The following is a 71,775-nucleotide window of genomic DNA, read 5'->3' on the forward strand; positions in this document are numbered from 1 at the left end:
GTTCAGAAGTCAGAGCTATTTCAGTGGCTAGTGTGTGTCTGAGACACTCACCCCTCTCTGTAAATCGACCTGCATTGCAGCTCCTGATCTGTGGAGAATACCACAGGAATGGATGGCTGGATACTGGCTGAAAGACTTGGGTCTTAGAGAATACCCAAAGCTCAGATGCTGCACTCTCTACTCATTTCCTAAGGGCTCAAGGCAGAGGCTTAGATGACTGTTACCTCAGGCTCCAGCTCTTAGTCCCAACTGATGCCAGCTGACCCCAAATGGCCCAATTTGCCCAGAAAACAATGTATGTTGCTTTTACCATCCATGGTAGGTGTCTGTTTTATAAAGTTACTTCCAACCTATTTCCTGTTGTCAGCACTTACTATTGTAACATAAGTAGACACCTGTATTACTCTGGGTCGGGGGCATGGAAGAGTACAGTAACCTGAGATCAAAGCCATTCCGTATCTTAGTTTGCAAACACTGGTTACATGGGAAATCCAAGGCAAGTAAGGTTGGTTGCTACATAGTTCTCTTAAAGGCAGATTAAAGAAAGGGGTAGCGGGGATGCAGTCTTTCAATCTTAGGTGATCTCAAAGATATTAATTTTGTCTGTGAGATCCAGCAGAAGCTCCAGTATCTTAGACTATAAGAGATATTATCATAATATTTATTGCCATCATGGATAATGGGGTTTGGTAAACATAAACAGGACGACTCTTCAGAGACCATCAGAATAATGGAAACAACAGTGTGTGTGTGTGTGTGTGTGTGTGTATGTGTGTGTGTGTGTGTGTGTGTGTGAGAGAGAGAGAGAGAGAGAGAGAGAGAGAGAGAGAGAGAGACTGACTCAGTGTTATACTTTGGATCTTGAATGTTTCCCCCAACGATCATGTGTTGAAAGGTGGATCCCCAGTCTGCGTGGTTCTACCAGAGGGTAGTGGTTGGAGCCTTTAAGAGCTGGGATCTAGGGTAAAGTTCAGTTCATTAGGAGTATGGCTCTGAAGGGATCCTGGGACCTGCCCCTTATTCTTCCTCCCTCTCTTTGACTCCTGCCATGAGGTGAACAGCTCCCTCTGCCACACACTCCCACCATGATAGGCTGCCTTACCACAGACCCAAAAAGCAATGTAGCTAATTGGCCAAGGACTGAAACATTTGGGACAATGAGCATAAATAAACCTTTCTTCATTATAACCTGATTGGTCTCAGCTATTTGTTACAGTATCATACCTCATCTGTGTCAGGCACCTTGTAGCAGTTCATACATTATAACTCTTGTTTTCATGTAAGAAGGGAAGCAGAGAAGACATTGAACCAAAGAAGTCTTCCAGGAGAAAGCACTGAGTTAGGTGCATGTGTGAATGATCACATGTGCACACACACACACATACAAACAACACCCGCACACATATACACATGCTCACACACATGCACGCACACACGAGGGAGAAAGGAGTGAAGAGGAGGATGAAGGAAGAAGAAGCAATGAAGAAAAAGAAATAGTAAAGAAAAGGGGGAGGAGGGAGAGAGCGAGGAAAGGACGGAGGGAAGAAGGGAGAGATAGAGGGAGAAGGACTGTACAGCTAGCACTGGCTTCAGCAGGAAGGATGGACCATCCTCCCTGCCCCTCTCCTTTCTGCCCTACTTTGCATGTTGGTATCTTGATTCAAGGAATTAGGAATATTAGACACAAGTAGCTTTAGACTTGCAAACTACAGCCTAAGGACCAAGGCAGGATACTTGCCCAGGTAGGAAGACTTACTCAGGGAAGCCCCTAGGCTATCCAGGCAAGTGCAGTAGGAATGGAGGTTGTGTGCTAGTGGCCTAGCTAGGGCTGCAGGCCTTCTGGGATTGACAGCTATCCAAGCATCACATGAGTGTGAGTAAAGCAGGAGTTTGCCCCCTGGAGGAGCAAGTCCCACTTGTGTCACACTGGGGAATGTGACTCCCAGACTCCAGGTAGCCAAGAAGGACCTGAGTGCCAACACTGAGGAGAGTCTATGCAACAAGCAGCAGGTGCAGAATGGGGGGGGGGGGGACTGTGGTGTTGGAGGAGACACATGTATCTCTGCTTTTCCAAAGGATCTGGGATATGTGCCCAACTTCCCTAGAAGCCAACAGCAGAGATGGTCCCTCTATCTCCTGGCTTCCAGACTCCCTTGCTAGCCTGGAGACCCTTTGTATGGGGGTGGGGGAGTGGGGGGTGGATTGTGCTCAAACTCAATGGCCATCATTCAAAGAAGCTCACAGTATCCAAATCTCTAGCAGGAACACAGCCTCAAACTAGTATTTGTGTCCCTAGGTTTAACCCAGAGATATCCAAGACTCAACTGAGCCTCATAGACACTTGGTGTGGTGGTTTGGATATGCTTGATCCATAGGGAGTGGTACTGTCAGGAGGTGTAGCCTTGTTGAAAGAAGTGTGTCAAAGTGGTCTCATATATATGCTTAAGTCTGGCCAGAGTCAGTCTTCTGGATGCACTCAGATCAAGATGTAGAACTCTCAGCTCCTCCAGAGCCATGCTTCCTGCTATGAGGAGAATGGACTGAACCTCTGGAACCTCTTGAACTAGGGCCCTAGAGTTCAAATCATCATCAGCATCAATATATTCCACATTCCTATTAGGATAGTCCATTAAGCCCCACTTAAAGCATTCCATTCTTTCCAAATTAAAATCCCCAAATCTACATTCTTCCAAACAAAAACATGATCAGGCCTATCACAGCAATACCCCATTCCTGGTACCAACTTCTGTCTTTGTTAGGGTTTCCATTGCTGTGAAGTGACATCATGACCAAGGCAACTCTTACAAGGACAACATCTAATTGGGGCTGGCTTACAGGTTCAGAGGTTCAGTTCATTATCATCAAGGTGGGAGTGAGGCAGCATCTAGGCAGGCATGATGCTGGAAGAGCTGAGAGTTCTGCATCTTGATCTGACTATAGCCAGGAAAAGACTGACTCTGGCCAGACTTGAGCATATATATGAGATCTCAAAGCCCACGCCCACAGTGACACACTTCCTCCCACAAGGCTACACCTCCTAACATTACCACTGCCATTGGGCCAAGCATATTCAAACCACCACACTGGGGAAGAGTAGACAAAGGACTATCCATGGTTCCCTGGACCCAGGGTTGTCTTCTGGGCCATGAAAGTGCTGTCCCATCCATGTGGCCTGTCTTTCTTTGGGACACTCTCCTTCTACTGTACTGTTAGTCACATGACTATCTCTGTTGTTCCTGGTTTGTGCCACAATAGTAGTTGGTTCCAGCTGCCATAACAAAGAATCATAAGCCTTTGACTCAAACAACAGAAAGCTCACAATGCCAAAGGCTGAAGTTCAAGATTAAGATCCCCTCTTGTGAATTCCCTTCTTCCCATGTCACCACACAATCTTCTCTTTGCATGAGTCTGTGTCCTGGTCTTCTCCTCCTCTTCCTCTTCTAATGATTTATTTAGTCTTATTTTATGTGCATCGGTGTTTTGCCTGCATGGATGTCTGTGTGAGGCTGTTGAATTCCCTGGAGCTGGAGCTCCAGACAGTTGTGAGCTGCTCTGTGTGTGCTGAGAATTAAACCCAGGCCCTCTGAAACAGCAGCCAGTGCTCTTAACCACTGGTTTCATCTTCTTGGAAGGACACTAGCTATTATAGAATGAAACCAGCCTAATGACCTCATTACCTTTTTCATTATCCTGACCCCAGACACAATTGCATTGTGGGTGCAAGGAGTTAGGTTCACAGTGGGAAGGGCTGTGATTCCACCCATGGGATGGATCACTGTAAGAAGATCTTTGTGACCAATGGCAGCCAGCCTCCTACCGGACAGTTTGTTTCTGTCCTTTAGATTTATTAATTTGCTTTAAGTGTGTGAATGTTTTACCTGCATGCATGTATGTTCACCATGTACATCCCTGGAACTGGGTTTATGGATGGTTGTGAGTCACAATCTGGGCACTAGGAGCAGAACCCAGGTTTACTGCAAGAGCGAGTACCCTCTGCCGCTGAGCCATCTCTCCAGCTACCCCAGGCAGTTACTTATTCCATAACTTCATGAACCAGCACTGGCTTCACGTTGGGGAACAGATGCCCACTATGAGCCAGATAAATGGACCACATGCATAGGTCACACCACCACAGCCAGAGACAGCTCAGCCCTAGCGCTTGCTGGGCTGTGGGCCCTGCTGAGGCTTAGCAAGCTTACCATCACCTTGGCTCAGCCACACTGTAAAGAGCACACAGTGTGGCCAATCTGGCATTCTCATTTCCCACTCTATATAGTCAGAGCCGTGAGCATGTGAGACCAGGCACAGAGAAGGCACACCTGGCCCCAGACAAGGATATGGATGGTAGGTGAAGAGTCCTTTGCCCACCCTTCTGTCCTCGACTTTGAAATGTTGGACCTGGTTGGAGAAAGTGAGTTGCTGGGTGTGTGTTCTTAGGGGTGTCCTCTTGCCCCAGCCCCTCCTGGTGGCTGCTCTGTTCTTCTTCCCTCTTGCTATGATATGAAAGTCTCTGCTTTGCCATGCCCTCACCACTGATCCCCAACGTACATTAGAATCCATGAAACGATTTGGAAAACAAATCCTTCTTCCTTTGAGTTACATTAGACAGTCTCCCAGCTCTGGGGAAGCTGGCACAGGCTGTGGGTTGCTCTGATGGATGGGAAGAGGCCGGAAGAGGACGCTAGAGAGCTTCCCTTGGTGTATGAGGAGCTAAGTGCTGGTCCCTGATCACCCCAGCTCTGTGGTAACATTGCAGGCATGTCCCTCTGTCTTCCAGCTGCTGCTCCTGAAACAACCGCATTAGATGATGTCCACCGCCTTGATGCTCATGAACCCTGAGATGCCCCAGGAGAGTGGCTCTCAACCTGTGGGTCCCAACCTCTTTGGGGATCAAATGACCCTTTCACAAGAGTCACCTAAGACCACCAGAAAACACACATATTTATATTACTATTCATAACAGCAGAATTACAGTTATGAAGTAGTAATGAAAGTAATTTTATGGTTGGGGGTCACCACAACATGGGAAACTGTATTAAAGGGTCACAGCATTAGTAAGGTTGAGATCACTGCTCTAGAATACTCCACAGTGTAGGGAAGCCCAGAAGCTAATTATCCCCAACATTGATCTTTCCATAACTCATATGGGTTCCATCTTGTTAGATTTTTTTTCTGCCTATTCAGAACTTTCTAGATTCTTCATGAATTTGTATGTGTTCTAGAGTTTCTCTTGCTGTTGGTTTGTAGTCTTATACTCTTGTCATCAGTCAGAATATGGAAATTATTTAATTTTTCCTGTATTTGTTGAGACTTGGATTGTGTCCTCATATGGGAAGATGTTCCATGGACTGCTGAGAAGAATGCATACTATACAGCGTTTGAATGAAGTGTTCTGTAAATGTCTGTTAAGTCCATGTGATGTACAATGTCATTTAATTTGAATGTTTCTGTTTATTTTGTGTGGGGATGACCTATACCCAAGAATCAACTCACAGACCACATGAAACTCATGAAGAAGGAAGACCAAGTGTGGGTGCTTGGGTCCTTCTTAGAAGGAGTAACAAAATACTCAAGGGAGCAAATATGGAGACAAAATGTGGGACAGAAATTGAATGAGGGGCCATCTGGAGACCATTCCACCTGGGTATACATCCCTTTTGCAGTTACCAAAGACAGATGCTGATGTGGATGCCAGGAAGTGCATGCTGACAGGAGCCTAATATAGCTGTCTCCTTAGAGGTCTGCTAGAATCTGACATATTCAGAGACGGATGCTCACAGCTAACCATTGAAGTGATCATGGGGTTCCCAATGGAGAGGTTAGAGAGAAGTAGCTCAAGGAGCTGGAAGGGTGTGGGGCCCCATGAGGAGAGCAAAAATATCAACAACCAGAGCTCCCAGGGTCTAAACCACCAGCCTGGGAGCACATAGGGAGGGACCCATGGCTCCAACTGTGTATGGAGGGGAGGATGGCCTTGTCGGGCATACGTGGGAGAGGAGATCCTTGGTCCCATGAAGGCTGAATGCCGAGTGTAGGGGAATTCAAGTGTGGGGAGGTGGGTGCACATCCTTGTAGAAGCAAGAGGAGGGGAGATGGAATAGGAGGTTCCTGGATTTGGGGGGGAGGAGAAATGGGGTAAGGGAATAACATCTGAAATGTAAATAAAATATCCAATAAAAAAAATCGGAAAACAAAAACCAAAAATGAGTGTGGTACTGAAGTCACCCAGTACTATCATGGTAAGGTTAATCTGTGGCTTTCCATCTAAATAGCATGTGTTTTATGAGCTTGTGTGCACCTCTACTTAGGGCGCATACATTCAGAATCATAATGTCCCCCGATGGACTGTTGTTTTGTTCGAAGTCTATTTTGTCAAATTTTAGAACGCTTTTGTGCATTCTCCTATGTTCATCTGCAATGTATTTATTTCCCTTCATTGGTAAATTTATTAGGTTCCCCAGTTCTCCATGCAGCAGCCAATGAAGATGTTGGCTGGGCTGTAGACTGCACCTGCCACCCCCGCTGCGTTTCAGAAGATTCCCTCATGATGGCAACAGCCAGCTCTAAGTTCTGACTGCTCATACCCAGATGCTCATTTGTGGAAGGCAGCGTTTCAACATCTATCTCACACACATTTCCTTTGCCAGCCAGGCCAACCGGCAAGAAAGGAAACGGGCTCCCCACTGTGTACCATTTGGGTCCTGATGCTTCATTCAGAGTATACATTCTTGGTTACAGGGGACCTGCCCAGTGAGCAGAGAAAACTTTGGATCAATCCCCAAGGAAAGGGGAAGGAGATGGCCTTCCAAATGGAAAGACCCACAGGTGAGGCTGTAGGGAGAAAGACATGAAAGTGTTTAGGGCAGCTGGAGATCTGTCTGATTACAGAAACGGAAAACACGGGAATTCGAGAAGCCACCAGAAAGATCACATAGATGTTTATTAAATAAAAAAGAGGAAAGAGAAGAAGAAAAGCTTACCAAAACCGTATTTCCAAGGATTAAAAAAATGGAATGCTAAAGAAATGTCATGCGCTGCTATCTTTGTAACATGGGAAGGTGTGTATGTACACTTATGTACATGGAGACGTGTACAAGGGCAACAGTCAGACCTGGGCTTCAGCTTCAGCTAGGTAAATCTAGAATCTTCCCTAGGGCTGGGATAATCCACATAGTCTCCAAGAACACTTGCAATCTTCAGAATGGGCTGGCAATGCCTCTCCCTGGCCCATGGGCCAGCGATGCCCTCCCTGCCCCCACACCACACCGAAGCTGGACTGTGGGGTCCCTATGAATAGGAATGAGAAAAGAAAGCCCTGCACATCGTCAGAGAACATGAAAATGTACAGCAGTTAATTTAACAGGGAAAAGCCAATGGCAACACCAAAACAGTAATTCCCAACACAACACCACCTGCTCATAATTCAGTGATGCAGCCAGCATCTTCCAAAACAAAAGAGCTCCCGGTACATCGGAGCCTGGAAGGGCCAGCTACAACTCCACAGGAGCCCGCTGAATTCTCATAAGCAAGCCCTAACATCACATCGTTTGTCTCTGCTTAAAATTTCCCTCCTCATCTACTTGCTGGATCCTGGGCTGGGGCAGGCAGTGTACAAATTCAGAAATAAAAATCCTGCCAGAGCCACAGAAAAACATTAGGAAGAAGTCACTGCCCCTCCTCCCCACCCCACAGCAGACTACTCCGGAGCCTGGGGGGACTGCAGTAGATCTGGTTAGGGTGGAGTGGAGATTTTGATTCCACAGACCCCAGGAGAGAGGGCAACCGGTGTGCACAGTGGACAGAGTTGAGGAGGATGACTGACCGGAGTGAGGACAACAGTTTCGTGGTTTTCTTGAGTTGTCACCCACGCTGGGGTGGGGCTTTTCAGTGACATGGCTTACCAAGAGCCACCGATGCTTCTGTAACTCCATAAACTCAGTGGGTCCCAGATTTAACTTTGGTGGAATCATTTCTTTTGTCTCCTATGGGGGATTGTGGCATACTGGACCAGTGTTTGTTTTACCAGGAAGAGTCTGGGCTCTCCCAGCTTTGGGGTTGCCAGCCTTGGAAGTCATGCGGTTAGTATGTCTCCCCTGCCTGACTGGGCCTGAGTTCTCTAGACCCTTGGCTTTGGGAAGGTTGGGGAAAATGGCAGACTGGCTTTATTTCTATACTGTAGATGATTAAATGGAGGACAAGCAGCTGAAGGGCATTGCTGAAACAAAACTATAGTCACCCCAGAACGTTTAGGGCACACAGGACCACTCTGGTTGGGATTCATTCTGTCCTGGCGCATCATGGGATTGAGGCTGGGTCACGCTCTGAGTGGAAGTATACACTGCCTCTGTGAACAATTCAGAAGCTCTCAAAAGCTAACAGGAAGAAAGGTGAAGAAGATAGACTCTGGGCCTCTTGCCCAGAGCTTAGATGACCTCTTTACAATATCACTGACTGAGATGACCTCCGCATCCCCTACAACCCAAGCACAGAACTCTCTGGAAGGAGACAGAGCTTCTGAACGTTGAAGAAAAGGTCTCCCCGAGCTTGTTGTCACCGGTGGAGGCTGGATACTGTAGGGATGTAACCTGGAGAGCATCTTTTATCTGAGCTCAGGACCTGAGCATTTTAGAGCTAAAGGAACACTTGCTTAACTGCAGAACCTCCGTCACAGCGCAGGGAGCGAACTCCACGCCTAGGCTTGCAGATGGTGTCCTGGCTCCTTGCTTCCACTAGGGGGAAACCTTGCTCTGCATCGGGCGCACTTCTGCCCGGGAGTAGGAGGTGCAGTGGCCAGTTTGTTCTCTAAGCCTTTCCAACCACAGAGCACATGGCCCCAGCTTTCTTCATGCAGGTCATTCACCGTCATTAAGGCCTTGCGTTTTGAATCTTATGGTCAAAGAAACACTCATTCAACCTCACTTTCCTACTTCAGAATCCTTGGGCCTTTGGGGGGATTTTTCTGGTCTTGGGGTTTCAGCCCACTGTATGCTGGCCTTAGACCTGGTGTTTAATGTATGAATGGCTTTTCTTTTGCACATCTTGATCCTTTTCCATCCGGGAGACATGCTAACCATGTGGCTCATTTACTTCCTATGTCTCCTGAGTTCTCCTGGCTGCTCCTCAGCCCCCAGAATCCTACACCCCACGATTCTGTCATACATCGGGGCATCCTTGGTCCTGTGAGGGAATGAAGGCCCTGGATCCCATGAGCCAGGCAGCTCTGAGCACCAACTCTGTCATGAGCCGCCATCTGCTTCCACCCTCTAACAGGAACCTGCCGAAGCCACCCGGCATGGCTTTGAGGGCAGATGAGCTCAAGGATGCAGGAGGTCCGATGGAGAAATACTGCTCTCATCCTACTGAGGAGGCTCGTTATCCCTCCCTGTGACTCCTGAGAAGCCTCTGGTCTCCTTGTGAAAGCTTAACAAAAACTCCCCACAGGTTGCTCACAGAATAGCAGGAGTTGAACTGAGCTGAGCAGCACCTGGGCCACGCCCACTGTGGGGGCGGGTCGCTGGGCCTGGACACAGGTCCAAAGACCACAGAGGCAGGGAGCAGACCAAGGTCTCCTGGACAAGCAGAGACTTGGTAGCAGATTTGGCAGTCTGAGGGTAGAGGGTAGGTAGTTCCATAGCAGCTTCCTGGCCACAGTCTGGGGTCATCAGTGGTCCCCACAATACACTACACACTGTTGAATAGTTTTAGCTTAACGAAACCTAGAATCACTGGGGAAGTCTTAAAGAGGAATTATTTTAGATCAGATTAGCCTGTGGGCTCCTCTGTGGAGGATTATCTTATTTGTTGATGGAAGTGAGGCGATCCACCCTGAATGTGGGTGACACCAGTTCTTGGGCTGGGTCTTAGACTTTATAAGTGTACATGAAACTGATGGGGGTGGGGCAGCATGGATGCATTTCTTTCTTTCTGCTGTTGATGGTGGATATGGTGATTTAGGTGCTTCCAGTTTCTGTCATCATGACTCCTCCCCTATGGCAGACTGTATATAACCTAGATTATAAGACAAAAAAAAAAAGCAACCCAACTTTCCTCTTTCCTGTTACATGTTGCTTTTTTACCACAGCAACAGAAATGGAGCTAGGACACTAGGACACTAGGCTACCTGATTCTCATTCTTGCTCCGGGGTCCTGGTTTGGTGGAAGGAATGGCCACCCTGATTACAATGTTACAATGGTCCTGGCAGTGTCACAGTCTCTGTGGATGTTCTCTGTTTGCCTGTGATGTCTGTCCCTGGCACTCGTAACCAGGGAATGTTCTTCTGAATTATTTCCCAAGGTTGGGACAGCAGCCCTGAGCTATTTCACTCAGGCAGCTTTGTCACTAAGCACTTTCTGGGTCCATGACCCTGCTTTCTAGATAGCTGGCGTTTAGTAAATGAACTCTGATCACCTATATCCAATGGCCTGCTTGGACTGTGTGGAGTGATTACCCTACTCAGGCCTTGCCTAGGGGCTGCTGCTTGGAGCTAGTAGCAGCCTTTAGACTCACTATTCTAAAGACTACCCACATCAGCCACCTGGAGTGAGGGGGTACTAGGGAGACAATTTTCCAAGCTCACCAACCCCTGTATTAAGCCAGCCCACATTGGAACTCATGGTGACACTTGTCACTCAGGAAAGTCCCACTCGAGTCTGGCTCATGTCACTAAACAGGCAATACAAATTGCTATCTCCTTTCAAACTCCCCCGGTAGCCACCCCCAGCCCAAGCCAGAGAAATAGACTTCTCCCTCGATGTGGGGGCCGCTCTTGCCAAGGCCTGTCATCACTGGCTATGTGGGATAAAGGGCTGTGGGCTGGCAGCATGGGAGGGCACACTGGCCCATCATTACTCTTTCTGGTACAGCTTTGTTACCTGAGGTAGCCTCCTTGAGAGCAGTGATCTGCTGTGAAGAGAACCAAGCCTGGCCCCTTAACCCAAGACAGGGGCTGCAAACAAACAGAAGCAACAAAAAGAAACACGGAAGAAACAATCCCTCGCAGGCAGACATTCCAATCCCACACCACCATGGAAGAAACTAATGGGTAGACACAGGGTAGGACAGGAAGCCAGCTCAGAGTCAGGGCCAGAAATGAGTACTTCATGGGACTTCATCTCTTCATGATGTCAGGGGCTGTCCAGCTGAGGGCAGACTTTCAAGGACTGCAATTAAGAAGACTGGCAGGAGGCTGGAATACCAGTGAAATGGGGGCTGCTTTTCGAGAGCCTCCACCCACCAAGGCAGAAAGTGCACAGCTCCTTTCTCTGGCCCCAGGCAGACAATCAAAGATTCTCCAAGAGGGACTCATGATGGCTCAAGGCTGATGTGACCGGGAACTTAGCCCTGGGCCTGTCCCACGTGTTAGCGCTTCCTACATTAGAATGAGAATGGAGAGAGAAGTAAATAGCCACCCCATTGCCAACAGTTTGGGTCGCCTTTCTCTTGATTTCAGATCGCTTTCACACTTTCTGTTGCTTTCTTTGCCTAGTAAGGATCTAGCTCTGTACTGATTGGTCCCAGGTTTGCTGCTTAAAGGGACATGTGCCATACCAATGACTTCAGCCTCTCGATGTGTCTTCTTGCAGCAGGGATGAATTTCAGGTCAAAGTCCCCAGCCTAGTGATGTCACGATGCAGGTCTCACGGTTCCACACAGTCCAGTCTCCAATCACCAGGACTCGCTCGGGCAAAACTCTTTCCATTTCACGAGCCCCGACACATCTGACTAGTCACAGGGTTCTCTAGCGATAGCAGCGTGTTTGACGGTGGGTGGGAAGCCCAGACTCGGCTTGGGTGTCAGGAAACAGTAATGAATGGATTCTATCATCTTCCTCAAAACAAACCATCTGGATTCAGAAACATTTGAGTGTCAGGGAAAAAAGGAGGGACCAGAGACAGTAGTAAATATATCCAAGAAGGCTGCTGGTCTGCAGCTATTCATAACTTAGTCTGGTCATTTTGCATATAAACATCCGGATACTAGCAGTGACATCCCAGAAGTGGAGTCGGTGCCACCCCCCTGAGTCAGGTCACAAAGGTCACATGCACACCCAGCAACTCGAACGCTGGGGCATCATCAGACTCTTGGAGGGACCCAAGGATTTTTTACACACTGGGCTATCACCTGGCCTTTCTACACTGGCAACCCCCACCCTGATACTGCCCCTGGGAGATCACAGAGCAAATACAGGGAACCACATGGTTGAGCAGAGCATGAGGACCCAGAGGAAGTGTCCCATGAAGTCCTGATGCCTGGGAGAGTGTCTGATCACCTGCACGGGACCTATAGCAGCCCAGCCCAGCCTGACAGGTCTGAGTGCCTGTTCAGGGTGTAGTTGGATAAGCATACCCAGCATCCCTAGCACTGGGTCACTATCCCACCTCTAGCCCAGTCCTGATGTTCTGGGCCTGTTCCTCCTGTGTGCTCTGGAGCAGGGAGAGAAGTTACCCTCCAAGCCTGCTAAGAAAAGCAGGTGTGTTTTCCAAAATAAATAATATTTTGTAAATATTCCCTTTCTACCCCAATCTGAGAAATGGCAGAAGAGAGTATGTGAAGGTCCTTGTGCCCAGAGCCACCTGGTGTGGCTCTCACAGGACCCTGAACTTCCCCGGCAGGTCCTGTAGGCTCACAGCTGTTGTGGGATACCCTGATCCTTGTACCCTGTGAGGAAGAAGGAGAGGAGAGGTGATTAGGGAGACACTTTGTCCAACATGGCCCCAGACCAGAATATACACTCATGAGACCTTGTCTATACTGTGAGACCTTATTTGTACAGGGAGCAGCAAACATCTACTATTTACAAGCAAGGCTATTGGCTACCCAGGAAGGGAACAACTGTCTGACATATGTTCAGCCAGCTGGATAACTGGGACAGGATACACACTGAGTCTTCAGAGCATCATTGCTAATCTTGAGATTTTTGTTTTTCAGTATCAGAGATGAGACCCAAGCCCTCACACATGGACTAGTACTTTACCTCTGGCTGTACCCCATCCCTCCCTGAGAAAGTCGAAGCACTGATGTCTGCACAGACTGCTAATCTAACTGGGTGAGATTACAGAGCTCAGATAACAGGGGAAGATGTACTGAGCTGTGATTCTTCCATCCAGTGCCTTTGGTCTGAGGGGGAATGCCAGGAGCCCCACCCTCTCTATAGTAGGTTACCTGTCAATCTTGGGGACTAATAACCCAATGCCAGTTAGGGACTTAGGAACAATACAAGAGATGAGAGTGACCAAAGATGGTGCAGATGTTAGGGACCTGTTGTGGTAAGTACTCCATTCCACAGAGAAGCTAAAACATGCAACCAACAATTAACCAATGAAGAGGATGAGATATCTGTGCAGGAGGGAGGGTGTGTATCTACCAACAGACTCACCTTGGGAGACTGCAGCAGCAGAAATTCAAGGCAGCAGAAGGAAGAGGAGAGAGAAGAGAGACAATCTGAACATAGGGCCAAGCACTAAGTGTGTAGAATGGGGAGGGGCTCTACCAAAGACACTGCAAAGGCAGAGCTTCAGCCGAGGGACCAGCCACATGGCCAGGACCAGCTCCGCCTGTGTCCCACGCCCCTGCCACTGTCTGCCCAGTGCCCCTTTCAGCCACACCCACACCTGTTCACCTCCTACCTCTTATCCTTTTTACTTTACCCCCCCCAGCCCATGCCCTCAGGGTGCATTCTGAATGATTTAAGAGGGACAGGCAGAGCCACGGCAGGTGTGACTGACAAACTAAAGATCCTGCAGTGACCTGCCTTGATCCCAGTACAGCTCTGCCTGGTCTTTCTGGTTAGTCTTTCTATGGACTGGATCCACACTTACAAAGCCCGATGTTTTGGGAAAGACCCGAGGAGAGAAAACATTTGCAGACATCTTGGATCAATTGGTAATGACTGCCCAGAACCTTGTGCTGAGACAAATGTCACAAACGATTACCAATGTCTGCCATGGATGTCATAATAGAAAAAGCAGTCAGGAGAGCTGCCAGGCAAGCACTGACCAGACAAGCTGCTCTCAGTGTGGCTGCTCATTAGTAATATGGATGAAGTGTCTATGTTCAGCCAAGGCTCTGAATCTTCTCAGAAGTTTTTATTTGATACTATGTTTCTTGTAGCATCCAAACGTGCCACGTGAAACCCAGCCTATATTTTTTGTTCATCTATGCAGTAGGAGTAAGCCTCTACCCAGCTGTCCCTGGGACAAAGTCAGTTATAGCTGTCCCCTTCTAAGGATCTATTCCAAGACACCTCCTCAAACATGGCTGCTCAGAACAACTCCCATGGGAGTGGTACATTCATCTTTTGAAGGTGAAAGCAATTTTTAGAAAAAGTGAAAAAGTAGTGGCTATTGAGATTGGTGGGTGAGTCTGGCAGTCTGGCAGAGGAGGCAGAGATTGATTTTCTTCTGCAGTCTCCAAAAATCAAGATAGAAAAATTGGTGCTGAGACAGAATCCCTGGATACATCCCAGATTCCTAAGAGGCTGACCAACCCACAAGGGAACTGAGAGGGCGCGAAGGAAGGGCTGGGCTGGAAGCCCTGACATCTGTTCATCCTGGCTCCTACACCAGTCCATAGAGTTCTGGAGAAGTCGGCAGCCTGGGGAACAGGCAGGGAAGGAGTGCGTCTTGGCTTCTGTATTATCTTATCTAGGGTTAACAGGAGCCCTCTGGAGCTTATGGCTTTGGTCTAGACCCCTTGTTCCTGGGTATGAGGGGGGGACAAATGACAGATGCAAAAGATTCCTGACTTACAGTGGCTCAACTCTTAACATTTCAAGATTAAGACGTGTTACTTGGGGTGCTGAGCTCATGTTTTGACATGATAGTCCTGCCTGTAATGGGTCCAATGGGTAGTAATCCACAGGAAGTCAAAGAGCATCTGGATACCAGGAAGCTGCAGGAATCAGATTTGGCATCAATATATTTATTGAGACCCAGTCTGGCACATTCCTCACTCCCATGGCAGACCTGGGATGTCCCGTAAAGGCCCAGGTATGAAGGCTTGGTCTCCTAACGGTAAGTCTTCATCAGCTTACATGGGGCATTTATTCCCTTGACGGGGATATGGAGACTCTTGTTTCTTCTCTTCCCTTCCCTCCCCAGGCATGAAGCGGGTGGCTTTTGTCCTGCTATGAAGTGCTGTGTGGTCACAACTCAGAACAGATCAGGCCAACCCAGCCTGGATTGAGTCCTCTAAAACTCAAGGTAATGTAACTCGTTTTTTCTTGATAAGTTGATTTCTCCCTGGCATTTGTTATAGTAACAGAAAGCTGTCTAATCCTCTTACTAAAGTCCCAACACTGCTGACCCCAATGCCAGGCCGAGGAGCAGACAAGCCAGGAGTGTGAGGATGCTACAGCCTTCCCAGGCCTTCTAGAGCAGCCGCAATTCCTGGGATCTAGCTGGGAATGGGATCTAGTGCCTGTAAATGTCTCATAAGTCCCTGAGGAAGTGACACAGTGGCCCCTGGGGAGTCTCCATGCTATCTTTGAGACTCACTGTGATTGGTGACACAAATGACAGTACGTCTCTCCTAAAAGCAATGCTCTGACCCTCTCCAGCATTTCAAGTGAGCCCAGTGAAGGGTCATCAGATGCAGGCGAGAGGGCTATACAGTCCACCTTGATCGGAAAGCTCGTCCCAGAAAACAGGGGTACATCACTTCTGCCTGATGTACCTCCTCCCCCTGACTGCCATTGGAGGGATTAGCTCTATCTATGGGACATCCTGACAATCCACTGACCCATTAACTTCCTCTCTAAATTCCCAGAAGTTCTCTGTCAGTGTCTGGCACCCTGGCCACCCACACTGAATCCCACCAGGCTCTGACACTTGAATTTTCTCTAGTGGGGTAATTTAACTAGTCCCTGACCCTGGTCCTAGCACTGTGTGTGCATAAGCGCCTGCATTTTCCAAGGAACTCTAACTAAGGCTAAGTAAGTCCTAGATCATTCTAGACTAGTCTAGATCATTCTGTGGCCTCTAGATCTTGGCTTTTCCTCCTGCTTCCCCTGATACATCTTGTTCTACACTGGCAATTTAACATGTGAATCCAGTGAGGAGTAGCAGATGGGGACAGAGTACAAAGAACAAAGTGGCTGAGGAGAGGTGACCTCAGTTATTGAGGCCCTCCAGTCAATGAGGTAGGAACAACTGTTATGACAGGTGATGTCTGAGGTAAGATTCTGCCAGATTACTTTTAAAATGATCGTTTGTCTCTGGTAGATTTGATTTTGCAACTTTAAATGTTTCCACAAAACACTTTTGTGCATAAATTGGTTTTGCATTAACAATGGGTGAATCATGAACACCTTTAATGATAGTGAGAATGCATAAGGCTTTGATGCCAACCAACCAAAGAGTGTAGTCTAATGTGGTTAAGACTCATGCAGGTCTATGTGTAAGACACAGTTACACAGCTTCCTGTGGGTGAAGACAGTTCATGGGCCTGCTCTTCCCCTAGAAACTGTGACAGAGACACACAACCACAGGCCAGGAGGCTTGCCCAGTTTCAGTGAGATGGCTGCTTCCTTGGCAAAGGCAAAGAGTGGTGTCTTAGCTAGAGAGGACCTCTCCCTTGGGGACCCACCCTGTGGGGCTGGCATGGTAGAGAAAATGCTCTGGATCTGGTGGCACTAGGGTGGAAGAACAGGCATGGCCTCAGAAACTGGGTCATGAATACAGGTGTCTTTGGGGTGAGAGGGCCTCCTGTTCATCCCAGGTTCCTCCACAGCTCCGGCTCCCTGGGCAGGCTCTGCCCACTATGCCCTCAGAACACACCAGCAATTACTCACTGGCAAGGATGACCATGTCCATGCCCCAGAAGATGCTCATGATCCAGCCCACCATAACGATGGCCGTGAGCACCTGAATGAGGGCTGCAGCAATATTCAGCCAGAAGACGCAGCACACGTGCCTGTCCGGGAGGTCAGTGCGTGCCCCACACAGCACAGTGAAGGCCGAGACGAATGTACCTGGGAGAGGCCAGAAGGGAGAGCTTCAGAGGAGGCTGCACAACCGACCCAGCCCACCCTCACTGCTGGGAGAGGAGCTGTAGGTCCTGCACCTCCTGGGCAGCCCTCCTGCTCTGGTCCCAGCCACAGCTTGTCACCAAAGTGAAGAGGTTAGGATACCACACGGAGGAGGTGTGATATGGGGACTGCCAGGGTCTAGCACCATGCCTATGGCTTCTGGAGAACAGGAGTCTTGGGGTGACCCAGGAGCCAGTCTCAGAGGGGGAGTTCCAGAGAGCTAGAGAGCCAGGAAGTAGTCAGCCCGTGTGCTGACTGCTAGGGGACAAGACTACTGAACCCTGTAGCGTGCAGGACTACAGCCAGGATAGTCTCAGCGTCCCTGAAGTTCCCACAACCACTCCAGCCCCAGGGGAGGGGTGTAGGAGGAGCCATCTGAGAGGTGGTCCCTTTTCCCTTTCCCCACTCACCTTCCCTTCCCCCTTCCCGCCAGTGTCTTCTGTATCAAGAATATCTTGTGTATTGTATGGATGCATCACCTGTCAATTAAAAAACCTATGGCCTATAGGAAAGGGTAGACTAGAAGGTGGGACATCCAGGAGGCAGAAAGAGTTCTGGAGTAGAGCAAGGCACAGGAGATTCACCAGGGAGGATGTGGCAGCACAGACGCATGGTGCCGGAGCCCAGGTGACCAGCCACATGGCAGGATGTAGATGAGAGTAAATGGATTAATTTAAGTTAGGATCTAGTCAGAGAAGAGTCTAGCTACATGGCCAAGGTATTTGTAAATATATTTTGAGTTTGAGTCTTACTTCTGGGAACATGGGGCTGGGAAGAAGAATCAGGACCTAGCTTCCCCAGTCTTACCCACACTGCTACGTTTACTGAGTTTTGCTTGACAACAGCTTCTCTCTGAAGTGAGCTCTGACCCTCATGAGGACTCGCCCAGGTTGGCATTCTCCCTATAGATGCTTCCTGAGGGCTCTAGCAACAAATACCACAGCTTAATGGCCTCCACAACACAGACGGCTCCTTCCTCTGCTTTGGAGGTCAGGGCACTCTGAATGGGGCTAGTGTAGGGAAACCATTTCCTGTTGCCCCAGCTTCTAGAAGCTGCCTGTGGTCTTGGCTCACAGCCCCTTGCTCCATAGCACGAGCCGGAAGCAGAGCACCTAATCCTTGACCAGCTCTGTCTTCCCATCCCTGGGCCTGCCTTATGTGAGGACACACTTGGATAATCTCGTCTCTCAGGGCCCCCTGCTTCATGGTGTCTCAGAGTCCCTTTCATCAGGTAAGTTCACACACTCACAGGTTTGCGGGCTGGTGCTCAGCCTTCCACCTTAGCTTACATAGAAAGACTCAGAAAGCATGTTGCCCGGGGTCACAAGCATAAGCTGAGCCCACACTGGGCCCAGAGACCAATGACCTTGCCAATGGCAGGCCAGGATCTAAATCAAGACTTTGGGGAAGTTGGGCAGTGGATGGGTGACCGTTCTCATGACCCCAGTCCTCTCTGTTCCTGCCTCGAAGACACTGAGATTGTCCATTCACTTCCAGCTGAACGTGGTTTCCAGCCCCACTTCCCAGCTCGATGGCTCCTACGTGTCTCTCGGGCTGTAGGCTTTACTCTAGCCTGCCCTGGGAGTCTAGCTGCTGATTCCTTATCCCTGCCCCCCTCTTCATCTGAGCTGCCTCCCCAGTGAAGGCCCATCCCATCACCTCCTCTCAGATCACCAACAAGGCTCCTCACACAGCAGGTGGTCTGTGGTGATTAAAGGAACACCCCTGCCTTGAGTATCTTAGATCTTAAACCAGCAGCAGCAGCATTTGCTATAGACACAGTGACCAGGTTCCCCAACAGCCTTGAATGTCTGAAGCGCCCGGAAGTCTGCATTGCCAAACAAACTCCCCTGCTCCATCCCAAGGAATAAAGAAGGTCACAACAGTATGACAGCCAGGAAGCTGGCCTTGCACTGACTACACTAGCACAGAGCATTGAAGTGCTATGGGAGCTGGAGGACCAAGCGCTTGTCCTCACTGAAAGGACAGTCTAGCAAGGGCACACAGTGGCTGAGGGCTTTCCTTTCTGGGTGCGGAGTACACCTGCAAGTCCATGTAAGTTGCCTCAGGCACTAATTCGGCCTTGCCCTTGGTGCCTGCTGTGCTGTAGAGAGACTCACACTACACCGGGAAGGTTAACTGGCTTTTGAGTTGCAGAAGGGAAGGGGAATGACTGGGACAGGAGACCCTTTTAACCCAGTGGGAGAGGGGTGTGAGCTTAGACATCGGGCAGACAGCAGTGGTGACAAGGGTTAGCGGATGAGGTAAACATGAGTACTAGCTGGACCATTGTGAAGGATTCTGAACGCTGTGGTACGGTGCTGCCCAACCTGCAGAAAGCAGAGCCCAGGGAGCTTGGAGCAGGAAAGGGATGTATGTGAAAGGAAACTGAAGGATGTGAGTCTCAGCAGGGCTGTTGGGTTTGAGTGGCACTGGAAGGAGAGAGTGCCTTTCAGGTATCCTGAGAAGTGACAAGGACACAGGGGACTTCGGTACATGGCTCCATCCTTTGCTGCTGATGAAGCATCACGTGCAGGGAACAGGAGAGGAACAGAAGCTGACAGCGGTACACAAGAGAACCCCGCAGATGTAAAGAGATGGTGGGAGAAGAACCCGGATGCGTGGGGGAAGTATCAAGTGAGAGTAGCACAGACGCCATTACAGTGTGCTGAGCACACACTACCCTCTCTGTACCTACATTGCCTTTTCGTTTACATCTGTTTATTTATTAGAGGGAGAAGCACATTCCTCTGCATATGCATAGAGATCAAAGGACAGCGTGAGAGACATTGATTCTCTCCTTCTATCAAGTGAAATCCAGAGATCCAACTCAGGCTGGCAGCCTTCGTGGCAGCCACCTCCTTAAGCACACACACTTGGAAGCATCTATATGGACAGATGCAACTCCCCAACACACACAAAATGGAGAAGACTCTTAACTGTGGCCTCCCTTCTTTCTTCCTGCCAAGGAAACTTTCCTCTAAAGTAGGAATTCTTCCCCTCCGGGGTATGTTCTATAGCCCAGGCTATCCAGACTGACATCTCTGCCTCAATCTCTCAGGAAAGCAAAGGGATGACTCTCGGAACTGCTTACTTAAGCATGAGACAGAGGCTGGAATGTGGCTGAGTATTGTGCATGAAGCCCTGGGTTCCGTCCTCGGCACCAAAGATAAACAGAAAACAAACATTCCCCCAGACGACGTGGATGGATCACTAGGCTTGAGAGTACTCCTGCTGTTTGCCTCACAGACACAACACCAGAAAACTAACTAACCAGACCATGGAGATGCTGAGAGGGTAAGAACATTTGCTGGGCAAGTAAGAGGACCTGAGTTGGAACCCCTAAGTCACAATTCCAGAGTTGTGGGGTTAGGGGTGATACAGATGAAGACAAGCAGAACCCATGCACTTTCTGGCCAGCCAGCCTAGAACATTGAACTTCAAGTTTGGTGAGAAAAGGAAGATGAACAGTATAGGGTACCTGCTCTTTTCCTTTGGCATCCATATGTACAAGCACAAGAGAAAGGTAGAGATAGAGAGGCTCAGAGACAGACAGAGAGACGGAGAGACACACACAGAACTCAACCTTATCAATAACTCAAGTGCCCATGGTTCTGGTCTTTTTAACATAATACAGGACAATGCTTCTCTAGGGCCTAGGCCCTGGGCATGCTGCTTCTGGAGGTGACCACATCAACTGGTCCAGCAAAATGATAACAGCAAAATGAAAGTGCTTTTCATCAAGCACTGACGTTTGTGCTACACAGCATGTGGTGTGAAGGCATGCATGTGTGTTCCACACATCCTACCGTGGCTGTGACAGAGATGGGCCAGTGGGAGCAGCTTGAGGAAGGTCTTCCCACAGAGTCACAACAAATACACGCCATGCCAGTTTGCTACCACAGTTCCTCTGGCTACTGTTCCACCTGATGAGGTATCTGTGCCTACCTCCCCCAAGGAACTTGGGATACAGGTCTGAGCCAGGGAATGGGAAGTGAAATAACCCTCTACCCCCCTCTTTCACTCTGTGGAAGTCCCCAAAGGGCTTGCCTAGGGTGGCTCTCTGGGCAGAATTCCCAGAACTTGCCTTCCATCCCCTCCCCCACTTCTGTCAAGAATGAGAAGTGGCAGAGCCTATAGAAGAGGGGGTGGCTATGCTTACAAGAATAGAGCCAGGAGGCTGGAGAGTCCATCCCTTGTACTCTCCTGGGGTTCGGCTAATCATGTACATCTCATGAGAGCTGTGAAGGTGCGGGTTTGGGTTGGGAGAGATCTTGCTGACTCTTTTTTGCTTAGAGAAGGGCAGGGCTGTGCCCCTCAGTGAAGCTGTTGTCACTGCAGTAAATCACACTCCTAGGCACTAGGCTGTAAATTGGACCTGACCCCAGATGTGCCCCACAGCTGGTTCTGCAGTCACTAAGATGTATTGGTGGTAATGAATGACTAATGCAGTTCCATAGAAGACACAGCTAAATACTTCCATCACTCAGTTGAACACAGCCATTCATCTTCCCAGCCTGACTGAAAATACACTCTGAGGGACAGGAAGAAAATGGCAAGGGAGCCCTGACCCAACTGTATAGTCATTTGGAAGTCCCACTGGTTAGTGGCAGAATAAAGGTCACACGCATTTCTGAATAAAGTCCCTAGGAACAATGTTCAAGGTAGCCTTGAAAGCAAACAGCCTCACTCTCTCTGGCCACAACCTGTTAGCTTCTCAGGACAGTCATCCTGGAGCATAGTCTGAGAAGAAAGCTGTGCTCATAGGGCAGAGAGGCAGGCCTGGGGAACCTAACTGGGACTGGCATGTAGGTTTTAGTGGAGTGCTTGCTTAGCATCATCAAGATCCTGGGTCCCAAGGCCAGCAGCAGCCTTATCTTCTATGTCTGAGTCATTTCATTCACCCAGAGAGAATTTCACAGAGCCAGCCTGGGTCCGCGGCTTTGCATCCCTGCTGGCAAGGAACTTTCTTTTTTTTTTTTTTTAAATAAATCTATTTATTCTATATATGTGAGTACATTGTAGTTCTCTTCAGACACACCAGAAGAAGGCACCAGATCTCATTATAGATGGTTGTAAGCCACCATGTGGTTGCTGGGAATTGAACTCAGGACCTCTGGAAGAGCAGTCAGTGCTCTTAACCACTGAGCCATCTCTCCAGCCCGGCAAGGAACTTTCAAGACCATGTCATAGAAAGCCAGTGTGTATGTCATGAGGAAAGTATGGGTGGGCCTTACGTCATCATCCCAACACCCTCAAAGTTCTTTAGAACAAATTCACCAGTGCGTTTGATACCTACAACCTGGACCAGTAGTATGAAGCAAGGGCCTATGGATAGCTTTCAATATTGCAAAGAAAGCACCTATGTTCTCATAAAGATACCACACCTTCATGAAGGCACCAGCACCCCTGACACCGTCCATCCCAGTATGCCTACTGGAGCTCTCCTGAAGCCAGCAGCTCCTACTGACCTTCCTCCTGAGGACGAGGACTGTGGAAATGAGACCAGCCCCCACCTCACCCTTCCCAGTGGCTCCACCTTGACTTAAGGGTGATTGTCCCACTGGAGGCCAAGCCAGCTGGAACCGGTCATTAATTTTAATGGCATTGGGCATTGCATCAGCTGCCCTGGGCTTAACAAATCTCTGCTGTCAGCCTCCCTTCCCCCTCCATCTCTGGACTTGGAGGGACTGTGGGGAACTGCCGAGCAGAGCCACACACCTGAGGTCTCCCTGAGGGTCTCTCTGGGATGTTAGGTGTGAGCAGAAGTTTAATCACCCAGAATGTCTTAGTCCTCTAGATCTGAGTCTGGCTCTTCACGGATCCCAGGCTTCAGTGCCGTAGGATACAGTGGGAAGAGGCCACAGGGCACGGGCAGGAGGAGCGAGGCAGTGTGAAGGCCCCAAAGCACCCAGCTCTGCCCTCATCCCCATCTGGCATGTCCCTCAGTGAGGACAGTCAGGTAGGTGAGAGAGTGGGGGATGCATCAGTGATGACATCTGCTGGAGAGGAGGAGGCAGCTTCCATTGCCTAAGAATTTATAACCTGGCCAGACGACATTTCCACGGATGGAGAGGCAGTGAGATTAAAAGCAGAGAGGGGCCCTACCCAAGCTGGCAGCTGCCAGGAGCCTTTCTGTGACCAAGGACATGAAGGATGCTGATGAAGTCCAATTCCCCCATGGGTACTAGAGATGCTGAAAGTGGAGCCTAGGCCGGCCTTTTTCCTTAATGGTGTCGTTGACAGCAGGGTGGGACTGAGATCCGTGGGCTGGTGGCTGAGATCCATTCAATTGCCTGATAAGTAACATTATAAAATGCCTATTAAGTATCAAAGTCAATTCACCCGTTGCTTATCAACTTTAGAGGGAGCAGGGGCCCTGGGTCTCCACACTTGAGAGGGAGCTTTGAGAGCCAGGGTTGTCAAACACTAGGAGGAGTTCAAGGTTAGGTGTGACTGATCACTAGGTGAGCTTGAAGGAGCTGTCCTTGGGTGTCTGAAATAGTGGTCACACACTCCAAGAAAAAAGAGCAGTATACCCTGAGGCCAGTCCTCTGGTCACAGTGGAGGCTTTGGGGACTGCTGATGAATGTCCCAGGTCATATCAGAACTCAACATCTCAGACTTCAACACCAGACCTGGAAGATGCAGTCCCAGGTGCAAAGTTGCTTCCCAGTGATGACTGCTGTGCCCTTTTCCCCAGGTTTGCGTTGAGACCCTGGTCTCCAATCTGATAGTATTATCAGCACACAGGCCTTTAGGCGATGACTAGGGTTTGCTGAGGTGCTCCTATTGATGCCCATGATGGATCCAGGACCTCACAGGGGACAGAGAGCCCCACACAAACTCCCAGTGTTCTGAGTCTTCCTTCTATGAACAGAAACAGGAAGGGGTCTTCCTGAGTTCATAGCTACTGCAGCTTGTTGCTCTCTGACTTGCAGCCAGCAGAGCTGTCAGAGACAAAGGCTGGCTCGCTACTGCCCAAACGAGAACTGCCTCTTCCACCAGACTCGGTCCATGTCAGCCCCCACATGGATTCAACCGACATTTATATAGCATCTTCTGGGGACCAAGAAAAGGGCAAAACTATGGATGCTGTTTCAGAAGGCCAGCATCCTGGCTATCAAGAGTCTAGCAGGGTAGCAGCAAGAGAGAGCCACAGAATGCAATGCTACAGAGTCAAGCACTGGAATGCCAGGGTCCAAACCCTCAGATGGGCTGTGAGACCCCAAGTGTGGCTGGAGGGTGACTGAGTGTCTCCCTCTATTGATCATGATCTTACTTTTTGAGACAGGGCTTCTCACTGAATCTGGAGTTCACCATCTCAGCCAGACAGATGAGCCGGTAGCCCCGAGAATCCCCCCTGTCTTTGCCCAGCACTGAAGTTGGAGGGGGTGTGCAGCAGCACATGGCTTTTCTGTGAGTGTGAGGTTGAGAAAACAAACCTGATCCTCACATTTGCACAACAAGCATCCTATCTTCCCAATCTCTTGTAAAAAATTACTTTAATTGCTAAGTTCGTAGGGTCCGTTTCATGGTTTCCTCCATATGTCGAAGTTTTATGCAGCTGGGAAAAGTCCGATCATGGCTACACAGAGAAATGGGAAAGCCCTTTAAAGTGAGATTGCAAAAATAGAGCACACACTGTGCACAGAGATTATTTTAAAATATTTATGCATGTGGACAGGGACAGGCATGTATTAAACAACGTGAAAAATTGTCTTTACCGTGAAAGAACTGCTGCTGTTTCTTTTCTTTTTTTTCCTAAAACAAATACTCTTTTCAGAAAGAAAAATAAAATAAAACATCACAAGCACCTGTTGAGATTCAGCTCTGTAAAGATGTCTCCCCATGGCGTGCTTCTTCCTAGCTACAGAGAAGGTGATGTAACAGTAAGGCAAGTGAGGAGACAGATGACACAGACACCTGACAGAAAATGACAGGTGCCCTGGAAATGGCCCCTGAGCATCTTTAAGAACATAGAGAGAGCTTCAAGGAACATCCTTTGCCCTGGAGCATCCAGGTCACCAGGCTTGGGCACCCAGTGCTGATAAAAGATGCGGGGGTTCTGAAGATTCCGTGCACTTAACAAAAGAGGGGAGGGGACTCAGCTGAGCTGGCTCTTCAGTCTCCTGAGGACCAGGGAGAGAGAGACAGAGCAGAAGCAGTGCAGAGAGCAGCCCAGGCTCAGACTCCCCTCAGGCCTGTCTCGCTCTTTCCAGGCACCATACCCTAGAGGGTGCCCTATGTATACCCCAATGCCAAGGGCAGTTCCCTGCCAGGGCTCATAGGAAAAGCTCAAGAAATGGAATTGCTGCTCACAACACCAGCATAGTCCATACTATAGGGAAGGGTTCCTCCACTGGGACCCTTATTTACAACATAACCAACTGAAATGGACTTAATTGTCCAGTGAATTCCTGGGAAAGCCCAGAAAGACAGACGGGGTGGTAGTTATGAGTTTTATTGCTGACTTTGGCATTCACTGGCTGTGTGAGCCCAGGCAAGCCTCTGTCTCTGCAGGCTTCACTCCACCAAATCTTACAGGGCCAGTCTCCTTTCTGGAATGATGTGGTGTAGACTAATACCCAGGCAGACAGAGCAAGGAGCTGATAGGGATTATACACTTAAAGTGCCTTGAGCAACCTAAGTGCTTAGTACTGGGTTGTTGGGTTTTGTTGTTGTTGTTGTTGTTGTTGTTGTTAATAGTTATTCAGGGCTGGTTCAATTCCTTGGTCCAATAATTCATTATAAACCTAGTGTTTTCCATCTCTGTTCCACATTCTATGCTTTTCACAGGACCAACATCCAAAGTTCCAGTTTTCACATCCAAATATCATATGTCCAGAGAAGAGGGTGTCTGTCCTAGCACTCTGACCAGGAGTCCTGAGAGCTACCCAGACTAGAGTCTGTGAGTCACAAGAATGCTAAATCAGCCATTAGCTTGAAAGAACGTGACTATGGTTTTAAGTAATGAAGCCTGTCCTCCAAGCTAGATGTGGCTCAGCCTTACCCACAATGCCTGGCTGCACAAAGCAAGTGCGGGTCCCTGAGAGAAACTTAAGGCATCTTGTGTTATAGAGGGAGCTAAATGATGCTGGGTGTCAACGAAGCTCATGCTCAAAGAGGAAGCCTGTCAGAAAAGCCAGCAGACAGACAATTCACTTTCTGTTTTCTTTAACTTTTTTTTCCAAGTGAGGTATTGATATCTTAAAACATGGCGCCAGATTCATTGACACTTCTTATGGATAGTCAGTCTTGGCCAGTAAGGTTATTAGCTATGAACATGGGCACTCCTGTTGGAGCTACCTTCTGACTGCCACCAACAGAAAGGGATGGAAAAGACAGGCTATTTTCCTGACTCAGGAAGCTGGTACCTTTTACAACCCTGATGCCGTGCTGTAAAGATGCACACTACCCCACATGAGATTTGAGAGGTCTGTGACAACCCAAGTCAGAATCAGCAAGCACATGTGGAAGAGAGGACACTTCTTGGTGATTCTACCCCTGCCACCAAGTCACCCTGCACTGTGCCCTCCTGTTCAAATTTCTGACACCCAGAATCTGAAAATTTGTTCACACCATGGAATTTAGGGGTGGTTTAGCAGGGCAGTAATAGATAGCTCTATTGGGTATCTCTAGGTAGATGTTGGCAGAAAAGAAGGAAGAGAGGAGGAAGTATGTCAGGTCGTGTGGCTGTCCAGCAGCTGTGTGCCATCTGTCTAGAGTCCTAGAGGCCTTCTGTGCTCTGCATTTGGACCCAAATATGTTTCTTCTTACTTCCCTAGAGCCCTGCCCAGAAGACAGACACAGACCTACTTCTAACTAGCTCTGTCCTAGTCAAGTATGGCTTCTTCAGGAGACCCCCAGTAGTCCCCTGGGTGTTCCTATTGCCTACACAGAACTCCACACTAAGTTTCACCCTTGCAACTGCCTACACAGTCTCTAAGAGCCAGCAAGCCGCCCTCCCTGAGAGGGGTATGTAAATTTTTGCTTATACCACCGTGTCCTTAGCACCTAGCCCAGCACACAACAGCAATCTCATGTCTGGAGTTGGTGCCGACTGTGATGACATGTGTGTTATAAAGTGGGGAAACAGAGAGATAAGTTTGTTTTGGTTCCTGCCTCCAGAGGTTTGAGTCCACAGTTGCTTGACCTCATTGTTGTGGGCTCATGGGAAAGCAGAGAGTCACAGTAGGGAGGCCTAGAGGAACAGGCTGTTCTGCTCATGGTATCCGGGAAGCTAGTGGGCAGAGACAAGGTTCTCTTCCAAAGAACTCCCCAGTGACCTACCTCCTCCAATCGGCAACCCTCACCCCCATCCCAGGTTTCTACCATTTTCCAGTAATGTCGTTGTCACAGAACACTGTCCTGCATGGCTCCAATAATGTCGTTGTCATAGAACAGTCCTGGCATAGCATGGCATGGCATGGCCATTGCAATCTTGAAAACAGAGTGGCTGTGATTACCCACAGAGACTTTCCCAAAATTGGGCTTGGTACCACTCTCCACAGAAACAGGGAGGCATTGGACCTTCACTGAGATTCCGGCCACTCCTTCCCCAGCTGCACCAGGGCTTGGGAGGCACTAGAGCAGAGGGTAGAAGTTACCTGAATGAATGACTCCATCCAAGCAGCTTGCAGGAGGTCGTCATCCAGCGGGACTTTCCAGTGTTACAACTGTTCTGAAGGCCCTGTGTTCTTACAGGCAACACCTTACCCACGCTCTTGTATGGAAGCCCGATAAACCCATCACCGCAAACTGGACTTGGATGGAGCTATTTCTTTGGTCGCTCATCAGTGTACTATCTAAGGTAAGTAGATATTTGTTCATATATCCAAAGTAAATGTCATTCAAGAGCCACCAAATAATGAATCCACCTATTAAGTCAAGTCCCAACACCCGACAAAGCCTATCAGCAAGCAAGCCTTCTATGTCTGAGCCTTCCAGATCACGGTGGACATGATGAGTCATTACCAGCTAGTCCAGCATCTCACTTCCCAGTCATTCCCTTATATCACTGAGTTGGTGTCTCATGCTGTCTTTTTTTCAACCTGTTACCAAGATATTTCATAAACCATTTGACAGAGGGCAGTATGAGATTAGGACCAGAATCTTTCCTCTCCAAGAACTGGCAAGCATGGCGAATGCTTCAGGTGCAGATCCTAAAGCAATGCATTGTGATGGGCCTGGAGGAACACACTAGCCGAGTGATACCATTGGGGTGTGCGGAAAGCACAGGTGTGTGTCCATTGGCTTAGGAAACCCAGGGTGGGGCCAACAGGATGACTCAGCAGGTAAAGTCCTTATCGTGCAAGGCTGGGAACCTGAGTTCCGGTTGAGGTTGGGTTTTTTGCTGTTTATTGTAATGCTAAATAGTGGCCTCCAAGTCCTGGTTCCTCAAGGATGAGAGAATCTGCACAGAGACCCAAGTGATGCTATGTTATGTTGACCCCCTAAGTTATCCCTGATTGGTGAATAAAGATGTTGACAGCCTATAGCTGGGCAGAATTGAGATTGGCAGGGCTTGAGGTCTGAGGAGGACCATGAGTAGGAGGAAGAGCAGGAAGAGGAGCAGAGAAGGAAGACACCATGGGTTAGGTGAGCCTTAGAAGCATGGCCATGAGGGCTGGCCAATTGAAATCAAAAGCATCCCAGACAGAACACGTCAAATTATAATTTGGGGTTATTAACGGGGAAATAGATTCTAATAGCTTACAGAGAAGATATCTGCACAGCTCTAGTGCTGATTAAAGCTTATTATAACAATAAAAGTTGTACGTCTTTTATCCAAGAACTGAATGATCAAATGTGGGGTAGAAGCCCCTGATTGAGATTAAATAATTTACACAAGTTCGCATCCCATCCCAGAACCCATGCAAGAGTGGAGGGAAGACTTGACCTCACAAAAGTATCCTCTGACTTCCATATAAGTGCTATGACGTGCACATACCCACATATCCAAATCTCTCCCCCCCTCTCTCTCTCTCTCTCTCTCTCTCTCTCTCTCTCTCTCTCTCTCTCACACACACACACACACACACACATACACACACACACACACACACAAATAATGATGATATTTTAAAATATCCAGCTGTAAGCCCACCCTGGAGGTACAAGACTGTAATCCTAGTTTCTGAGAGGCTAAGGCAAGGATATGACACATTCAAAGTCAGCCTGAGCTACAAAGGGAGTTCAAGGCCAGCCTGGATAACTTAGTGAGATCCTGTCTCAAAGTAAAAAATAAATAATTGGCTGGTGGTGTAACTCAGTTGAGTGGTTTACCTGGTATGCACGAGGCCCTAGGTTCCATCCACAGCTGGGTCATCGCTAAGAGGACCAGGACCTGACACAGAGCCAAAGCACCTACTTCTTGCCATTGTTTATACCTTTCGTTCCCTACAATTCTCTTTCAAAATGCAACTTTATTTTCAGTTAAGTCCCCCATTTTATTTCATTGCTTGGGAGAGAGCTCAAAAGAGAAGACCCTTATGCCGGAGGGACAGAAGGACTGTCTCAGTTAGAGTTTCTATTGCTGTGAACAGACACCATGACCAAGACAAGTCTTATAAGGACAGCATTTAATTGGGCTGGCTTACAGGCTCAGAGGTTCAGTCCATTATCATCAAGGTGGGAAATATGGCAGCATGCAGACAGGCATGGCACTAGAGAAGGAGCCGAGAGTTCTACATATTCATCAAAAGGAAGCCAGGAGCAGACTGTCTTCCAGGCAGCTAGGAGGAGAGTCTCAAAGCCCACTCCCACAGTGACACACTTCCTCCAAACAAGGCCACGCCTACTAATAGTGCCTCTCCCTGGACCAAACATATCCAAACCACCACAAAGGTATTTTGAATCACAGGGTGTGTGGTCTTCAAGGATATGCATGCCTGCCTAGAAGGGCAGTAGCAGCAGTAGTAGGAGCAGGAGGGGCTGCAGGCCTTTCCCACAGCCCCAGCTCCTCTTCCCCAGTGGGGCTCTGGACAGGCAGAGCGAAGACTAGCTTCATTACTTTGTCTAGTCAGTACCTGCGACCAGGAAAAACAGGAGGGAAGTCTGCCCTGACTTCAAAGGCAGGGTCTCTGAACAGCTATGTCTATGCCCCACACACCTGAGCAGAACCATCTCCTCCTGTGCCACTCCAAGGCAGAGCAGGTGGGCTCCCAGCACTCATCAGAAAGAGCTGCCTTTTGTAAGGGGACTAAGTTGCTAGGAGAGCATTTAAGACTATATTGTCTGTGAAAATAATTGAGAAAGGAACTTGGCAAGAGAGCACTCAGTGAGCATGTGTAAAACCCTGGATTCTACCAAAGGAAGAAAGACATTTGAAGAAGCCCATGCACCATGATGCTGAGACAAGCTGAAGATGCTAAGGTGTGCTGGAAAGGGCAAACAGCCATTACCTCACTGTCCTACATGGCCCATCTCTGGTCCCTTTGTTCTCTGGGATCTGTGCCCCACAGCACTTCTTATCAGCTGAGTGGCAATCTGCCCTGGGGTTCCAGAGGTGCCCTCTGTTTCCCTCCTGGAAGCTAAGGAAGTTTTTCATTAAGATTATCTAACCAGCCAGGCTTGGTGGTGCACATCTTTAATCCCTGCACTCAGGAGGCCGAGGCAGCCAGATGTTTTATGAGCTGGAGGCCAGACTGGTCTACACAGTGAGTTCTGGGACAGTGAGGCTATGTAGAGACCCTGCTTCAAACAAACAAACGGTCGTCTAGCCGTAAGTAATTCTTAGTGTGTGCCTGTTTCTGTGTGCATATGCCTGTGTGCATATATGTATGCTTGTGTGTATATGTGTGTCCTTTTTGTATATGCATGTGTTTGTGTGTGTTAACATTGACAGTGTAGAGCTGAGGGCCAGTGGAGAAAGCCCTGTTCATGAGACTCCCCGTCTTCATCTCCAGGCTTCCTTGTGGCCTGGAGCCATTTCTGATGCCTGCTTTGCTTTCTGTTCTCCTATGTACTGAGATCAGTGAAGCTGACCACAGTGAAGACAGTCCCTAGCTGAAAACCCATCCCAGGAAGTGGTGCTATATCCCCCCATGAGCTGCAAGAATGACCTGCTTGGTTTTGAACCTGGCTCTGCCTATGTAACCGTGGACAAGTCACATAACCTCTCCATATGACCTTGGACAAGTTACTCAACAATTTTGCCCTTTTTCCTGAAAATAAGAGTGCCTCTTCGTGTGGTTATAAGCAATAAAGGAAGCTCTGGGAGCCTCGACGAGCAGGTGGTATCCAGACAGCATGAAGCCATGGCTACCTAAAGAAACAAAGCACACTCTGCTTCCAGTCATGATCCAGACAGTAGTGCAATACACAGAAGCTCATGAAGAAACAGCTCTCCAGAGCATCATCAAGGCACACAGAAGGCAGCTGAGGGATTCTGCCACCCTGTTCTCAGGTAGCCGCCTAAGGATGCAAGGGTAGGGGTGGGGTGCACAGCTGCAGTTTCTGGAAGATGAAAGTGTTTTGGAGATGGTTGGTGGTGACAGTTACACAGATGTGAATGTACTTAATGCACTTAAAAATGGTTAAGACCGAAGAGATGACTCAGTAGGTAAGGGAGCTTGCTATATATGACTAGAGCTGGGGCACTGGAGGACAGTGGGTGCCCGAGTTCTATCTCTGGAACACACATAAAGATGGAAGGAGAAAACTGACACTACAAAGTTATCCTCTGATCTACGAGTGCAGCAGCGTTCAGATGAACTTGCTGTGGCATTTCTCACCTGCTCCCAGAGTCTGTCAGTGACTCCGTGCCACATCACCTCCAACTCCCAAGGGCAGCCAGTAGTCCAGAGCACAGGCAACACCTTTCCTGGTGTGAGTAGCAAGCTGACTACAGAGGCCCCTGAGAAGGGTTTGCATGAACACCAAAAGCGGGGCTGTTAGCCCACAACACTTCTCCAAGCCTGAGAGTCCAGAATTCCTGCCCCAGCTGTGCCCACAAACATACAGACTCCCCCAGCTCTTGGGGTTTCTAGCCAGCAGCTCCATAGATTGCCATCTCTCTTTCTTCTGAGATCTGGACTAAGGTAGCCATCAGTCTATCTGCAGAGAAGTTCCTGGAAGAACAACCACGTTCCTGCCCACTGAGGCTAAGGGGCTTTGCCACTAACATTTCCTCAAAGCAGAACTTGCTAGGAAGAGACTGCATAAAGTGACTTGTAGGCCAGGCTAAGGGTTTCTCTTTCCAGCAATCTTAGCAAGCAGGGAAGGAATGGAGCTAGCAGCCCCAGACAGGAGTCAGCCCAGCCAGATGCCACAGCAAGCCCTGGGGAGAATGTGCTGAGATGTTTCCTATTAGGGCAAGAAGCAGCAGATGAGAGGGCGGAGCATGAATACAGCACAATTTCCTTTAACATTTTCAGTCCTAGCAAGCCACTGGGATTCCAGTGATGCTAAAAAGGGCTGAGACACAGAGGCTGGTGGCTCTTATTTTTGTGTTGTTGTTGTTGTTGTTTTAAATGCTGCTTCTGCTGGGCAGTGGTGGCGCATGCCTTTAATCCCAGCACTTGGGAGGCAGAGGCAGGCGGATTTCTAAGTTCGAGAGTTCGAGGCTAGCCTGGTCTACAGAGTTCCAGAACAGCCAGGGCTACACAGAGAAACCCTGTCTCGAAAAACCAAACCAAAAAAAAAAAAAATTAAATGCTGCTTCCTTCTCTCCTCCACCCCCAAATGCCATGGCATGGGGAATCTGGTTCTTTGGCCAACACCAAAGGCTCTCTCATGTCTCCCTGGCCGGTGCTGTAGAAAGAAGGACTGGCGGGCTGCCAGTCCTCTCACCTTCTCTATTCAAACTCTTCAAGGTCACTCAGTCATACCATCCTGTTCTTCATCACCCAGTGATCAGCTAGAAACTGTCCAGCCTAGAGCCCCTGGGAAGTCTGGCAACCCATGATGGGAGCCTGGATGGCTGACCCAGCCTGCAAGGTCACCCTGATCCCGGACGCTATCTTGGCACTGTTCAGAACTGTCACTGGGTGGGAGGGATTGTCCACACCTGCTCTATTTGCTTGCCCCCTGTGCCTTACTCCCACAGACTGCTTGCTCACTCTACCTCTACTCTAGCTGACATCTCTACCCTCTGCGTGTCAGGAGCCCTGTCACATCACCAGCTCAGATGCAGCCTCAGGACATTCAGATGTCCCAGCTCCTCAGTAGATTTTAAAGGGCTCCAGGCCAAAAGATGCTACTGCAACTAGTTCCCAAAGAGAAACTTGTCCTTCCTGCCTGTGAGCTTCAGTGTCTCTGTCTATGAAGTGAGAGAGTCAGACCATATGCTCATTGGTCCCTTCGGCATGAGCGTTTGTGGTCATGGTCCTATCTTAGGTTCCCTGGTGTCCACTGAAGCTCAGCCCCCTAAGAATTTCCTTGTAGACCCTAGATATAGTTGAAAACCTTCTATACCTTAGACACTTAATAAGTGCATATCCAATTTGTGAAATAAATGAGTAGATTTGATGAGGTGGGGGTCAGACTGAAAATGTTTCCAAGAATCTCAAAGAGCTCTCTTCTCTTCCAGTTCAAATGACTTCTTGGAGGCCTTGGCCTTGGAAAACCTGTGCTGTGAATTCTCTTTGTGAAGAAAGGTAACTCGTGGACTTACTGAATGGTGCACTGACATGTTCTTATAGCAGTTGAAATTGTCATTACCTGTTTTCATCTGTCGTGTCTGTCTTGCTGCTCCTGTCTGTCTGTACACACCAGTGCAGGTGTACAAGAAGCATAGGCTTCTGGGACATGGAAAGAAGAGGGTAGAGACAGGGAATGGCTATGGGAGGTAGCCTGGTGCACATCTACAGTGTGACACAGAAAAAACTCTCAATTCCCATTAACCCTGGTCCCAGGATCTCTTTATACTGTGGGAGCAGCCGCCAAGCTGGACTTTTACCTGGACAGAGTTTATGCATTCCCATGAGCAGTGACAGCCTCAGTGACAGCCTTCATGCCACTACTTCAAATTATACTGTCATTACTCCAGGGGCTGGAGCTTCGTGCTTAATGTCATCACATACGATGAGAATTGCTGATGTTTTGAGAAGCCAACCTATTAGATACATTTTAAAATGTATTTTTAAACAAAGGTGGTGTTCTGAGAACGAGTCCACCTTAAAAGAACCTGATGGCACAAAATGGGGCTAAGAAACCGATTGTGGATTCCTAACTGCTCCCCCATCTTCAGGCTAACAGGCTCAAAGGCCCTTTGAATGAACACTGGGTCTCCAGGGCTGGGGAAGATGAAGCTGGAGGAGCAGGCTTATTGATGTTCACAGAGAGAACAAATCTCTTATGGGAGGGAGGGAGGGAGGGAGGGAGGGAAGCTCTTGGGTGAGCGATAAAAGGAAAGAAGGAGGGAGGGAAGGAGGGAGGGAGGGAGGGAGGGAGAGAGGGAGGGGAGGTCCTGTGTGGGGGAGGGACAGGAGAAAGGGAGGGAGAAATGGACAGACAGATGGACAGAAGGAGGGCAGAGTGTGGCCAGGCCCAGTACTCACCCTGATGCTTTAAACTCACTCCACAGCGTCTACATCTGTCTGTGGTCCTGAGTCCCCACCTGTTGAAGGAGTTGTGCTCAGGTCCTGGCTCCTGTTCAGTACTTTTTTTTTAATTTTACATGGTGCTTGTGGGCATCCAGCATTGTTGGGTGTTCTGACACTGCCGATGTGCTTTGGATGAGCCCTGTTGCTAAGAAACAAACCCCAGCTGCATCTTTAAACACTGCTCCAGAAAAGCACATTCCTCCTCACTCGACTCCACAGTCTTTTCTGGGGCCCTGTTGGTTTATGTGAACAGCTACTTGCCAAAGGCCACATTTCAACCCTCAAGGAAAATCCAACAAGTGCTCTATTTGCTCACTGGCACCACTTTCACGGCCTAGAGCAGTGGCTTGGAGTACAGAGGAAGACAGCGTAGCAACCACAGCCACCCAAAATGTCAAGCAGGGACTTGGGAAGAAGGATCTTCAAGGAGAAAGAGCAGTATGGGCCAGCCCAGCCTGCAGCTCTAGTGAAGCCAGGCTGGGGCAGACTCTGAAGGACCAGTGAGGCATGGCTCTGTCTGGCCAATGGCTTCTTGCATTTCTAAGATGGCAGACCTTACCACTCCTTGCCAAAGAGCTCCATGTTCAATTTGATTCAAACATTCACTTGTACCCTTGGTCCCCAGAAGGCTTGGATCTTCTGGATTGCTCATACCAGGCACAAGGGCTCCTATGTGGCTCCCCACGCACCTATGCAGTCCTGGAGACAGATACAGACAGGAGCCACAAAGTCAAGTTGCTGTCAGAAGCAATCACCTTCTGACAGAATGAGACTGCCTTTTCCCAAGCCCAAGTTTCAGGGTCACCTTCCACTGACACCTACCTGAAGTTTTTCCCACACTGTTCGGACCACAGTCCACCCATTCCTGATCAGTATCTTTGAAGGTGGGAGATTTGTCAGACTTCCCAGGGGATTCTGATGTGCCAGAGGTCAAAGGTCAGGAGTGTAAGATTACACATCATCTGTATCGCACCCAATGAACTAGGTATGTGTTTCAAGCCAGGCAGGGCACCAAGCTCAGAAAGAGACACAGGCAAAAAGAGGATCTCTCCTACAGTAGACAACTCCATGGTCTAGTGGTCCTATTAATTCAGACAGCATCAGGCCTGTGGAGTTGAAGTGACTTTACCACAGTGAAATTTCACGTAGAATAATCATATTTAATGTCCACTCTGTACAAAGTACTATTCTAGGACTACATATGTAATAACTCAAATAACTCTAGGAGGGTCCAAAGAAAGAGGTACTATTATCCCCATTTTGCAGATTAAGAAACTGATGCACATATAGAAACAGTATAAAGCCTACAACTATCAAACTTCTAGAAGATACACAAGACAAACTTTACAACCAGGCAGGAAAAACTGCTAAAGTAGAAAGACTTTACAAAGAAAAGAAATGCAAATAAGATAGGTCACTTGGCCAAGATCACACAGCTACCATGTGGTAGATTGCAAGCCAATGAGTGTTTTCTCAGCTAAAAAGAAAATACCCAGAAAATGATCATCAGGATTTGGAGAAGGACACACATAATTGTTTGCACGCGACCCAGCTCGGCGACCTGGGTTCCTGATGGAGGACCATCAGTATGCCTCCATTGGGGAGCCAGCTAAGGATGTTCCCTAGCAGACTCCTCTGTGTAGCAATTGGGTGGTTTTGTTTCTGTTTCTTGCTTCTCGGAGAATAAACCAGCTGGCTTTCTTCCACAAGGGCATTTCACACCTTAAACTGTCCACATCCATCCAGGATCCTTTCCACCACTCAGCCCAAACAGTGGTCCTCAGAGGGAACAACAGGCAGAAGGCCTGTGCAGGGCGATGCTGTCTCTCCTCACTCAGCAGGATCCTCTCTCTTCTGGCCACCCACCAGTCCCAGCCACACTGCCAGCTATGGGTGCTTTAAACATTTTCAATTAAATGTGTGTTGCAGGAAGAGGCTGGAGCTGCAAAGCAGGCGCTGCACCTGTTCCCACTTCCACCCTGGACTGGGTGGTGAGCCACACTCCTGCAGTTGCCCCTGCCAAATTACTCTGGGCTATTTTAGAACACACACAAAATGCCTGGGAAGTCCCCAAAGCAGCCCTGGCAGACCCTCAACAAGCCACTGCCAGCGTTGACAGTTGGACAGGTGGGTAAGCAAGAAAAGAAGCCACTTCTCCCTGAGCCTAGAATGTGACCCGCAGCCCAAAGCACCCCAGAAATAAGCCCTGTCCAGGTCTCATTCACTGTTACAGAAGCACAAAATCCTACCTAACACCTCTCATTCATCAGTTTTTGTTTTTAAAAAAACAAAACAAAACAGCAAATCGCACAACACCAGCAGCTACTAGCTGTCTGTGCCACCTGTACAGGGGAGAGTTGTGGTGGGCCTTTCCCACAGTATGAAGAGCAAGACCATGTGTCACAAGACTGGTATGATGCATCCTTCTAATATGTACAAACTTCCAAACGCACATTCGTCCTAAACACAGAGGAAACGAAAGCATACGTGCTCAGACCTGCACACATCAGGCACACACCCCACCTCATGTTTGGTTAGACACAATATCCTGCACTTCCTCTTCTGGGTGGTCCTCCTTGTGTTCCTGGCACTATAAAAAATAATAACAGTCAGCATGATGACTTTCTAGTAATTCATAATTCCTTATGAGTCATAGTTCTGAATGATTCAGACCCTTTGCCAATACCCAGGTGTAAGCAGTGCTGAGCCGAATTCTGACCAGCTCTGGAGAGCCCTGGTGAGGACTGTACTTCTCAGGCACTTTCAGTACCAATGGCGTTTCAAATTCTTTCTTCTTTGCCCCTCTACCCCTCCCCTCCACATCTTTGCATCGTTCGCACCTGTGGACGCAGTTCCTCTGTAAGTCAGCACTGAAGCCTAGCACTATTGATAAAAGATGTTGCCACTTATTGCCATCGATATAGCTCGTGTTCCTAAAGCAAAAGCCCCAGTTCTGGCAGCCCATCCCAGGATACCAATTAAAGACAAGAGCACTATATCAATCACAAAGAGGAGGAGATTTACCCATGTGGCTATACTGAGAAGAGAGACAAAGGGGTCCAGTGACCCAAAATCTACCTCTGGGATTTAAATACAGGAAGAGTTGGAGCAAGAGTCAGGAAGATGCATAATTAAACAGTCCTAGTCACAGTCTATGGTCCTTCCGTTATCCTTGAACAAGTCCTCCTGGGCAGTCCAAAGACACTCTTAAACGCTGGTTCTTGGGAGTGTTGCTGCCCTGGGATACAGCACCACCCTGTGAGAATACCCTGTTATGAGGTGGGGGCCTGTCCCAGAGGCTTTGGTCTTCCTGGAATTTTCCTGAGTTTAAGACATGACCTCTCTGAGCCTTTATCCCTGAAGAGCAATGAGACCAGTTAGGTAGCCAGGCATCACTGAATGATTACCGCGTCTACGATGGTAAACAGGAGTCTGAACCAAATAGCAGGAGACACAGCAGTCTTCCAAACAGCAGGGCCAGGCTTCCCCTCTGCCCTTACTGACTCTGTGGGTCCTTGTGAGGGATCAATGCTTTTTAGCACAAGCAACTGCAGAGCCTGTTTCACTGTTTCACTCATCTCTTCTGACAAACTTCGTTGTTGTTGTTGTTGTTGTTGTCGTTTTTATGAGACAGGGTTTCTCTGTGTAGTCCTGGCTGTCCTGGAACTCACTCTGTAGACCAGGCTAGCCTCAAACTCTCGAACTCAGAAATCTGCCTGCCTCTGCCTCCCAAGTGCTGGGATTAAAGGCATGCGCCACCACCGCTGGCCCCAAACTTCTTTTTCTTTAACCCTTGGCATTCCAGTGAGGAACTTGTGTCTTAATCAGTGCTTCTTGGTTTGTTTAAGAGCTCAGTTTTCTCTGTCTTCCTTTGCAAGTCCTTCCATCTTTAGGAGTGGGATGTACTCAGAGGAACTCTAGGCAAGCATGGTCAAAGTTGAAAAGAACCCCTCACTCCTTGGGTGGCTCCAGACTGTCTAGTCCCCAAAGGCTTTCTAAGACCTAGTAGTTTGGGGAGAGGCCTAGGGAATCGTGACCTGGACAGGTCATGTAGCCAACAAAAAGCCTTTCACCCTGTTTTTCTAGCCTTACTAGATCCAGAGCTGCAAGTGGTGTCTATGGAGACCTAAGACCCCAATGTGGCATGGATTCTTGGAATGTATTTGCAGCATTTGAGGGAAACAGTCATGGGGTGACTGCCAAATTTACCACCTACTCCCCCAACACTCCATATCAACCTCATCCCTCAATGTGCAAAACTCCCCACAAAAAATCATGTTTATGGAAATTCTATCACCATAGCAACAGTAAAGGTCTCACAAGTATTTTTAAAATAGCAAATTAACCAAAACCCACTTACAAAAAAAAAAAAAATCTAAAATCTGTTCCTCTATGGGCATTAACAAGTACATGGACTCAAACAAAACACACAGCATGTTTGATGGTGGAAAGTCAGTGGAAAGGGCTCTTGACTCTGGATTAACCTGGAGCAGAGGGACAGCTCCATACAGCTCAGTTCAGCTTTTCCAGTAAGAGGTTGGAATTTGGATTTATTCTGGAAAATGGCACCAAAGTCTTCTGGTGCAGAGGAATGTGGCTAAGAGACTCGAATTGCTGAGATACTCATTCCTTCCTTTCTATTTTCATATCACTGATATTATTACCTCCCCACTCTGCAAGACTATTCCATTTTTAACTCATAGGTTTTTAGCAGGTTGCATAAGCCTCCACCACTGTGATTTAGCCTGGTTGAATCTCTCTTATAAAACCTGTTCATCTCAGAAGTCTGCCCACAAATCATACGGGAAGGGGTAGGGGGTGGGGGCAGATTCATAAGAACCCAGTCTGAACCTCTTTGCTTTTTAAGTACGCAATTGATGTGGCTAGCAAAGGGGGGGGTGCTTTTAAATAAAAGATGCGTTAATTTTTGGTGTCTTTTCTAAGATTTAAAACGCAATAGGCGTGTTGTGATACCTCGGCTCATAACAAGGGAACCCTGCAAGCTAGAACAATGCAAACACCGGGAGGCTTTTTCCTTGAGTGCAGTGAGGAAACGCAAACCTTGAAACTCATGGTTTCATTCCACACTGGGTCTCCAGAAGGGGAACCAACCTATAGCTAGGCAAGCAAGCAAGCAAAATGGTGGGTCCTGAGAGTGGGCAGTACACTGGATGCAGTGAGTATCTGCCTCCCTCCACCTTATCTTCCATGAAGAGCAACAGTCTCAGCACCACCACAAGCAGATGCTGCACCTTCCAGAATGAGGGCTCCAGGATTGATACTCCCAAGAAGATCAAGCTGAAGCCTGAATCCTGTTGCTGGAGATGTTCAAGGCTGGAGCAGGTAGCACAGAGCTCCCAGAGCCAAGCAGCCAGGATCCAGACTGTTCAGAGAGGAGCTCAGGGGGAACTCCTGGGGAGTCCTATCTGCACCTTCTAAAGTGGCCATCCTTCCCAGAGTCAGTCTCTCTTCCCAGCCCACCTGGGATCATGGCATCTCCTGAGCACCAAGAGCCATCTGGAAGCTGGACACCCACGCTTTTCAGACAGCAGGAGGCTCAGGCTCCAGAGCTGGCTGTTTCCACAGCTTCCAGGAGGAAGAAATTGGAAACCAATTCCTTCATGAAAAGCAGAGGGAGGGGGACAAGGTGCAGTGTGAGCCAGGGCTGGCAGCCCAGGGTTCCATGGTCCAGTTGCGGCATGTGAGATGCAAACCCTAAATTGGAGGAGCTTAGGGCAGAAAATAAAAGCTTACATACCTAGACCTGAAGGGGTGGCCAGAAGGCTGGGGTAGAGAATGGAGCTGTAGACTACAAGCCACAGCCATAGCCAGCCAGCCAGCCAAAGGAAATAAAGACAGCCTGTGTTGGTTTGAATAGGAATTCCCCCGTAGACTCTGTGTGTAAATGCTTGACTTATAGGGAGTGGCACTATCAGGAGGTGTGGTCTTGTTGGAGGAAGTGTGCCACTGTAGAGGTGGGCCTAGAGGTCTTAGAAGCTCAAGGTTAGCCATTGTGTCTCAGTCTCATTCTGTGGCCTTTGGATGGAGGTGCAGAGCTCTCAGCTCCTCTAGCACCATGCCTGCCTGCATACTGCCACGTTCCCACCATAATAATGGATGGAAACTCTGAAACTGGAAGCCAGCCCCAGCTAAGTGTTCTCTTTATAAGTTGCTTTGGTCATGGTGCCTCTTTACAGCAGTAGAAACATTAAGACAAAGCCCAAACCCCACCCTCTCTCCTCTTCTCCTTTACCTTGCCAGAATCTTCCTTGGAAGAAATGGAGCCAAGAGGTATGATGCAGGCCCCAGAGGACAAACTTCAGGTTCAGAGCAAGCAGGAAATAAGAGGGTAAGGAGATAAGGAGACAGAGAAGGCAGTGGATGCCCATTCCCTGGTCTTCTCCACACCTCCGTGAGGGTAGAACTTCTCATGCATTCAGAACCGGAAAGCATAAGAAAGGTCAAGGAGTGGACCTGAGCTCCCATAAGACGGCACGAAGCGAGATAGCCCTGGACTGGAATTTATCTCCTTAACTATCTCATCACAAACAAGAAAGCAGGACTAATAACTGCCCCTACTTCAAATGGATAAAAAGTAGGGCCAGGCAGGCACAGTGGGCACCCAAGAGTATACTTATTGCAGAGTTGGAACAGGAAGCTGGAAATCCAGGCTTTGGCCCAAAGGCATCACGTCAGCAGGAATAGCTGGAATTCTATTTGGGGCTCTGCCCTGGGTCACATGCTGGAAGAGACACACAGAAGTTTCAAAAAGACCAGACTAACCCACCTGATATATCAGAATACCCCAAGTCAGAGCAGGAGCAGACGGGGTAACTTGGAAGAGTGAATTCCTGGTTTGTACACATACTGGCTTCTCACTCTCACGATCACTTCCCTTCACAGTTGGTGGCAGGCCTCAGAGGGCCCATAAAAACTGAAATGAGAAACCAGAAACAACCCATGGGAGTAGAACCATTCACCTCTGTCTTTCCTGAGTTGTCCTCCCCAGAGGACGTCCATCCTGACCCAGGGTAGACTTGGCTCTTGGGCCTCAGCAGAACCCACCACAGAGTTCCAAAACATCCTGATGCATGAGCCACAGAAAAAAATAGTACACAGTGCTGAGTCAACCATAGGCCTAAGCAAGTCAGTATCAATACGTGACAAGCCCACGATGCTGCTCTGTCTTCTTAGCCTCCAGTCCAAGTCAGTCCCAAAGCTCTAAAGCCCCTTAGGACCTATCAGCCTCAGTCTAACCGTGGGCAGCAAAGCCAGGACCGCACAGGCCTCTGGCCAGACCAAACCTCTGAGCTCAGGGCATGAGGCCACCAACCTTTCTGTAGAAGAATCCAGAAGCCTAGCAGTTTGGCCCTAAGATGGTCATGTTTACTTTTTCTTTTCTGAGTCAGCCAGAGGGTGATTCCTGGACTCATTCCTTTGGGTGTTCAACCCAAGTTACCCCTGCAAGCAGCCAAGGCCAAGGCTCACGATGCCTGAGCTTGGGCTGACACAGGCAATGACTAATGGTTTGAGCTGGTTTCTCTGAGACCCATGAATGATTTCTGGACTCCAAATGAGACAGAGAATAGCCAAGAAAAGAAAGTCATCCTGATGGTGGTGAGCTACTGACCGCTGGTCCTGTTCTGACCAAAGCATCAGATTCTTGATTGTTCCCAAAGGATCTGTCAGGCCACCAAGTGGAATCTGGCCTTGTGCACTGCCTTTGCATGATGGGAAACTTGCCAGAGTGACAAGTCTGATGGGTAGAGGGACACCTCAGACTCCCAAACAGTGGCAACTCTGAATGTCATGTACCTATAGAATTTTAATGGTAGGCACCCCAGGGGAATCTCCTTTGGGGACCTTGACAAATGCCACCTGTGTCATGCCACAAGGATTCTAAGAAAGAAGGTGTGACTAAGCAGGGACAGTATTTGAGATTTAGGTACAATTTCTCTGGCTGTACTTAGACTTTAGCTATGTAACTTTTTAAACTTCTTTGTTTTAAAATATGTTCAAACTGTCAAGGATTTTCCAAATCTGGAAAACTACCAATAACTGACTGTCTACTCTGTCAGATTACCAACACCTAACATTTCTCTGTATTTACCTGGCCTTTCTCTCTTCTTTGTCCTCTTCCTTCCTTCCTTCCTTCCTTCCTTCCTTCCTTTTTTCCTTCTTTCCTTTTTTCTTCCTTCCTTCCTTCCTTCCTTCTTCCCTCCCTCTCTCCCTCCCCCTTCCTTCCTTCCTTCCTTCCTTCCTTCCTCCTTCCCTCCCTCTCTCCCTCCCTTTTCCTTCCTTCCTTCTTTCCTTTATTCCTTCCTGCCTCCCTCTCTCCCCCTTCCTTCCTTCCTTCCTTCCTTCCTTCCTTCCTTCCTTCCTTTTTTTCTTCCCCCTCCCTCCCTCCCCCTTCCTTCCTTCCTTCCTTCCTTCCTTCCTTTCTTCCTTCCTCCCTCCCTCTCTCCCTCTTCCTTCCTTCCTTCCCTCCTTCTTTCCTTTCTTCTCCTCCCTCCCTCCCTCCCTCCCTCCCTCCTTCCCTTCCTTCCTTCCTTCATTTCTTTCTTGCTTGCTTGTGGTAGGGGACGTCTGGAGAACTGAGGATGAACTTGAACCCCTGACCCTGCTGCCTCTGCCTTCTGAGTGCTTGCATTTCAGGCATATGCCCAGCACAATGTTTTTGGGTGCTAAGGATCAAAGCCAGGTACTGGAGCTAGCTCAGCAAGTGTTCTATCAACTAAGGTGTATTTCCAGCCTCCCCCTTTTTTAACTATTTGTCAATAGGTTGCTGACTTCATGGTCCTGTATGCCTGCATACATTGGTATATGTTTCCAGAGAACATGGACACTCTTTTAAATATTTATAGCACAATTACAGAACTTAGGATGATTAATATTAATAGATTTTTCTACCAAGTCTACAGCCCATGGCCCTATTTTGTCAGTTTTCTCAGGGTCCATACTGGTATCTTTTTCTTCTCCAGCACAAGATCTAGTCCAAGGCCACTCTTGCATAGCACTGTGTAGATCAGGCTAGCTACAGCATAGGATCTAGTCCAAAACTTGCCTATGACTGTGTAGATCAGGCTAGCCTCAAACTTGCAGCAATCTTCCTGTGTCTGCCTCCCAAGAGCTGGGATTACACGTGTCTGCCACCTCATTTGGCTTATTGTCACATCTTTAAAATTTTAGTACTTTGATGATGATTTTCATGATTCAGTTTGAGTTTGATGTTTTCTCATGAAGCTGGTGTTCACATCAGGAGGTATGGGTACCTCCTGTACCTTACTTGGTGACATTAACCTTTAAGTGGCTTTAGTTATCTTTCATATACTATAAAACTGATCTGTTATTAATTGAGCCGCTTTTAGCGTACTCGCAGGGTTGGGCAAGCATTGCCACTCTCCTTTTCAAGATCCTGGGGATGCTCCATTGTCTCACACACATTAGTGTCCAGTCCCCACTTCCCACAAACTCAACACCACTTCCACCGTCTGTCTCCCAGTCTTGATTGTTTGTCCACTCTTCACTACCATAACCAACTACCTGAGAAAATGAACCTAAAGGAGGGAAGGTTTGTTTTGGCTCATGGTTTCAGGGCCTCCTGCCCATGGTTGTTTGGCTCTGTCTGATGCTCTTAGGCCTATGGCAGATGAGACACCACCTGTAGTAATGAGGTAGATAAAGTTGCTTACCCCTTGGCAGCCAGGAAGCAAAAAGTCAGGAAGTGGTTGGGAGCCAAACATCTCCTTCAAGGGCATGCCCCTATGATGTAACTTCCTACCACTAAATCCCACCTCTTAAAGGTTCCATCACCTCCAAAACCTATCACAGGCTGGAGATTAAGCTCCTGACCTCTGAGGGACACTTATTTCAAACTATAGCAGGCCTCCCCCACCCATCATAGTAAGAATGTAAATGTATCTCAGACATCCACTGGGAGAGCAGCAAGTGTCACAGGAGGTAGAAGATCAGTAGAGCACATATCAATGACGTGGTTTCACAGGAGAGGGTCAAGATGGTCACAAAAGAACCAGCATTTGAGGCAGAGAGTGACTGGAGTGGATTGACTGACCCATTCAAAGAAAGAGGAGCTGACCTTGCCGGAACGGTGACGTCACTATCTGAGGAGGTTGCTTGAGATGCACTTGGGGGCTGGCTAGACAGTGAGGCAGAGCAGAACAGATGGGGCTAACTAGACTTTGAAGTCCAGTGTGGATCATGAACTTAGTTCAGAGAGTGATGAGGAGTCACTGAGCGTCAGAGTGGAAGATGTAATGATCAGCGTTGAGACATGGACAGACATGTGCTTAACCTGCTACACGGAAATTCTACTACTGTTTCTCCTCCCTCCCCAGCCTGGCCTCATAGTGTCTCTCACTCTGCCTGATGGCACCCATCTGACCAGGGCCAAGGGCAGGGTCAGAGAGAGTTGTGTTCAGTGTGTGTCAGTGGTACTGTGTCATCCTATCCCTATTGAGAAAGGGCCCCACTTGGAAACATGCTTCTTTTTTTAGAAGAAGAAGAAGGAGGAGGAGGAGGAGGAGGAGGAGGAGGAGGAGGAGGAGGAGGAGAAGGAGAAGGAGAAGGAGAAGGAGAAGGAGAAGAAGAAGAAGAAGAAGAAGAAGAAGAAGAAGAAGAAGAAGAAGAAGAAGAAGAAAGAAGAAGAAGAAGCCAACAACCTTCCAGAAAATGGCCCTTAGCCTCTAAGCTGTGGTGCTAAGGTAGCTTCGCTCTCTGACCTGGGCACTCACATCCATGTCTGGTTCTGAGACAGCAAGGCACAAGACCTTTGCACATTGCTTTGATGCAAGGGCACCTGGATGAAGAGCTTGTTGGCACAGGAAGCTTCCAACTTTTTGACAAGAGATTTGTGTGGCATTGTGTCCTAATGTATATAAGCGTTTATGCTGACACGCTAAGTATAGTAACGACAACTGAGTGTAGTGAATTGACGTATGAAAATGAGACCAGAAGGTGCCGGCAGCTCCAGCTTAGCCATCCTCTGTTGGTCCAATGGCTGTGTGGTTGTTCATAGTGCTTATACTCAAGCGTTTCCTTAATTTAACACATATCTAGTGACCCTCCAGGAACCAGGCAGGAAAATCATCGGGCTGGGGTGCTGGGTGGGGAAGTGGGGATGAGCACCTTTTCTCAACTGTAAAAGGAACAGGTTAGAAGGCCCTCCAGTTCCCTTGTCTTAGAAAAGTTGGACTGTTTTATCTGCGCCAGTTTCTCCACAGATAAACATCCTCCACTCAAACCAAATTCCTCTTTGCTTCAAGGTCAAACTTCTCAGTCAACTAAATTAATGAAGTGCTCAGCTCAAGAGAGGAGCCTGGCCATGACCTCCACCCATTCCTGTTTGTTTAAGGACCACCCTGATCATGGCCCACACTCATTCATGTTCAAGGACCACCCTGGTCTTGTGTCTTCTTAGCCTTTTCAAGAAAAGTTGCTTCTCTGTGCTCTTTCATAAAAACAAATATATAATCAGTCCTATGTTCAGCCTCTAATGGGGAAAATATTGTCCCTATCCCATTTGAGAAAAAAAACTCCATCTAGCCTGTAACAGTAAACTTCAGTTCTCATAAGGTTAATCAAAAGCACACCTAACCTCAACTGATAGCTCCAAGACACGAAGACACTCCACACAGGCCTAAAAGACGCATGAGTAAGAAGCTTTAAACATATACAGGAACTTCCAATTTATAGCAAAACAACCATAGGCAAAGCTTCAGAGGTGTGTGTGTGTGTGTGTGTGTGTGTGTGTGTGTGTGTGTACACATCTGTGCCCCCCTCATTCACCACTTTACTGTCTCCATGGCCTTTTGACAAATTGTAAAGTTAGCCTCAGGACACATTTTCTGGATATGAAAGTGTCACAAAGATACATGACTTCTTCTTTGTGTGTTGAACTAAATCCTGGAGTCTCTTGGCTCTTCCTTTTGCCCTGCCATATTGGATGTGGCCTGTCTGGTCAGGTACTACTATAGTTTGCACCTTGGTCTAAAGGGCCAAGTGTCAAAAGTGTGGTGATCACCGTGAAACCATTAGCCTAGTCAATATGAACCTTTAGCCTAGTTAGAGGATCTTACATCATGGGACATGCCCTTGGAGGGACAATGAGCCCCCCCCACAGTGTTTCTCTCAGGTGAGAGCTTGACTCCACCATGTGTTCCTGCTGTGAGTGCGCTGCCTCACAGCAAAGCACGCACCGACAACTCCAAGACTGTAAGCCAAAGTAAACCTTTTATCATCTCAGGTACTCTACTAAAATGGCAGGAAGCTGACTAGCACAAACGCCCAGAAGGAATTCCCAGATCTTGGCTCCCTGAGATTCATGGGAAGAAGATGCTGAGTGGGAACAATTGCTAGTTAAATGCTGTGCCCAGATCTGGTGTCAGTCTGAGAAGGCTCCCTGAGTGGCACAGAGAACAAAGCTGATGCTCTGTTGATACACATGAATGGATCATGGTATTTCTAACCATTGAGCATCTTCCTTCCTTCCTTCCTTCCTTCTTTCCTTCCCTCCTTCCTTCCTTCCTTCCTTCCTTCCCTCCTTCCTTCCCTCCTTCCTTCCCTCCTTCCTTCTTTTCTCTTCTTTCTTGTTAACAAAGCATGATGATCTGTGAGGAGGCCAGGCAGGAACAGAGGCTCAGAGAGGCTAAGTGAGCTGCTCACAGGTCCCTGCCACCCAGGAACCACATGAGGGACCATACTCAGGTCTGAAGCCTCTGGTTCAAATCCTGTCCATGATGCTTTGTGGCAGTGTGAGTCAGACAGAGAACAGGAAGTATCCTGACCAGGACACACCCCGTTGTTCTACTGAGCTTGTTGCTTCCTCCTCTTCCTTCTTTTTCTTTCCTTCCTTCTTTCTTTTTTTTAATTATTCTTATTTTGATTTGAGATGGCTCTCACTGTGCAGCCCAGGCTGACCTCAGTTTTGTTATCCTCCTGTCTCTGCATCCCAAGTGCTGGGATCACAGGCACAGGCAACCATACCAGGCTCTCTACTGATCATTTTCCAGGTCTCCAAGTTTCCCAAGAAAAGCATCCTCTCACTGCAGCTGACTATATCAGTTAGGATGCAGCCTGCCCTCAGGAGAACCCACACCCCATTCTGATCTATTGGCCTTCCCTCTTGGGGAGACAACTAGCCTCTGAGTGCTGGCATCCATCTACTGTGCCTTTGGATCCTAGCTCTGAAGAGCAAAGCTGTCACACAGTAGGTGCATGGCACAGGTCCGTCAAAAGGCAGTCGCAAATTAGCTCCTTTGCTTGGCAGGTTGCCTACTCGTCACTGAAATGCCCCTGGCAGTACCTACTCTTGGCTACAGTTAGTTTCCAAGTCATATCTCAGAAGGAAACATGAGCACGGCTTACACAAGCACTTGAAATTCTGCAGGTGTAGAACACATGCTGGATTTTGTCAGGTTTTAAAAACTTATTACACACCAAAAGAAACACTAAAGTCTCACTGATAATTTAGTGTTGGCTATATATTGAAATGATAATACCAAATATATACATATGTTGAAATATATTATTAAGATATATCTCTTTTTTTAACCTTTTGTACTTTAGGTACTAGAAATTGTTAAAGTTCTATAAAATTCTTATAATGTGCCACTGAAAGTTCTGACTTAGGGTTGTACAAATTCTAACAAGACTTGAGATTTTACTGAGTGCTGTGGAAGCTACCTTGGGGAGGGGGATTAGTTTGGTTTAATTGTGTGTGTGTGTGTGTGTGTGTGTGTGTTTGCTTGTTTGTTTTGAGAGTTTGAAAACAAGAGTGAAATTGTCTAATTTAGTCACATTTTTAAAAACTTGATCTAGCTGAAATGTTGAGAACAAACTTCAAGAGACACCAGTAAAGGGCGTACCATGAAGGCAAGAAGACCATTTAAGAAGCCATCAAATGCTGGAGAGATGGCTCGATGGTTAAAAGCACTGGTTCAATCCCAGCATCTACCTAGTGGTCCAAAACCATCTGTAACTCCAGTCACGGGTGATCAACGCTCCCTTCTGGCATCTACAGGCACTGCATGCCAGGTACACAGACACACAAACACTCCCGCAGGCAAGAAACCCATACACATAAAATGAAGGAAATATTTTTTAAAGAAGCTATCAAAGATAAGCTCTGTAGCTCAGGAAGCCTACCTGGACCACAGGCCAGAGAGATGGTTTAATAGGTAAGAATGCTTGCTGTGAGAATGAGAACCTGAATTTGGACCCCAGAACTCATGGAAAAGCCAAGAGCACGGAGGCAGTACCCAGAAGCTTCTTTAACCCAGGGCTCCTATAGGCAAATGAGAGGTAGAGAAAGGAGAATTTCAGAAGCTCACTGTCCACTTCATCTGGTGTGTGTAGCAGAAAAAAACAACAGAGACCTCGTTTAAAAGTAGAAGGTGTGGACTGATGCCTGGGTGATTCTCTAATGCCCACATGCATGCTGTACACACTGTACATACACACACACACACATGTACATTCACACACACATATATGACATTCTCACATAATACACACATATGTGCACACACACACACAGAGACTATACATACACAAAGTACCCCTACATAATCTACACACGTATGTGTACGCATACACACACTGTTCACACACAGACACACACACAAACACACACTGCTATCACAGTAGTTTGGTTTAGGCCGGGGGTGGTAAGAAGTTGTCATGTATAGAGTTTGAAAGCAAACAGCAGCACCTCCCAGGTACAGGTAAGAGGGAGCATGGGACAAGGATGAGCCCTGGTTCCAGCCTGGGACATTCACTGGGCAGAAGGAAGGGATGAGAAAGGTAGGTTTAGGGGAAGAGCAGGCACTGGCTTCTGCAAAGGCCAAGTCTGAGATGCCTTGTGGTTTGGGAGGGAAGTGCTGGTTTGGATATGAGACTCTCAAGTTTGAGGCAGGGGTTGATCTTGGGCTCTGAGCTTGGAAGTCATCATCATGTAGCTGTGATTCAAAGCCAAGACAGAAAGTGTGGGCAGAAGAGAGAAGATCAAAGTCAAGATGGAGGCCCTAGAGAACTCCCACGTCTAGAGGTTGCAGAGAGGAACAAAGGGAATGAAGGAACCATGGGGAAAGGAACATGAAGCCAAATGAAGAAAACATTTCAAGGAGCAGGCAATAAGCACCGAGTCCAAGGCCAATCAGTCCAGGAAGGAGGAGCACAGGAGTGGCCCCTGGATTCAGCAACCTGGAGAAGAGTGAGTTTGACGAGAGCCAGCAAGGTGGGTAACAGAGGCAAAAACCTTAGAAAGGGGAAAAACATACCAAGACCACAAATCCAGACAGCTACACCTTCAGAGAGTTTCCTACACAAGAGAGTACAGAACTATAAAGCAGCCCAAGGCAGACTATAATCAAGTGTCTGTCTTTGAAGGATGAGACACAATTTCTGCATGTATACATGCTGCTGGGTTGAACCAGAAGACAGGGAATAAATGATGATGCCAATTCTTCATCTTCCCAATCTCCAGGGAGCATGTGTACTGCTCTTCCTGATTTATTACTTACAGACGCCATTTATTGGCTTTCTGTTGTGAAACACAACAATCAGCTTGGCGAGTCTCCCTTTATTCTTGTTCTGACTTCATCCCAGCATCCCACCATTGCTCTGTTGTCCTAACATGCTACGAGTGCAGTTTACCTACTGGTCATCCTAGTACCTGCTATTTGTGGGAGCGTGAAAGGATAGCTTGATTCCTGGTTGAACACAGGCCTTGAACCCTGGACCCTAATGGGACAAGAGCAGGTGTTCAGCCACGCCCCCAGACCTCAGGCTCCTGACACCCCATTGATCTGCACAGTTCAGTCACATAGGGCAACACCCATACCAGCCCTTCCACAGGTAGAGGGCATGACTATAGGTCTCAGGACCTTGAGAGATTTCCATATTAATGAGATACCTAAAGGCCAGAGGGTATAGCCAATTAAGTATTCTTTTCCAGACCCTCCTCCTTACAAACGGTATTTAACCAAAGGCCCACCCTGGGGGTGTGGGGGTGCATCTAGATCCATCTACCATCTGCCATGAAAATAAACCTTTTTGGAACCATGGACTTTCTCTTGTCTTTGAGGCCTGCCACAGAGAACCGTGGAGGGGCCCTCCGAGTATTGAGCCCGTGAGTCCTCCCCTGGAGGACTTCTCTGTGTTCCAGCCACGGGGACCGCCAATTCAACCAAGCTAGGCAACTTTGCCAAGCAAACACAGTAACAAAGAGTCTCTTCCCCACAGGGCGCCACGCCAGTTCAGCCTGTGAGTAACCAGTCTCAACTCTTCCACAGCTACCAGTGGTGCCTGGTTGTCCAAGAGTCTGAGACCAGTTGATCCCTGCAAGTCTTCTTGTCCAAGGGTCCCCATTCAAGTGTCCTGTGCCCCCATAGAACTTCAGACTGAGTGAGAACTCCCCTCACCTGGGAGTGAGCCCTGCAGCATCTGCCAGGCATGCACGAGTGAACTCAAAAATCGCACCTGCTTCTGCTTCTTCCTAGAGCCACGCCTCCCTGAGCCGACCAGTGGCAGACCCCAGGGAACCACAAATGCCCAACAGGATCTCGAATCCATGCCCACGAGCACAGGCAAGCTAATCATCCCACACCTATCAACTATAAAAAGCATAGCTTCACTCCCCACCATGTGTGATGACGTCATTAAGACCTCTGCCCTATCTGATACCTGCCAGTCAACTTTGGTGCATGATCCAGTACAGTAATAATAAAAATTAGCAACACTTTAGTCCCACCTTAATTCTCACAAGGTGTGCCCTACTTCCAATGCTGGGACTCAGGCTCTGCCGCTGAGGACACAACCTCAGTGCCTCTTACAGGATCTGTTCAGAACAGATCATTGCTTCTACTCATATGCAGTTGGACAAAACAGACCACGAGCCAAGCCCAGTGTCAGTGGGCAGAGGTGGAGGTGGTCTCCTCCACCAGAGGCGGACAAGCCATATGGCACCGGGCAAGACTGTGCAGCTTTCTTTCATGATAAAGAATTGGGAATTATGGTTTAGACCCCTGAGCCTTCTACGTCTCTTTTGTCCAGCTTCTCTAGGCTGTTTTTCACTTCTTATTATAAAGGTGGGAAGTCTTTATATGTTCCTCTGTGGGTAGTTTACGTGGTCTGGAGAGTGTTGCTGATTTTAGAAGGTGAACCCCACAAGGCAGTATTTACATCATTATAACCAAGCAAAGACTCCTACTCTAGTTCCAAAGAGCTCATATCCTGTAGCACTGCACCAAGGTTGCTATCACATAGGCTCAAACGATCCCATCACACAGCCCATGGCTTACACTACTCACAAGTGGACCATACTTTAGACAATCCCATGTTTAGCCCTGTCACTCATGACACTGGGCTTGGTTTGTTCTCATGAAGTTTCTGACTGCCTGTCTTTTTTCTCATTGATGGAGAAACATGCCTTATATGACACATCCCCTGATAACAGCCTCAAAAGTCTTTCCCAGCCATTGTTGGAAATCTTCCTCCTCTTCTTTCTATAGTCAGAGGACTTCTGATCTAGCTGAGCAGGCATCTCCATGCTTGGATCTCAATGCTTCTGCGTGGCCTTTGTATTTACTACAGTTACCAACTGTCTTTTCCCTTTTTTTTTTCTCTTTATTTCCTCCTCTCTTCCTATTTTATAGAGAGTCTTATTTGCTAATGTGGCTCAGCCTTAAATCTGGAATTCTCCTGTACCATTCCCCTGAGTGAAGGGATTGCAGGTATAAACCACAGCACTAAGCCAACTAATTACCTTCCGTTTCTCTGTTTGCAGTATTTTTTTCCCATTCGAATCTTAATTTTTTGTGGTTTCCCAGTAATAGTCTCTACTGTGTGGAATGTTGTGGTTTTGTGTCACCCTCAGAGACCTCTTTAATGGGGCCCTTTACCCCTCCTATTCTAATGAATACTGGCTGTCTTCCAGGCTGCTGAATAATTTCATCTCTTGATTGCTTTTGCTGGCTGGCTAAGTAGTGCTACCACCCAGATGGATGGGGTCCTTCTGCCCTACCCCAGGTAGAAACTGTAAGTAAGCAAGAAGTTCTTCACCTGTGTCCACAGGTAGTTTTTGTTGCCACCCTCCTGTGCCCTGCCCCCCACTCAGAGTTTAGCAGCAGGCAGCCACAGATCGCATCTTCCCATTAGAATTTTCATCCAGGCTTCCAGTACCAGGATCCTTAGCCCTATAAGGGTTGCAGCCTCTGTGCAGACCTAGGGATTCAGAAGTCAGCCTGGAGGGTCTTACAGCTTTGTTGTTGTTTAGACCCAGGAAGTTGGGGCTACTTAGCCCTAACATCACCAACGTCAGAGCTCTCCACTTGGATGTCCGCAAGACCTTTGTCCCTAAAGACTTTACGGCTCTCAAGCCAGGCAGTGGCAACTCAGCGCAGGAAGGCAGAGGCAGGGGTATCTCTGAGTTCAAGGCCAGCCTGGTCTACAGAGTAAGTTCCAGGACAGCCAGGGCTACAGAGAGAAACCCTGTCTCAAAAAAACTAAAATAAAGGAAAGAAAAAAAAAAGACTTTACAGTGCTCTGAAACTTCTGCCACCTGCAGTTTCTCTCCTCCAACTTGTGTAATATTGATCCTTCTTTAGTCTTGGCTTGCTGCCTTCCCTTGCCTTCTCTCTGCCTTGGCCACCTTCTTCTGATGCCCTAGCCAGGTGCCCTCAAATCCTTCAGCTCTTTCTTGGATGTCAAGCAGGCAGTTTCCTTATCATTAAAACCAATTGTGATCTTAAATTTTTGCCAGTGCTTGACACTAGCCCAATGCCAAGAAAGAGATGGGTCTCCCTCCTGTCTCTGTAAAGTTCATTATTCCCGAGACCCACTAAGGTCTTCTTCCATATACTCTCTTACTCTGCTGAAGAAGCATCTTCAAGGAACTCCCTTAAGAGATCCGAGTAGGAGATAAACTCCCTTGCTTCTCAAAACATCAGGCCTATTTCACTTATGTATTATATAAAGGTGCTGGACCAGGTGTCCTCTAACGCCTACTCAGGAAGTGTAATGTCAGGGCCTGTTCATTCATAGCGTCTGAGTTCAAAGAGAAAATGTTAAGTAGGTGCTGTTGCTCTCAAGGGATTTGCAGTTTCTTTAGATGAATGCATATAAGTTCTCAAACTTGTAGCAGAAAATCATCAGTATAGAAAACATTGCAAGATGGGGGCTGATTGGTCATCGATTTGAGCCTTGGGCTAAAGGAGAGAACTGGAAACTGAGCCTACCTGAGGCGTTCCTGCTGGAAGGAAGACCTCTGTAGTGTCTGAGTATAAGCAGTGAGTTAGAGAGGGATAGATGTTTATGTGACAGTCAGTGGATTAATGACCAACATTAGGTCTGATGGCGTAGTTAATAGTCACAAGGCTTCCCTGTCACCTGCTCTGTCTCTATGAGGCATCAGCACTCATATCTCACCAAATTACAACAGGTAATAACTTTGAAATATGATAATATAATAATGATGCTTACTGGCCGGGCAGTGGTGGCACACGCCTTTAACTTGGGAGGCAGAGGCAGGCGGATTTCTGAGTTCAAGAGTTCGAGGCTAGCCTGGACTACAGAGTGAGTTCTAGGACAGCCAGGGCTACACAGAGAAACCCTGTCTCAAAAAAACCAAAAAAAAAAATAATAATAATAATGATGCTTACTTATGTGTCATCAACGGACAAGTTTTCAGACCATTTCAGGACACACAATTAACTTTCATTGTATCTAGTAACATATGGGTGTGCTTATGTATGTGACTTCCACATATATATTCTTGAAACATGAGGGACCTGGCAATCACCTTTATCAGCAGTTTATCTCACCATCCCATCACCATCACCAATAACCAAATAAGTTTTCACTGGGACAATGGGAAAGTGATTATAAACCATGTCTCCTTCCAGTGTGTGCGTGCCCCAAGCAGGGAGCGTCATTCTTACGGCAAGATCTTATTCTCTAAGGAACACCATGCACTGGCTGGTTGTGTGTCAGCTTGGCACAAGCTGGAGTTATCACAGAGAAAGAAGCCTCCCTTAAGGAAATGCCTCCATGAGATCCAGCTGTAAGGCATTTCCTCAATTAGTGATCAAGGGTGGGAGGGCCCATTGTGGGTGGTGCCATCCCTGGGCTGATAGTCTTGGGTTCTATAAGAAAGCAAGCTGAGCAAACCGGGGAAACAATCCTGTAAGCAGCACCTGTCTATGGCCTCTGCATCAGCTCCTGTCTCCAAGTTCCTGCCCTGTGTGAGTTCCAGTCCTGACTTCTTTGGTGATGAACAGCAATGTGGAAGGAAACCCTTTCCTCCCCAACTTGCTTCTTGGTCATGATGTTTTGTGGAGGAATAAAAACCCTGACTAAGACCCACCGCATGGATGGAGAGAAGCCTGGAGGGTTTAAAGGATGTGGCCTCTCCAAGGCAGTCTCACAGACTGATGGTCCAGAGACATCAGCAACATGGAGTGGTGGGTAGTTTTTATTCAGCCAATGCCAGCTTCCCTCTTTGTTGCAAAAAATAAAAGAAGAGAGAAAAAGAAATTGAAAAAAAGAAAAAGGAAAGAACTTGTAAGAAAGGGAATTTCCAGCAGAGAGAAAGGGTCTTTGGTTGGAGCAGTCTCTTAAGAGTGGATGCTATGGGGCGGGGGGATGCAGGGAGCCACGGGACGAATTTTCCTACGACCTCTCTAAGTATCCTCTAACAACCCCACCCCACCCTAGGAAGAATTAACTACTGCTAAAACTCTCTGTCCCTGCTTCCCTCCTAACACTTAGCAAATTTAGTTTATATTAATTCTCCTGCACAGGCGCTGGTCTTGGTTGCTTAATTTATCCGCACATCCTCAGTGCCTGACATATGATGATGCCTGCTTTGGCCCAATGAATGGGTAGATGGATTAGAAGAAGCAGCATTTCATCAAAGAGTAGAAGAAGCAGTCTGAATATTCAATGGCTCTCTAGCTTAGAGTAAGCCAGGATGAGCAGATACAGACCTGAGCCAAGGGGAGGACTTCCAGGAGCTGAAGCCATCTAAACCACTCCCTAGCCAGGGCAGTAGAGGTAGCAAGAAAAAAGTACTTTCAAGGTCTGTGGTCTGTAGAAGACACCACTGCAGGTACAGAGGGAAGCAGAAAGACGGGGAGCATTCAGAAGCAGAGGTGCCAGTGTGCCAGCCACCCCACCCAGAAATGAGGCAAACTAGGCAAGCAGAATGTGATGGTATACAATTCCAGACTAACAGATGAGAAGCCCAACCTGCCAAGGGCCTGAGACCCCCATTCCTTATGGGTAGGTGTCAAGGCCTGCACACCCACGAAAGTATGCAGCAGCAACCAAGGTAAGTATGAAAAATACCTGGGCTAAAAACCATACTTTTCCACATTTCTCATTTCTGTATTTCTCGGGCAGTTTTTTTCTAAGTTTCTTAGAAAGACATGTGTGTGTGTGTGTGTGTGTGTGTGTGTGTGTGTGTGTGTGTGTTCATGTGTGGACTTCATAGGTAAAGAATCCCACAGGATTCTGATCTACAAATGGAACTGTGAAGGAGGGAAAGCTAGATCTGTGGGGTAAAGTTTTAGAGACAAGCAGAGCGGTGGCAGCAGGCTTAGGGTAGAAAGGTGTCTGCAGTCTTCACACTGAGGACATGCACTGGTGCATCCTGAGCAGGTGGCCCTGGCTACCTCCTCGGGCTAGTTTCCCACAAGCCCACTTCCCTCTCCAGCAACACCCCAGTGCACCCCTTCCCACCTGATTCTTTGTTTCTCAAAGCCTATGTTAGGGTGTTGTTATTTCAACACATAATTCTAACAGCATACACCATGCCTTGTGGTCTTGGTATCCTCAGGGAGACAGACAGGTGGTCTCTCTTTACTCCCGTAGGTGGACATTGCTGACACATGCAAATTAACACCAGCTTTCCTCCCTGCAGTAGCTTAGGGTTGGCCTGATGACTTGAACTGTGTGGCAGGCTGCTAGAAGCATCACTCAGGGGAGAAGCCCAATTAAAGGCTCTGATTTTTCTACTCAGATGGGACTCCTAGCCACAGCATCCCTCCTGGACTAAGAGTCCAGGCAAAACCAACAGGTCTGGTTTGAGTGGGTGTGGTCTTCAAATTCACCACAGATGAGGTCCCTGTTGAGCCTGCTAGGAGCGAGGCCGTGAGAAAGGCCAGAGTAAAACGAAAGGCCACTTCTAGCTGACCTCTGCTTTTGGGAACTTTGCAACCATGCGCAGGCACCTAGCTAGCTGGCAGCGGCAGGCTCTCTGAAGATTGCATGGGATGTCTGCTTCTGCAGCCCTGAACGCTGCCGAGGAAGACGCCTCCTTGGTGTGCAGGGTCCACCCGTGGCAGGAGATCAAGTTGGAAGTGGGGGAGGGGCGTGAAGGGAGAGATGAGAGGCTGGAGAGAGGCGATCAAGACAGCTCCCATTCCCTAACTCTATTCATTCTTTGGCACTATTTTGGGACAGCAGTGACACTGGGGTGTGTCCAGGCAGCCAGAGCCTAATGCAGACTTATGGGGCGCAGTCTTCGCTTTCTTAACGGCCCACTTCTCATGCAGTCCAAATCCACATACATGCAAACTGAATAATAAAATCATTCCCTTCCGTCGGTGTACTGGGGAATCTCGGGCAAGAAATTCGGACATTAGGAAAAAGAGACTCTGGCTAAAGAACTGTCACCTCCACAGGCTCTGTCTGCACTGTGTGAAAGTGTGACCTGATGCAGTGTCTCCTGAAACTGTGTGTCTCCCTTCCCCCAGCTCTCAGACTCCCTGGAGCCTGGTCAACCCCATCACAGCCATGAGTTCTTCCTGCTTGGCCTCCTCTCCTCCCGGAGTAATGGGATCACAGAAAGACGCGCTTGATGGGGAAGGGCCAAGATTCCACTGTCCTGGACGGTAGCCTAGCCTGGAACCAGTGAACCGTCGGGTCCCTGCTTGGAGCTCTAAGATTCTCTGTTAAGTTTATAGCTCTTCTCTGCCTGGCCATCTTGCTTGTGGGTTGGAGACCCCCAGAGTGGTACCTCTCATCTAGGATGCCCACTCCACAGGCTTCAGCCACCTGCTAGAGATCAACCGTGGGAGCACAACCTGAAGCTGGTGGGCACATCCACGGGTCTCGGTCAGTGCCTACCTCTGCCCCACCTACTCTCCATCAGGCCGCCCAGGTCGCAGGGACCGCAGGGGTTAAAGGAGTCACAAGGGTCGCCCTCCCCACACACACACTTCTTACCCAATCCCGGCACGAAAGTGTTGAGGAAGAGACAGATGACAGCCACCGGGAAGGGCATGTAGGGGATGGCGGCGCGCAGGGGCCCCTTCTTCTCGCGAACCTGCACGACCACCCCGCTGGACGACGATGCCCCCCGGGGATCTGCCGCTGCCACAGCCGCCGCCGCTGCCGCCGTCTCAGCGTCTTTGTGCAAAGGCTCCATGGCTGGACACGCTCTCCAGGAACCCGGCAGCCGCCCAGGGCACCAGGGCAGACGACGGCCGGCTGCGGGCTCCCGGCTGCGCGCTATGCGCCTTTCTCAGGAGGCCAGTGCACTCCCGGTGCTGCGAGGCTGGCGGAGAAGCCAGCCCTCCCGCGCTCCACGCCCCCACTCCGGGCGGAGGGCGGGAGGGGCAGCGTGACACTCTGTGACAGCGCTTCCTCGCCCCTCCCCTCCGGGCCCCTTCCCCGCCCCCTCCACACCTCTCTGCAAAGCCCTTGGTTCACTAGCAATGGAGACCCCAGTGAGGGAAGAAAGCGCAATGAGAGCACAAGGATGCTGGTGGTCCAGATACCTGGAGGGATGGACGCGCCTCACCCTCCTAGCACAGGTGAATTGAGAACCTCACTCAAGGTCCTCAAGAGCTGGGCGTGCACTAGGCTGATCAGTTGGAAACGCCTCAAGGTTGAGTCTATCTTCTGGAGTGTGCATTTAACTCTGGAGTGTGCTAGGGAGGTGGGGGCTAGGGACGTGTGGAGCCTGAAACCTAGAAACACTCTGGGTTTCAAGTCACGGAGAAAAAGCAATGTGTTTCAAGTCACAGATGTTGATAGGACTGGAAGCGAGAAATGTAGCTTACAGCTTTATAAACCCATGCATATCTGCAAGAGACGTTCCCTTAACGCACGCGCGCATACACACACACACACACACACACACACACTGTCTCAGGTATAAGTCCACACACATAGAAACGAAAAATGGAAAGGAATGCTCCTGCTTGAGTGAACAGGTAGTGGGAACCATGCCCTGACCAGTTCTGTGGGACATTTGGGCCAATTAACTACCTGGTGAAGATGCGGTGCGCCCACAGCGCCCCCTGGTGTTGACGATGCACCAGTAGGAATAAGCGAATGGGCTTGGCAAGAGTCCAAGCCAACAGCCTAATTCGGTCTTCTCAATAAGACCCTTCATCTATTCCTTGAATAAGTAAACCGATGAAAATAACCTCCTCTAGCTGGGCACGGTACTTCATGGCTGCAATCCCACCCTTGAGAGGTGGAGGTAGGAGGCTCTCTTCCTATCAAGTTCAAGGCCAGCCTGAGCAAGACTACACTTCTAAATAGAAAAATATTTTAAGTCTACAAGGTAAACTGCAAGATTGTAGTCATTACAATGATAGTACCACAGAGCCACAGAGCCAGTGACAAATATGGTGGCTGGGATATGCTGAAAGTGTTGAAGATGTTGGGACTGGGACCTTCCCATGCAGCCAACTGTAGGGGAGTCATCAGTCACTAAGGCCTCTCCCAGGTCGAGATTTAACGACCAAAGGAAACTACTTGTAGGTGTGTTTTATTTTAAACACAGGATCTTCTGTTGGGCAGCATCCCAAACTCTTAACCACATTTAATGCTTGCCTTAACTGTACGAAGCATCCATGATAATGTGAGCAGGTGATTCCTATTCAAAATCCATGTGCGTAAACGTCATTGCATCTAAAGATCCAGAAACTCACCTCCATTCTATGAATACCCCTTCTCAGAAGACCTGGATCTCTTTTTGGGTCCCTCTATCATTATTAGTCCCTGAGGAAAACAAACCAGAGAGGAAAATAGATTTCTATTTCCCCAGTTTCCTTTGGCTGTCTTTGTCACACCCAGGCAGAGCCGTTGTGGGTGCTAACGCATGGGGGTCTATGATAGCAGGGGGAATCCAGACCTGCAGTAAAGCTGGGCCTGGAGCTGCTAAAGTGGGCAGGAAGCAAGCTAGTTCTGGAGGGCAGAGGAGTTGGGACTTTATTCTATTATCTGGAGATCACCGATGTTTTAAGTGGGCATAAGGCATCATGAGTGGTCCATTTATTCCTATGTTGCAACAAATGACCCTGAAATTGATCAGTTTGACATGACTGTTTTTTGAATGATCATACTCTACCACGAGAACATAAGAGAGGCAGCTCTTCCCGCCTTCGTTGTGTGCAGATCTGTAGCTGGAAACTCAAATGGCTGGTAGCTCGAACTTCAGGGACCACAAAATTCTAGAACTATTCTCAGGTCAGTGGCGTCAGTGCAAGAGCTTGAAAGCCAGATACCCAGGGGTGGTCCTTCACGCCACCTCCACTGTCCACATGACCTGGAAGTTTTACAATAAAATGTGACTGCTGGGTTCTAAGACAGAACTTGCTGAGAGGAGCTGTCCTGAGAATAGAGACTGTAGAACCAAAAGAAGTACGACCCCAACTTCTCCAAAAGTTACACAGTATCCTTCTGCATCACCATGTCAGGCATTCAACTAACAACCAACCCAGACTTAAATACAGAGCAGCCCTCTTCTTAACAGAAGAATGAGGACCCAGGCTTTAAAACCAACAGCATGATTACATCATGATTACATCAGCTGGGAAGACCTCTTAGCCTAGTAAAGAGGACGGCTGGAGAGGATCAGGTCATATGGCCACAAGGACTGAGGTAGATAAGAAGGACTCTTCCTGACCTATAAGCATGGAGAATGGGAGAAAGGGTTCCCAGATGCTAATCGGACAGAATCAGCAGACAGAACGGAGCTGCTGTAGACAGAACGGAGCTGCTGTAGACAGAACGAGCTGCTGTAGACAGAATGAGCTGCTGTGTTTGAGCGCACATTGCTCCCTTTTCCTTTTGCTGTGATCAACTGCCTGACAAAAAGCAACTCTGGGCGGAGGTCATGGTTTGACTTATAGCTTAAGAAAAGACAACCTGCTATTCATCATGGCAGAGGAAAGGCATGGCAGGGGGACTCATGAAGCAGCTTGTTGCCCGTGTAGCTCCCGAGAGTTGCTGGTAAATGATTTCCCCAAGGCTTTCTCCTTAGGCCCACGCAGCCCCACTGGCTCGTTTCACTCTGCACAGCCCTCTTTCCCACTCTCCTTGGAGTCTCTCCTTGCCACACCCTGACCCATTTTTTTCTCCAGCTTTTAGCTTCTGCTCCTTTTCTATAACATATAACAAGCCAGCCTCACTCAGCCAATTACTTGCTGGCCCACCTAGCTCTTAATAATTCTATTAAGCTGTAATCAATCCTCAAGCATCCTTAAGACCAACTCTCTTGATGAAACCTGGTGGTGATTAAGTCTGAGGGTCTCTGTAATTAACACTGAAAACCTGAACAATAAGTCAATTTGGTTGGCAGCAGGAGAAAACAGTTCGTCTAGCCAGGCCCTGACCATGTACCTGTCTGCCATTTTTCTCCTACGTCCCAAAGGCTGAGGATGAAGATCCCAGTAGCTTCTGAGGAAGCAGTCTTTGAGATGGACAAGGAGCCTGCAGAATTCTAACTCCATCACTGGTGAGAACGTTCATCTTGCAGATCTTGCCTAACCAATTTCTCTCTATGCACTCCCTAGATCTCTTCCCTACCGTATGTACACAACTAGGGCAGGACTTTCTGGGAGACACCAGTCTCTGAACTGGCCTGGAAATCCCCTGGGATGTGGGGCCATTTCTGACAATAACAGAAGTGGTCTGCAGGCTTCAGCGACCTGACCAGACGGGGCATTGTGGAGAGGGGTTGCTAGGAAGCACAGATGGTGAGTATACCCCTGAAACTGAAGGTCAGGCTCCCCTCCCACCCCCACTTCACCAAAGTAGCAAGTAGAGATGGACCAAGGACACTTGACAGACACCAGCCATCCTTCTCCCTCTCACCTGAGCATCCTTAAGATTAAGCCTGGCTTCTGTAGTTGTACCATCTGGAGTCCCAACTCCCCAACCCGTGGCTGACAGAAGCTGGTACATCCCAGGCATCATCAGTGTGGACTTAATTCGCTCACTCATCCAAGTCCCAACCAGTACACCCCTGACACCCCACAATGCACTGATGTCTTCTCAGAAGTAGGAATCCCAGAACTGATGACTCCCTCCAAAGTGAGGACAACTGGGAAAATGGAGGCAGGGTAGGGACAGTAGGAAGTGACAATAAAGATAGGGAGTGCTTGCCTTTGACCTTGAAGGTCATTGTTTCCACACTTGCCTTTGACTTTGAGGGTCATCTTTTCCACACCTCAAGAGTGGTGTGTTGGTTGGTTTTCTATCACAGTAGCAAACACCTGAGGCACTAAGTTTGTAAACAGATTTATTTTGGCGCATGGTTTCAGAGGGTCCAGTCCATGATCCACTGGCTCTGACCTCAAGGTGGGAGCATGTGATGCGGCATACTGGCTAAAGAGAACAAAGAGGGTGGAATCCCACAGTCCTCTTTGAGAACATAACCCCCAATAGCCTAAGTGTCTTCCTCTTAAAGGTGCCACTACTGCCCCATAGTACCAAGCTAACCAGGGGCAAGCCTTTGGCACATGGCATTTAGGGAAGACTCTGAATCCAGTACAGTGGGTCACATGCAACCATACAACAGTGGCACAAGCAATATCCTATCAAACAAAGCCACAAAGCACTGTGGCTGCAGTTCAGCAGAGCGCTGGCTTAGCATACATAAAGCCTAGGATTTGGTCCCAGTACCACATAAACCCATCACGATAACACATACTCATCATCCCAGCACTTGGAAGGTTGAGGGAAGAGGATTAGGAGTTCAAGACTATCCTCTCTGATGTAGAACATTCAAGGCCTGCCTGGGATACCTGAGATCCTGACTGAAAAAAAAATGAAAAATAAGAAAAGAAAGCAACAAAAACATCTGAGACAACAGGTGCTGGGCGGCACCCACAAGCCATCAAGGGTGGCTTAGCAGAGACTAGTGTATTAGTGGGCTGCATTCAAGTCTGTCCCTGCAGCCCATCTGGGAGGCTGAGTCCTTCAGCCCCTAACCAGCATCCCTGACCAGCAGCTTGAGCTACCCAGCACAGTCCTTCTCCTGCCTCACGAGGCTGCACACTGGCCCCAGCTGCTCTGGCACGGGTTGCGTGGTCCCCTGCTTCCTGTGATGACACATGGGGACACGAAGCTCTGTTTTTCTGGCAGGCACCACAGACTGGTCTCTCTCAGCATCTAGTTCCTGGCGTAGGTTGATTTGTTTCTCTCTTAACCACCCTGCACATATGTCAGTACCTCTGTGGCTTGGCGAGGTGGGGGAGGGGTGCTGCTATGCAGCAAAGGGAGCCAGAATGCTCAGGGGCAGCTCTTTCTGCCCTGTTCCCAGAACCCTTAACACTTCTCAGGACAATTGGGACATTCTTGGGAGCCCTAGCCATGACTATGTCCTGAACTTGTAGAAAGCACATGAGACCTGACACTGAGGACAGAATAGACTCGGTCTGCAGAAGGATCGATCAAAAACCCAGGCTCGGTGCTGACATTCCAGGAAGGACCCACCTCCTGCCACTCACCAGAGTTAAATAAAACCTTGGGCCCAAACTTCGACTCTCAGAGATTTAGTGTGTATATTTGCAATATGGGGCAATAGTAGTACATGCTCCCTAAGGGATACTGGAGAGCATCATAGAAGCTAAACACTGTGCTGGTCCCGAGGAAATGCTCAGCTAATGGGCCTACTACCGTAACTATCTTTACTCACCCTTTAAAGAGGAGGTAGGACAACGCTCTTAGTACCAAACGTCTGCAAGACAGTGTCATGAGTGTGTTGGTAATGTCTGGACAATCACCCTCTGAGGTGCCAGGAGGTAGAGGGTCATCCTAAGACTCTGCAAGGGATGCTCTCACGGGATGCATCTAGAGGTTCTAAACAGAGTGACTCAGAGTGGCCTTTCAAACGCCCAAACACACCACTATTTGATCAACTAATGATGACTATCTTTGTCAACTCAGTCACTTCTTCAGGATAAGGCCCTGATGGTACTAACACACTGTTTCCTTGACCAACAGCTAGGAGGAAACTATGGAGAAGTATGATGAAAAACTGTGTCTTGGGTCACTACAGGGACAATGGATTAGGGGGTAACAAAAGGTCAGAGATAGGCTTAGGACATAAGTGCCTGGATTCTTCACAACAGATAGGGACGCCTCAGGCCTCCCACACCCTAACATTCACATCCTGTGTCACCCTGCTCTGAGCTGGTCACCCTGCTCTGAGCTGGTCAGGTAGCTATAACTTGTATAAAATGCAAAGGAGGTATCACTGAGGTCCCAAATAAACTCATTTGAGTCTATCTCGAGAAGATTGTCCTGGAAGGGCCTGTCAATCAGATAGCTATCCTCGGTGAGAAGCTGGGACCTCCTGAAGCAGAGACTCTCTGAGGGAGCTGGTGACCTCAGAGCTAGGCAAAGCCTCCAGTCAAAGCAGCAAAAGCAAGGTGGTCCAGCTGCTTAGATATGAGCTCAGTCACACCTGGAGGGACCTTGGAAGTGGCCTCTTCCAAACGAGGAATGCAGTGGCACCTAACCCTTAGTGGCAACCCAGGAGACACTAGGAGGAATTGAATAAGGAAGAAACTAAGAGCGTCTCAGACAACCAAGTTCAGGCTCTGGGCCTACAAAACCAGCCTTAGGACAATCTGTGCCATTTCCAATGGCTAAATCTATGACAATAAGAACTGTTGTGGGGTATCCTGGAACACAGTAGGGCTACAGAAGACAGGTGTGGACCTTAGTTTGTGACACCTCACTGGGAGGTGCTACTCCTATGGACTAGCATTAGCCCTGACCACTGCCCATTCTGTCATCACCAGGGTGGAAAGGGCTGGCTCTGTTGTCTTCTGGAACCAATTGCCTGAACCTGAGACCAGGCAGAGTTTCTCCTGAATCCCACTGCCAAGTCCCCAAGGATCAGTAAGTAGGGATCTAGAGCAGAGAGACCATACATACATATCTGCTCATACAGATGGGGACTGGTGTGGTCAGATCTCCCAGAGGACTCGTACCTTCACTCCTAAGGAAAGGCCACCCCAGCACTGGTCTGTAGGCATCTCACCATCTTTACCTATGGAAGCCAGGGCTTCACATACACTAAGCTCTAACCCAGCCATGCCCCAGCCTCTTACTACCTCAGATAGACCAGTGCCACGCTCACTCTGGGCAAAAGCGCCACACTCCCCAAGATCATACCAAACCAAAGTGCAGACTGTTCATGTGCCAAGGTGACTTGGGACCCGCCCCACCTGCCCCTACTTACCTCAGCTGCCATCACTAAATACCAAAGCATATGGAGCTGTCTAAACCCTGGGTACTTGTATGCAGCAGTAGGTATGGGGACTGGCAGTATTTTTCCTGTGGAATCTCTAGGTAGGTCCTAAGTCATTGGTATTTAGCCCTAGGATCCTCTCTTAAAACAACAGCATACTCAAAAAAAACTTGTGTCATCAAAACTCATGTCATCTCAAGAACACAAGAGTGGAGCTCTGACGGGCCGGATCCCTCAGGGAGGAAGCAGGGAGTTAGCCTTATCTCTGTCTCCTATCTAATGACAGGCGATTGAGAGACTCAGTGGGGCCTACCTGTTTTGTTTTTTGTTTGGTTGTTTGGTTGGTTGGGTTTTTTCCCCAAATTTGGACATTTCTATTCAAGGCCAAAGAGGTCTTTCTGATTGCTTTTTCTGCAAGACAGGAAGTCCCACCTTCTCATCTTTATGTAGCTGTCAATCAATAAGAGCACAGGGCTGGCTCTCAACCCAAAGAAGCTAACCAAAGCCTTAAATCCTCCTCTCTGAATATTTCCTACCCAGAAGACTACAGTCCCTATGCCCAGGCCTTGGCACGTGGCCTAACATGTGGACTTTCTATCTGTGAGACAAGTACTCTTGGCCTGCCAGGGAGGCTTTAAACAGATTTAGAACTGAAAGGTAGCTTGTCCATTATTTAGTCCAGCTCCCTCTGCACTCGAGAATCCTCTGCACCCCCAAGAGGTGGTCCTTAAAACAAAGAAAAAGACAATCTTTTCAAAGAGTCAAATGCTCTTTTCATATTTCATTTTATTTCTTGAGACAGAGTCTTGCCATGGAACAGCCCAAGGAGATCTTGAACTCACAATCCTCCTGTCTCAACTTCCTGAGTGTTAGGATTGCCACCGTGCCTGCAAAGTGGTAGTCTTTGAAGACTTAGTATGATGGGACGCTCACTACCTTATAAAGCAGATGTTCCACTTTTGGGCAGCTCCCTATTGCCCTAACCTTCTAGCTCTGCCTCTGGATTTAAAGACTAGGAAGCCATGCCAGGAAGGTCCATTCCGCCCTTGCTGGGCTCTGAAGTGGAGAGTGCTGTATATGTGGTTAAACTGGTGGCTCACAGGACCGTATATTTTGGTATCCATGACCATCTCCTGGACTCTTAGGTAGGTCCTGTGACTTATCACCAACAGAATACTAGTAAGCAGTTTTGTTTTGTTTTGTTTTGTTTGTTTTGTTTTTTGCTTTTTGTTTTTTATTTTTGGAGTGGCTTCTTGAGTTTTGTTTGGGCTTGAGGTTTTGTTGCTGTTAAGATAGCATTTAATTGTGTGTCTTTAACTGGTCTGAAACTTGCTATGTAGACCAAGCAGGCTTCAAGCTCTGTTCTGTCTGCCTCTGCCTCCTGACTACTAGAATTAAAGGTGTATGACACCATGCCCAGCCCAATCATTAGGTTTTAGATACACTTGCAAATTAGGGTTTGCCCACTTAGAAACCTCTATAGTGTTCCTAGTGTTCTGTTGCTACCCCAAAGGATCTTTGCATAGACCCCTGAATGATTTAAGACAATAAGAAAAGAGGCCCTGAAAAGTATGGGTTGGCTATTCCAACCTCTGATGAGCTCCCTGCTGAAGGCAGCAACTCGCATGCCTTAAATATGCTCACTGAGCAGAAGACCTGCCCTCTGACCCCAGCCCGATCACAGAACTACCATAATTATACCTACTAACTATAAATAATAAATCATTCTTTCAAGTCACTACAGGTTGGGATGGGGTCGACAACAGGCAACCTAAAACTGCTCATAAAATTTTTGTAGGAGCAGCTTTCTGTGATAACACAGGCATGATATTTTTTATCCTTTGCATAGAGCCTAGAGCAGCTGGCTCAGTGGGGATCCCTGCCACTCAGAACATACCAGTGATGGTGGGTGAAGCAAGGCAGAAAGCTCTGGCTCGGTGACAAAAAGGCCAGCTTTGCCTTCAGCATCAGTAGAAGATGCTTCTGATCTTTGATACAGATTTATTCTTCTTTATTTTGTTACCTGCCAGCAGCCTCTTGTGTATATACCCAGTGGATGGAGCCCTAGGAACCACCTCAAAACTGTCCCAAAACTCAATGAAATCTCTAAGGTGCTACTGAGCCCAGTCTACCCTGTCAGAGAGAAGCAGAACTTGTGGGAACTTGAAGAATCTCCTGGCTTCTCTGAGGTACTGTTGCCCAGGTGGTGTGGTCTTTGGGTAGCCTTATTTCTGACCAGCTACGCTTGGAATAGAGATTTCCCCCTGAGAAGTCAAGTTTGTGACTGCCCATGAGGGGCTGCCACCACAGCCGCTGCAGAGGTCTAGTAGTTCTTCCCAGAATGCCCTGGGAACATGAGCCCCAACCCTGACCTTGCCTTCCTCAACGTTGGCCTTCGTTTGAGGGGAGACTTCAACTCCATCCTAGGTGGATGCTGCCCAGTGAGGTGGAAACGTGGGGGTTCTTTGGAGAGTCAGTTGGGTTGGAAGGTGTTTTGCTGGAGTAAACACGTGAAGGAGTGTTTTTCTGAAGCAGAGACAGGAGAGGATGTTCTGCTGAAGCAAGTATGTGAAAGGATGCAATGATGGATTCTTCGCATTGTTCTGCCTGAGTTTGAGCTGCGTTTATCTGAGGCTGATTGGATGCACATGCTGAGGTAAGGCCTGTGCTGAGACAAGGCCAGTGCTGACACAAGGCACATGGAAGACACTTGATGTTTGGAGGACTCGGCGGAGTGACAGAGACAGAACTTGGCTTGCTGGTACAGCTAGCTGTGCAACACTTGTGAATCTCCAATCTTTGCTGATCTTCACTTCCCTGAGAAAGGGACAGCCAAGGACTTCTCTTGGTGTTCCTCCTGGTCCCTCCTAGTGACTCGTGCCAAGGCTGAAGTCCTGCTATGTCATGCCACTGCTGTTGCTAACCTGACCATACCGAACTGGACTGCTGGTGTATCTGTGAAGTGTTTGTGAGTGGATTGAGCTGCCGCTGTTGACCTCTGAACTGAACTACTGATTTCCAGACAACACTGACAGGAGTTGCTCCAAAGAACCTTTCTAAACAGGTGCACTTCTCCCACATCCTTTCTTTTCCACTACCTCTGGTGGATTACAGGGTAGTTAAAGCGTTTAAGAACCATCACTAAAAATAGGATTAGAAAAATTAAAGTTACAGCCCAACACAGCGTACTCCAAAAGAATTGAGTTCATGCTTGAAGAGTAAGCCAGATAGATCCCTCCCACTTACCCGCTCCTCCCTCCCACTTACCCACTCCTCCCTCCCACTTACCCACTCTTCCCTCCCACTTACCCACCCCTCCCTCCCACTTACCCACCCCTCCCTCCATTTACCCACCCCTCCCTCCATTTACCCACTCCTCCCTCCATTTACCCACTCCTCCCTCCCACTTACTCCTCCCCCCCACTTACCCACTCCTCTCTCCCACTTACCCACTCTTCCCCATCAGAGATGCTGGCGGAGGGGGGTAGCCCCTTAGTACCTCTGCTAGACCCTCTCCCACCCGCTGTGAGAGAAGAGATGACCCTGGAAACATGCAGCCTGGAGTCACACCAGACTCTGAGGAGACAACAAGAGAGGACTAGGGTCAGTCAGATCCAAAGATGTCAGGAGCTAGGGCAAAGTGTGTCACACCACTAACTGATGGTGTGACAATGTGAGCCTCCAAAGGGTAATAGAGACAGGTCAAATGTATTAAATTCGGGAGTCTGTGATGACTAAAGCAGCTCCCTGGGCTCCACCGAGGATACTAACAAACTAATTCATTGTTTTGACAACTAGCATATAAAAGAGAAAATTAAGCAAGCAACAAAACCAGAAAGAAACCGCTTTGGTCAAGAGTAAAAACAAACAGCGTACCCCAAACGAGTTCAGCCTGGACAGAGTCCAAAGTATGGAAAGAAAAGCAGAGTTCTCTGCTGATGCTCTGTGGGGCAGGGCTCGGGGTGTGCCCTCACCCTGAGCACCATGCGGGGAGGGGATAGGGGAATGGAAGGGGGTGAAGGTAGGAGTAGTCCAAGGATCAGGTCTTCCTGGTAAAATGTTGAGCTACAAAAAACAAGCAGAAAATCCCATCCCGCCGGGCGGTGGTGGCGCACGCCTTTAATCCCAGCACTCGGGAGGCAGAGGCAGGCGGATTTCTGAGTTCGAGGCCAGCCTGGTCTACAGAGTGAGTTCCAGGACAGCCCGGGCTATACAGAGAAACCCTGTCTCGAAAAACCAAAAAAAAAAAAAAAAAAAAAAATCCCATCCCAGTGATTTGGGAAGGGATAGCAGGCCAGAGTGCTCCAGAAAGCCTTTGAGGAGTGGGTGAGGAAAACAGGAAGGTAGGCACAGGCATGAAGGCACTGAGCTGCTGCTACCTGGACTCTGCAAAGCTCCAGGGGAGCCTGAAAGATGACAGCTGGGGCCACTACTGAGAATGGAAGGACCTGCCAGAGCAGGAAAGCTGAGGCTGAGGCCCCAGGCTCCATCTCCAGGAGAGGGAAACTAGGAGGAGGGTGCCGAGAAAGGAGGCTCTGAACCTGACCTTCTGTTCGTTTTTAAGGGTGAACACTCCTAATCCAAAATTTCCAAATACTTCAAAATCTAAAACATTTTCAACAACATCATGACACCACATGTGGAAAATTCCATGCCTGACTTCACATGACGGGCTGGTCAAAAATGCTGCACTAGAAATATTGTACAAAATGTGTGTGTGTGTGTGCGTGTGCGTGTGTGTGTGTGTGTAAGGTATAAGGTGAATAGGCTAAACACTCATTGCCCCTGGCCCAGAGGACAGGGCCCTTCACCTCTCCAGTAGTTTCCAACCAAGTTGGTTTTCCAGGGCAGCCTCCTAATTACCTTGCAAAGCAGTGATTCCTTCCTTCCCTCAAGTTCAAACTTCCCAAACAGAGAACACCAAATAGCATGGTCTGCTGCTTTTAGCCCTGAGCTGGTGCCTGGGACAGCTTGACCCACCCTCCCAGCTGGAGTGGGAGGGATGTGCAGCGCTCTGTCCCCCTGATGATGGCAGGGAGCATGGAGAGCGAGTCTCATATGCGAGATGTGGGGTGCGTTGGACCTGGCTGTGAGAGACAGGCTGCCCTCACCTAGGCTTTGGCCATGGTCACCATGGAAACCTTACTGTAAAGGACCAAATGGCCTCAGATTTTTCCTTTCATCTTTTAGAATGAGTTTTGAAATGGAGACAGTGGCTGCTGGGTTCTATTTCAGTGATAGTCAGGCAACACATGGGGGCTGTGCTGGAGTACCACTGGCTCACCCAAACACATGCTTGGTCTGACATCTCTCTGAGCAGCCGTTCACCCCTGGTTGGCCACATGCCCTATTGATGGACTCTGACCTGGTCTGAATGCCTCCACAAGAGTGTTGAACAGTGGAAGAGAAAGGCACTCAGTGAGGCACCAGAGACGCAGAGAGAATCTGACTCAAGAAAGCTACTAACGAGTCAGGGAAATACATGAATTGTGATGGTGAACCCCTATAGGTGGGTTCAATTTCCCTGGTTTCAGTCACCAGTGGTTACTCATGTCTGAAACTACTAAATGAAAAGGCCCATAAATAAACAATTCATAAATTTTAAATTGTGCACTATCCTGAGTAGCATATGAGATCTTGTCCCATCCTACTTTGTCCCGCTCAAGACACAAGCCGTTCTTTTGTCCAACATATCCAGGCTGTGCATGCTACCCACCCACAGTCACTCAGTAGCCATCTTGGTTACAAGTCAGCATGGTATCACAGGACTTAAGTTCAAAGAGTTTCCATTTTACTTAATAATGATCCCAAATTATAATCTTTTATTACAATAGATTGTTATAGGTGTTTAGCTAATTATTAATTGTGAAGATTTTACTGTAGTTAATTTATATATTAAACTTCTTTGGCCAGGCAGTGGTGGCACATGCCTTTAATCCCAGCACTTGGGAGGCAGAGGCAGGCGGATTTCTGAGTTCGAGGCCAGCCTGGTCTACAGAGTGAGTTCCAGGACAGCCAGGGCTACACAGAGAAACCCTATCTCTAAAATACAAACAAACAAACAAAAAACCCTCTTCATAGGTATATATGTGGGGGTGGGGGTGGAGGAATTACACAGCACACAGAGTTTAGTATCTGAGGTTTCAGGGGGTTGGAGCATCCCAGCGGAACAGCTACTGTCCCCATGTGAGTTGATATAGGGGTGAGAGAGTGGTAAAGGTTTGATGACAGTGGTAAAGCTTTAGCTGTTTATGAAAGGGATGCAGAGAAGCAACCAAAGTGCCACTGGATGACCCTGGAAGCTGTCCTGCAGGACTGTCTCCAGACACTGGGACTTCTTTCCAGTAGGGCTCAGCTAGGAAAGCATTAGTGAAGCTTGTGGTCAGACAAAAAAGCATTGAAGACCCCCCACTCCGAGGAGACTCTCACTCAAGTCTCGGGATGACACACGACCACCCAAAAACTCGAAAGGCACCGAATCTGGATGCAATCAGCAGAGGTTTAATCGGGATATAAACAGCTAGCTGCTGGTCAATTCGTCTGCTCATGCAGGAGCTGAATTGACAGAGACAGCTGGTCCGAGAAGGGTTTTTAAAGGGGAAAACCACAAACCAGGGTGGGGAGGGGGCAAGGGGGTTGCTAAGGAGACATTGTGGAAAATTCCAGAGGAACCCAACCTACA

The 71,775-nt window shown here is 48.4% G+C and overlaps 1 protein-coding gene across 1 annotated transcript; it reads right to left on the reverse strand.

Annotated features, from left to right (window-relative positions):
• Positions 1–12,623: 12,623 nt before the first annotated feature.
• On the reverse strand, positions 12,624–58,022 carry Stum (stum, mechanosensory transduction mediator homolog). Its single transcript, XM_028755248.1, has 4 exons — positions 57,821–58,022; positions 16,791–16,970; positions 13,377–13,385; positions 12,624–12,658 (listed from the first exon to the last, which is right to left on the reverse strand). The coding sequence occupies exons 1-4, from the start codon at positions 58,020–58,022 to the stop codon at positions 12,624–12,626; spliced, it is 426 nt and encodes a 141-aa protein (XP_028611081.1).
• Positions 58,023–71,775: the final 13,753 nt, after the last annotated feature.

This window comes from Grammomys surdaster, unplaced genomic scaffold, assembly GCF_004785775.1.
Source record: "Grammomys surdaster isolate TR1022 unplaced genomic scaffold, NIH_TR_1.0 126051, whole genome shotgun sequence".
Classification (NCBI taxonomy): domain Eukaryota; kingdom Metazoa; phylum Chordata; class Mammalia; order Rodentia; family Muridae; genus Grammomys; species Grammomys surdaster.

Excerpts from the sequence above, each read along its gene's own strand:
- Stum (XM_028755248.1), bottom strand. The coding sequence starts at position 58,022 with ATGGAGCCTTTGCACAAAGACGCTGAGACGGCGGCAGCGGCGGCGGCT. Across the intron at positions 16,971-57,820 it reads CACTTTCGTGCCGGGATTGG|GTACATTCGTCTCGGCCTTC; the intron begins GTAAGAAGTGTG and ends GGCCTCTCCCAG.